The following is a 67,858-nucleotide window of genomic DNA, read 5'->3' on the forward strand; positions in this document are numbered from 1 at the left end:
AAATAACTTGTTCAAAATTGGTAAATGGACTGAAAAGACATTTCTTGAAAGAAGACATCAAAAATGCCCAGTAAATACTATAAAAGGCACTCACCTGGGCCAGGGATTTAGCTCAGCTGCATAAGTGCCTGCCTGGCAAGCATAAGGTCATAAGTTCAGTCTCTGGTACCAAAAGAACAAAACAAAACAAAAACCAAAAAACAAACTGCTCACCAGCACTAATCATCAAGGAAATATGTAAATTAAAGCAACTACATAATATCAGGTCACACCCTAAAGATGACGGTTATCCAAAAGACAAGCAATAAATGTTGGCGAGGATGGGGAGAGAAAGGAACCCTGGAAATAGCTTCTGGGGGGTGGATTTGAGGCTTCCTAACAAGGTCAAAAACAAAACCTGAGCCAGCAGCGCTCTTCCTGGATATCCAGCTACAGAGATAAATCAGGGCCCCTAAAGACACCCGCATTCCTGGGTTCACTGGAGAAGCACTCACAGAGGCAAAGACACGGAAACAACAGCAGTGTCCACTGGCAGGCAGGTAGATAAGGAAAACATAACTGGCACACAGCGATAGCTGCCTTCCACGTGTGCATACGAGCGCCTGATGGGTGGTTCAGCCTTGTAAAAGATCTTGCTGATGGCCACAACAGGGATGGACCCAGGCCACTCGGTGCAGCAGAGAGAAAACCAGCGTGAGGAGGACAGATCAGTTTGTAAAAGCACAAATCCGAGGAGATACAAAGAAGCAGTTATTGCCAGGTGCGGGGGCAGGCAGAGGAAAGATGTGGGTCAGAGATAAGAAGGACCAGGGAGGAAAAACAAGTCAGGAGACCTCAGGCCCAACCCCCAGGCTAGTTAATAAGAATGTGCTGGGGATTTTGTTAAAGCAGTAGAACTTAGCTGCTGACATCACAAAAAAAAAGAAAAAAGAAAAAAAGCCCAGGTGAGCTGATAGATGTGCTAACTTTTCCACCGCTAGGGCTGTCTGTGAGTGTTCTGTGGCTTCACAGTAACACCGTAACAATTCATAACTGTTGTTGCAATACAGTAATGATTTGTTCTTCTCTCATGAGTCCCAGCCCCTGTGCATGGTGTTTCCACACCTCCTGTGCCGTGGGGGCACAGGGAAACAGCTTCACCCATTTCTAGCCATTACTTGACCCCTTTCCATTTAAGGAAGATCGCTTCCCACTTCCTGTTACCCATGGTTCAGTTTTTAAAAACTCCTCGTGGTACTTTTTTGAAGGTTCGGTGTGCTTCTCCACCTTCAGTGTCACAAGAGTTTTTATCGTTAACAAGAGCCATGCTGGAGGCAGCATCCCAAGGCCAGGTCACTGGTGCCTACCGTTGTCCACCAGAGGACAGCTGTGCCCCCATGTGCAGAAGGGTCACAGGTGGGAGTGACCGGGCTGGGGACACGGCGGGGCCAAACAGAGCCCCTTCACACTGGAGCCTGCTGGGCCCACTGGCACTGTCCGTCTATGTGCAGCCCATGGAAGAAGGACAAGCAGGTTTAAAGGTGGAGACAGGTGCCTGGCCAGAGCCAACCAGGCCACTCAGGTCCACACAGCAGCTGGGTCACAAGTGGTGGGAGGCAGAAACTATGCCCACCCACCAGGTCCAGGCAGCCTGGTCCTTTGAGTGGCACAGCCTGGCATCAGGAACAGGACGCTCCCTGGACGGCAGGCAGAGACACCATTCCCATCTGCCTCGGTCTTTGTCCTCTCCAGGCCTTTGTGTCAGGTGTGGGCTCTCCTTGGAGGAGCGGCGTGGGGATTTCACCTCCCTTCCAGCCTCCTGGACACTGGCTGCTGGCTCCCACCCTGGCTGCACGGACATGGGTGCCCTCGGCCCCAGGCCAGCTCCCAGGTACATGTGCGAGTGTGTGTCTGTACATGTGTGTGTGCTAGGGGCTGACAGGCAGGGGTGTTACTGAGCATGTCACAGGTGCCATCGGCTGCCTTCTCCCTCCCCGCCCTGCTTGTCCTATGACATTTTCCACATTCTAAGGTGGCTGGGAGCTGGGCATTTCTCTCTCTCTCTCTCACACACACACACACACACACACACACACACACACACACACACAGGGGCCACAGGTTGAATAGTCAGGGATCAGGGGAGTGGCCCCCAGGCTCCCTGGAAGGGCTCCAGTTGGGGTACCCCTCACCTCACTCAGGATCTCACTCCTTCCAGCTCCTGGATTCACCGTCTTCCCCCACCAGGTCCCCACTATAAACAGATGTAAAATCAGGAAGCACCATGGGGCAACTGCCGTGCACCCCAGACTAGCAGGGGCTCCCTGGCTCCCCAGGACAGGCATCTAGGATGGGGATGGCGACCCTTTCTGAGGCTGAGCAGGCCTGCATCTCCAACCCACTCATTTACCTCAGAGTGCCAACACCACCCCTAGGCCCAGGGCTTTCTGATGCCCTGATGCTGGGGCCAGAGAGAGGACTCCGCACACCGTGGGTTCACCAGCGCTGCCCTGGGATAAGGCCCAGGACAGGTCCCAGCCACGTGCCACTGGTCGTGGCAGTGCCTTTAGCCAGTGTTGCTGCTCCAGCAGTCACAGGGCCCATCCTGGCTCTGGGTCAGCTGAGGCTGGGATGTGACTGGGCTGATGCCTCAGCAACACCAGGGCACTGAGCTTGGTCTCACAGCCTGGCCTGCCTTGTGGAGGGGACCCGCCTTCAGACTCAGCCTGTCTGCCTTGAGCGCTGACCTGCTCCCTGGCCTCTGATGTGCTTGGGTGCATCCCTGTGTGGCCGGAGGCTGAGCCATGTATTGGTTCCATTTTTTCCAATCCTGTGGCCCCGGCACCATACCCCATAGCCTGAGGCATCTGGCATCTGGGGAGCCAGGAGGATGTGCCAGGCCCAGCTCTGAGCACCTGTGCAACATGATGGACCTGGGTCCAGGCCCTGGGAGGGGGAGACAGTCAGAGCCCAAGCAGCCAGAGCGAGGTCCACCATCCAGGGTGCAGCAGTGTCCAGCGGCCTCCCCGGGCCAGATCCAGTGGCAGCTCACAGCAAGCAAACGCAGAGCTTCCTGGCCTTCTCTGTCTGCGTGTGGGTCTGCCATACTCAGAGTTCCACAATTGATGGAGAAGCAGCAGGAGGACACCACTGTCTGCTCCCCCTGCCCAGTGGGGAGGGGGCAACTTCTCAGGGTCTGATAAATGAAGTTGTTTATGCTCTGCAGTCTATCAGCTCTCCCTTCCTTTCTTCCTATTTTTGGGGTGGGGGAGAGGGGCTTTGACACAGGAGGATCTGGCTATGTAGTCCAGGCTGTTCCGGAATTCACAGTGATCCTCCTGCCTCAGCCTCCTGAGTGCTAGGGTTACAGGCGTGCACCACCACACCTGGCTCTTCCTTTCTTTTTAAAACCTAGAAAAAGTCATTTCGGTGCTAGCCTGTCAGTACATTTTTATGGTGTAGATGTTTTTGGAGGAGGTGGGGAGGTTCAGGAGATCAATTTAAGGACTTCGTGCTTGCCAGACAGGGTGCTGCTGAGCTCCACGCCCCCTGGGGTAGCTCATGTAGCATTTTAGAGGCGCGGTTGAGCGTACGGCGGGCCCTAGGCACTGGGGAACCGCGTGGCCGGCGCTGACGGAGCCCTTAGGCTCTGTGTCACCCGCGCCGAGTCCTGTGCTCCGCGCTCTCACGCGCCCGCGGCGGCGGCGGCGGCGGTGGAGGCGGAACAGCGGCTGGCGGAGCAGGCGAAGGCGGAGGAGCAGCTGCCCGTCTGCTGTTCCCGGCGCTGCTGCGTTGCTCCTCCGGGGGTCTGCGCCACGGCCCGCCTCGCCGGCCCGGACCGGACCAAGCGTCGCCACCGCCGAGCACGCAGCATCCCACGGCCTCCAGGGCAGCTCAGGGGCGCGGCTCCTGCTGGGGGAGGGAGGAAAGGTTGGGCAGAGGAGAAGGAGGGGTGGTGGCGGGAGAGGAGGGGAGAAAAGGCCAAACGCCAGTTGCCCTTAAAACCATCACCCTACAGCAGCCAAGGCAAAGAAAGTAGGCACGGGGCGCCCCCCCCCAACCCGTGAAGAAAGTCGGGTGCTGGGCGAGGGGCGGAGCCGGCCCAAGGGCCCAGGCTGGCCCAGTGGGCAGCCTGGCAGACTGACGCACAGGAGCGCCAGGTTGTGCGGTCCGCCGTCCACGGAGGTCCCCGGAGGCGCTGGGTGGGCTGGGGGCCCTGAGCAGAAAGAAGGTGGGCCGAGGCCTGATAGGTCTCAGTGGCCCCAGAGGAGATCTAGGACGGTGGCCCTGGCCATCGGGCCGCGGGTGAGGCAAGCGGTGGTGCATGGAGCCCTGAGCCCTGAAGCCCACTTCCAGCACTGCTGTCCTGAGGACCCAGTCCGTGGCACGGAGAGCGAGTAAGTGACTGAGAAGCTCCACCCGGTTTATAGGCTTATTGGAGTTGTAAGACCCTCAGGAATTGTTTGGAGTGGAATAAAAGCACTGTGGCTTTGGGTAATTGTGTCCTGAAGCTGCAGTTTTAAAGAGTACAGTTTAAACATGTTTAAATCTGGTATGGTGGTACACACCTGTGATCTCAACACTCAGGAGGCTGACGCAGGAGGATCTTCAAGTACATAGCAAGACCCTGTGTCAAAAAAATATATATATATATATATAAAATTTATATATATATATATTTTTTTTTTTTTTTTTTGCTTTTCTTCTTATTACCTAGCTTCATCTCATCAACCCTACCTCCTTAAGACTCAGGTCCTCGTTTGGTAACAGTCCCCACATCCCTCAGACATACCTCAGAAGCCCAGCTCCCCTGGGGACTCCAGAATCAGGCTGAGATTCTGTGAGGAGCCAGCCAGAGCTAGGCAGGACTCCAGGCCACGATGCCTCGCAAAATCCTCCCCTTCACAGCAAACACCCTCATCCCACCCTCCTTGCTGCTTTCTGGAGTCCTCTTTCCTGAGTGTCTTTACAAGATGTGATCAAAAATAAGGTAACTGCTGCCACCAAGCACTGTCTAGCTGCACAGAGGCTCATACATAGAAAGGTGACACTTAGTCACTGGGTCTGGTGCTGTGTGTCTCCCAGCTCTTCCCCAAAGTCAAAAGGACCATGACAAGGAAACGAGGTTCCAGACCTCGAGGCACCCAGGACAGTGCAACTAAGACACCCAGGAAAGAGGGCCCGGAGCTGCTGCAGAAGGCGGCCGTGACCGTGGGATAAGCTCACTCACAGTGGACGCGGGATCCCCTGAAACAAACAGCCGTGTATGTCTGTTGATGTAATAAAATGTGGAAGGGTAAGCGCTTGCCGTGTCTTGGGTCACACGTGGTAACAGAGCACATTAACCACAGAGCTCTGACCCGCAGGTCTCTGTGCTTTGGAGCCCACTGGGCCTACCTCGTCTTCCTCTGCCCTCCCAGGACTTTTGTTCCCTTCCCTTCCTCACCGAGATCAGCTCTTAGCTTCTCTTTTTCTCTTTCCTCCTAGTTGGAGATCTGGGATGTGTGTTTCCACCGCTGTTCCTAAGTCACTCGTGCCCAGTACACTATGTCCCTCCTGGCCTGGAGGCCACTTGAATTGACAGAGGAGCAGGTCCCTGACTCCCAGCAGGACATGGGACTGAGGCAGAGTTGACTGGCTCAGGAGGGGAAAGGATGGGTGGAGGGGCTGCTGTTGACTTCCTTATTTTGCAAGTAGCAGATATCTGTGTGTCACCAGCCACGGCACACTGCTTCCTGGGTCGGGTTTCCTCTACCTGGGCTGCCCAGTAGCTCCTGGCACTCAACAATGCCTCATTCTCTCCTCCCAGGACGCAGAGGAGCTCTCTGTCCCAATCCAGGCTCTTCTGTGCAGGCAGGTGCCAGGAAAGGGAAGAGCTCCACCAGCATTCCCCACCCCAGGGAAACAGCAGAGCCTTCGTGCTTCCCAGAGGCCCATGAGACAGTAAGGGCTGGAGCTGCTGGCCCCACCAACACCCCTTTCCAGCTGCTGAGTGATGCTGTCCAGTGATCAGCACACCTGTGGGTGTGTCCGGCACACCGAGTACCAAGACTGCGTGTGGTTAACACAGGCGATTAATAGGTCAATACACACATCACGAGAGAGTAGACCTAGGATTTTAAAATGAGTCAGGTTCTGTCCCCTGTGTTCAAAAAAAGAAAAATGGAGAAGTCTCACTTCCACCCTTAGAGAAAGAAGAGAAGGATGAGGGGCTGGGGATTTAGCTCAGCGGCATAAGCGCCTGCCTTGCAAGCAGGCAGTCGTGAGTTTGATCCCTGGTACCGATAAAAACGAAAAAGACAAAAAAAAAAAAGAAGAAGAGACGGATGAATTCTAAGGGGACAGAGGGGCTGGACTCTGCCGTGTGTGTGTGTGTGTGTGTGTGTGTGTGTGTGTGTGTGTGTGTGTATGTGTGTGTGTACTGAAAGGGATTGGAAAGCTAGAAACACAGAAGTTCCAGAGGGAAGCAGGAGGCAGCCGATGCCCCTTCCACTCGCCTGCACATTCATCCATCCCATCTTTCCACTCCCAGTCCTTCCATCTGTCTGTCCCTCTGTCACCCCACCACCACCCCACCCCCGTGCCCTGCAGCTGGCTGAGCACTCCTGCGAGCTCGCTCTGGGCAGTAAGGGTTGATTTCGTGCAGATGCAGGGAGCCCCGTCCTCTGGGCCCAGACAGTGCGGCACCGTTTGGCTCTGGCCTCTCATCACTGTCTGTGGTGCGTGCTGTCCACCCCCACCAGCCGGCGCCTGTCCGAACTGGCAGAGCCCGATAAGGCCAGGAGGGGATGGAGGCCCCATAACCTCCCAAGCACCGAGCACCGCTCTGGCGGTCCTAATTAAAGCCCTGCAGGCTTCACAAGGCAGGATGGCGCCTCGTGGGGCTTTGGCCCTCGAGCCATCCCTTATCATCCATCACCCTCAGAACCTGATAACCTTGGTGGTGCGCAGGGGCTGGGTTTCAGGGGACTCATCTCAGAGGCGGGTGTGTCTTTTATATCTCTCCAGGAAATGTGTGAAACATCTGTGCCTGGACACAGAACCCACAGGCCAAGAATGAGTCAGGGAACAGCTTGTGCAGGGGAAGTCCCAGGCTGGGCTCCTCCGAGTAAGGGTGGTGCGTGCTTCCTTGATGACCTGCCTGAGAGCAGGGGCACCTGACAGAGTAGTGAATGTCCTGTGGTCCCTCCTTTGGATGATAGGATTTGCTAATGAGATATCCACCCAGGGACATCTAGGGTGGCCCTTGGCCTGCGCACCAGAGCAGTGGTGACTGTCATGGGTATCCAGGATCCACCACGATGGCTAGGGGGTGCCCTAAAACACCCAAAAGATCGGTACAAATATCGTCACCTGTTACAGAGCAATGTGATGGACAGCAAAGGAAAGAGGAGTGTAAAGAGCAGGGCCACTCACTGTGAGCCCAGCACATATGACCCAGTGCGGGGCACCAGTCGGACAGACCTGGCATGAGCCTGTAAGGGCACTTCCGGTAGATGGCTCTCCCCTAAAGACAGGCATGGCGGAGGGTCCAAGCCTCCAGACTGTGCTCCACACCACTGGGAGCAGGGTGCTATCGGCAAGGAGGCCGCACCGGCCTGCCTAGGGCCTATCTGGGTCTGCCTGGAGTGTACACAAGCCAGGGGAGAAAGATGACCCCAACGAAATGGGAATCTTCAAATCAGAGACAATTTAACCTTGTGGATTTCTAAGGAAAATGAGCCAGGCATGGTGGTGCACTCCTGTAACCCCAGCACTTGGAAGGCTGAGGCAGGAGGATTATAGTGGAAAAATGAACACACATGCTTTTCAAGGTCTGTGGTGATAAGTGTACCCCAGAGGGCCCAGCGAGAGCCCACTCACCTTTTTTCTCCACCACGGGCCAGAGGCAGGGGCACAGACTGTTACCTTGGGCAGCTGAGCTGCTGTTACAAAACCCCACAGACTCGAGAATTCAACAGCAGGGAGCAATCTGCTCCTGGGGGGATCCCCAGATGGAAGAGGTTTAGCTTCTTCCGAGGGTTTGGCTTGGCTCTCTTGGCCTCACAAACCATTTCCTCCTCTTCCTGCCATCCTGTGGCATTTCCTCAGAGTGCCTGAGGTTCCTCCTTACAAAGTGTGTGGTGATAGGGTCCCCCCAGACCCAGACAGTTGGTTTTCAGTGGCCTTTTCATAGGCTGCCAGCTCTCAGTGGATCTACTGGGGGTTAGGGCTTTGACATGCAGATGTCAGGAAGAGGATGCTTTTCAGCCCCAAATACAGAGGGTAGCTTTAAAAACAACAACGAAAGCAGAATAATCATAAAGCACAGACATCGTACAGACAGAGTGGCTGGACACATCTGCCCCAGGGCTGCTCAGAGCAGGAGAGAAGCCCTCAGGAGTCACACATGGGAATTAGGGCTTAGCGTCTGAGCTCTTTCAATGCACCGATCCTCTCCGATGGCCCAGTGATAACCTCCGAAGTGAGAAACGGTAGCTCATCGTGCTGCCAGGCAGTTTATGGAACAGCGTCTCCGGGCCCTCCCTCCTCACCCTGTCCTGCCACAACTGCAGTGCATCACAGCTGTCCTCACTGCAGCCAACCCAGCTTGCTGGGCACAGGAGCCTTGCCTGCATACACACCTGGCACCCACACTTGAAGAGGGCAGGTTTATGTGGGCTCACAGTTTTTGAAGGGGTCAGTCCATGGTCACCTGGCTCCAAGGCAGGAGGTCTGGCCGAGGGGCCTGTCGGAGGAGAGTACTCAGGGCATGGTGGGCAGGAAGCAGGGCCAGTCAAGGGAGGATCCGGGAGGGAGGTGAACCCACCGGGCCTCACTCAGGAGATCCTCCCTTCCCACCAGAGCGCCCTCCCGAGGGCAAGTCATCTGTGACCTGCAGCCCAGTCACCCTCCACCAGTCCGGCCTATGAGTGCACGGGGCCTGGGGCCATCTCCATGTAAACCTTGGGGTGTGGCTGTGCTGAGTGCTCAGGCTTCTGCACTGTAGTCCAGCTGGCCAGGAGGAGGGCGGGCCCTTGGATTCGCCCTGACCATGGGCACTGGTCCCTGAGCAGCATCAGCGGCCAGTGGAGCCCATGGAGGCTGGCCGGGGAACCCCGTGACTAATGCACACTGTAATGGGGAGGAAGGAAGCAGGGGAGTCTGTTGGGTGTTGCATCACAGGCCCAGTGATAAATCCTGCTCAGATCAAGGGCTTAGACAGGCTGTCTCTGTCCCCAGCCACTTGCTTGACTGCTGTCTTCACAGCCATGTCCCCAGGGTGGCTGGCTCTCGCCCTCCTGAGTGTGCTAGATGCGTGGACCCAGGCCTTCAATGCCCGGCTGGTCAAGTGTTTCGAGGACCCCCAGTATGAGGAGCTACTGCAGCTGGCTCGGAGTGGGCTGTGGCGCACAGCCAACAGCAAAGAGGTGGTGGTCATCGGGGCAGGCATGGCTGGGCTCACTGTGGCCAAGACCCTGCAGGACGCTGGCCACCAGGTATGCGTGGGCTTGGGGAGTCTCGTGGTGGCTGAGGATTGAGAGCAAGGTGGGCACTGGCAGTGGACAGCCTCAGGGCACAGGAGACAAGCTCAGCCTGGGGCTCTTGGCCAGGATGGAAGGGTCAGGAGAGCAGGTAGCTGATCCCACAGCCAAGGGCCACCTCAGAAAGGCACAAAGGGGGAACAGCTGGCCCTGCCTAAGGGCAGAGGGGTGTAATGGCCATCTCCAGTCAGTGGTCTCTTTCCAGGTGACTGTGCTGGAGGCCACAGGGCGTGTGGGTGGCAGGATAGAGACGCACCGGGTTCCTGGAGCGGATTGGTACATAGAGCTGGGCGCCATGAGGATCCCTGTGAACCACAGGTATGGTGGTAAGAAGTGGGGACAGACGAGGAGCCTGGGCTTCAAGCTGCCAGCACCGAGGTCAAGGGGACAGCAAAGGGGCAGAGTCCTTTCCTCCTGGAAGCCAAGGAGTCGGGATCTGTCCCCGCTCATTCCTCAGCTCCAGGGCTCTTGGAAAACTTCCCAGGCTGGATGCTTTAATTTACATAGTGGCCTGGACACACCTGCCTGGCCTGCTGGGGACACCTGAGCTTAGGGGAGGGGAGCCCAGGAAAGTCACTGGCAGACAGGGGGATCTGCTGCTGGCAGGAAAGGGAAGCCCTGAGGTCAGGAGGGCACCGGAAGAGGTCAGCCAGAGAGACACTGCTAGGCACCCTTCATTGTGACACCCAGCACCTGGAGTCTGAAGCCTTCCAGTCTCTGATAAAGTGAGGGTGGCTTTGGCCAGCTTGGAAGGCAAGGAGAAAGGACCCTCCTGGCCATGTGGTGGTTAGTCCAGCACAGCAGCTGGGACCCTAGCATCCATCCATGCAGGAATCAGGGAGGACAGGGGCTTCTCATTCAGGATGCACTTCTCCCCCACCAGGCTGACTCAGGAGTTCATCCAGAAGTCCAAGCTGATCCTCACAGACTTCTGCTCCTGCAACAACCAGACGTGGGTGCTGGTGAACAGGGTGCGGCAGCGCCTGGGGGCTGTGCAGGCCAACCCTGACCTGCTGGGCTACAAGGTCAGACCCCACGAGGCAGGGAAGACGGCGGAGCAGCTCTTCGAGGAGTCCCTGAGGAAGGTGAGCCACGGTGGGAACAGCAGTGTGCGGGGGACCAGCACAGAGATCCTCCCAGGCACTGGGCCATGGGAATCCCCACCAGCCTGTCCCTCCTGACCCTGTGCCTCTGTGCATTCTGGGACCCCAAAGGTCTACAACCCGGCAGACGAGTCCAAGCCTCCTGCTGCTGAAATCATCCCAGCAGGTGCAGGCTTAAGGCAGAAGGTCATTGAATGCAGGGATGACCTGGGCAGGACGCCTGCCATATCTGTGCCCAGCTCTCACAGAGCAATCCTGCTCTCAAGATGCCTCTCCCAGCTATTGGGGAGATGAAATATGAGGATAGTAGTTGTAAGGTCCATGCCAGGCCACAGCCAGCCCTTACCTGAGTTGTCCTGAGGGGAGGTTTGAGCCAGGGATCTAGCTCAGCAACATGGCACCTGCCTGATGGGGATCTGAGGTCCGGCTGGGAGCTGCCTGCCCATCACAAATTTTTGTCTTCTGTGACCCATGGTCCAAAGGGAATTTGGGTGACAACTGAGTCCATGGGACAGGAGCCCTGACAGGTTATTCCGCAGTGGTACTGGCAACAGCCCTGCTAACCCCTGAGCCCGTGGACCCAGTCCTACCTCCTCTGCCAGCCCTGTCACCCACCAATCCCAACAGCCTCGGGGGCCATGAGAATGCTCTCCTCAAAGACAGAAATGCAAATGATGGAGACCAGGGTGCTTAGGCTCAAAGTAATATATTTATAAAACAAGAAAAGTGCTATCGGGAGGAAATATCACAATGGCATCTAAGGAAAATTAGAGAAGTGATTTATACTGCTTGATTTGTTCCATAACCCATTTTCCTCCCAACCGTTCTTTACAGTAACTTTCCAGACCAGCATCTAATCCATATAGCGGTAGTTTGTCTGCTTAAATTTTACTATTTTTACCTAAACATTGTATTTTTTCAGATACCCACTTAGCTAAAAGATGTTGCATTTTGCAATTTTTCCACACTCTAGATTTCCTGTTCATTATAAATAAGATATAAAGTGCTCCTTAAACCTAAGGATTCTTGGTTCAAAACACAAGCCTGTCCTCAATGGCTGAGGAGGTGTTGATGTCCCCTGCTGAGACCTGGGGTGCAATCTGGGCTGCCAGAGAGCCTAGTGGCTGCTGGGAGCAGAGAGGGAGTCTCCATCCTCCCAGCACAGCCCGACTGGGGGGCTAGACAGGCAGGGCTTCGGGCCTGAGTCTCATGGTGGTCTTCCCCTCCCCCCTCCTCCTCTCCCCTCTCCCACCTTACCCCTCCCCCACGCTTCCCCTCCCCTCCCCTCTCTCCTCCCTCTCCCACTTTGTGCCCAGGTTGAGGAAGAGCTGAAGAGCAGCAGCTGCAGCCAGGTGCTAGAGAAATACGACTCCTTCTCCACCAAGGTCAGCGCCCCCACCTGCTGCCCGCCCTGTCACAGGTGCCCCCTCTCCCGCCCCAGCAGCCCAGCAGGACCTCGGCCCCACATGGAGAGATCTCTTGCTCTCTGCCTCCTCAGCTACATGAAAGCTCTGACCTTGCCTGAAGGCTGACCCCAACCCCACGCTAGCTCCTCCTGGGGCAGCACCCAGGGAAGCAGCCTCTTCTGGCAGGGTCTGAGGCAAGCGGAATGCAGATAGAAAAGAAAGTCCAGTGGCCCTGCAGCACTGATCGAGGGGCTGCACCCAAAAGTGTGCCCTTACATGACTTACAGCTGTGCAAAAGTCACCCCTGACACCTGCTGCAGTGGCAGCTGCAGCCCCGTGGGATGGGGAGCCACGTGCTGCCTTCACCAGCAGGGGCGTCCTCACACAGGCCCCAGGGTCCTGAGAAGTGGGGGAGCTCAGTGGCTCCATGCGGGCCTGGCAAGGGTCTGGATTCCATCCTCAGCACAACCAGCAAGTACAGAGCACCAGGAAAGGGTCTGCGGGCCCTGTGTGGCAGCAGCAGACACTGCAGGGTGCCCAGGTGGCCAGTGGGGAGCATGTGGCTCTTCTGAGCTCCCCAAGGAAGCAGGATGGGGATGCAGAAGCAGACATAGATGGCCCTTGAGCAAATCCCAACCAGCAGAGGCTGCGGGCTGCAAGTGGACTGCTGAAATATACTCAGCTCCAGAAGTGAAGTGGGGGAAAGGTGACCCGGGCTGGGATGTAAGGTGACCACGGTGTGCTGGGTCCCCAGGTCCTGGCCTGATGCTGCAGTCTACAGACACAACCTGTCCCCAGGCACTCTTTAGGCATAGCTGGAGATTGCTGGGGACCCAGGGCCTTGACACTGAGCTACATCCTCAGCCTTTTTCTTTTTTTCACTACTTAGTTTGAGGCACCATTGTTCTGCCTCAGCCCCTCCACCCCCCCCCTAGAGTGCTGGACCACAGGTGCTCCCCCACCACTTCTTGACACGCTCTGCCCCAGGACGGGGTGCCTGCAGCTATGTCACTGTTGAATAAAATGCCTGTAGGGGCAGAGAGCCAGCTAACACCAGGCTGGTGCCTGCCAGCTACCCCGGGGCTCCTTCTGACCACTGCCTTGGTGCCAGGGAGCTGATGCAGCCCTGGGAACTGGGCTGACCACACTCATTGTGTAGCCCTCACTGCCAGCCTGGCCACAGCCATGTTGGTCTTGGCTGGGGAAAGAGACAAGGGCCAGTGGGTGCCACAGGCTCTCCTGGCCCTACATGGATGGAGGAGCCAGGACATGGGCTAGGGGTGAACGTGAGGCTGGCGTGGGAGCACTGGGCTGCTCAGAGCCCCTTCCCCACCCCGGTGCCACCTGCAGCAGCCAAGGGTCTGTGCGGATGAGCACAGAGCTCAAGCTACAGCTTCCCCAACTTCCTTAGCATCTTTCCTAGACCTCGTGTGCAGCACAAGAGGGTCATAGTCCCCAAGAGGAGCTGGTGCAGTACAGGGCTCCGCTCTTGCTCCACCCCTGCCCTCCCCGTCCTCCTCTTGTCCCCTCCCTGCTGCAAAGGACACATCTCCCGGGGTCCTGTCCTCTACCTTTTACTTTGCTCTTTCATTTATGGATACTTTGAGTTTCCTAACCAGGAGCTACTGACACCCGCAAGCCTGGTTCAGGGTGAGTGCTGTGGTCCCACAGGATGATGGCACAAAGCAGGGCTCCCAAGGGAAGCTGCCCTGCCGGGCACGCCCCCTCTGCTAGGACTGAACCTCTGAGGATGCCTGGGCCCCGGGCGGGGCGCTGTCCCATCCCTTCCCTCGATGCAAATTGGGTGGCAGCGGGGCACCCATGCTCACTCCTTTCCCACCCCCAGGAGTACCTGATCAAGGTGGGGAACCTGAGCCGCGGCGCAGTGCAGATGATAGGGGACCTGCTCAACGCTGACTCCGGCTACTACGAGGCCTTCACGGAGACGCTACGAGGCTTCATCATCTTCTTCCATGAGCCCCGGTGGGCAGTGGCGTGGGGAGGGGCTCTGGAGGGTGGGTACCTGGAAAGACAGGGACAGGAAGGGCCCTCGGAGGAGCAGGAGGCTCCCAGACCCACCCCAAGGGGCTGGCTGACTCCCACACAGACAGGGACCCTCAGGACAGTCAGCAAGGGACAGGAAGGAACTGACTGGGCACAAACTGAACAGGACACGGAGCACAGACATCAGGCTCTAAAGAAAGAGGCCCTGCGAGCAGGAGCACACTGGGAGGTTGGGGTAACTTTGAGTGGGTGACAGCGTAGGGTGTGCATCCTGCCATCTGTCCAGCTACCCGTCTGGGGCCGTATCACCATGTAGACCATGGCCCTGGGCGTCAGGCTGATTCCTGCTGCCCACTCCGCAGCCGCTTCCTCGAGGGCAGGGAGGGGAACTCAGGCCCAGGGCTCACTTCACCAGCGCTGTGTCTTCAGTGCCCTAGGAAAGTTTGTTTTCTAAGTGAGTTTCCCAGAAGAGAAAGGGCTTTGAATAACTTTTGTCTCCTCAACCAGTTTTTCCTGCAATTTTAAATTCCAATTTCTGCCGGTGTTGGTGGCACACACCTTTCATCCCTAGCACTTGGAGGCCGAGGCAGGAGGACTGCTGTGAATTCAAGGCCAGCCTGGGCTACATAGTGAAACCCTATCTCAAAAAACCAGGCAAAACTCTGATTTCCTTGTCCTCTTTCACCCATATTTATTTCTTCTATTCTATCTCAGAGAGGGAAGCCACAAACTAGGTGAACATCCCTAGAGAAATGGGAGCCAGGGAGGAGCAGGTGGGACTTTCCAAACTCCAGGGAGCCTGGGGACACACAGAGGGGGGGTCATCACCCCCAGAGCTAGGGCCCAAGAATGCACCCCTCTGATGGGTTCCAGTAGTGCCTCTCAGAGTCGCACTTTGAGAACCCCTGGCACACAGGGGCTCAGGAAAACGATCCAGGGTGCTAAACCCAGAGCCCACCTATTGGCAGCTGGCTCTGAGATGAACAGAGTGTCCCGGTGGACACAGGCTCTGACCCTCCAGGAAGTCAGAGGGCACACAGGTCTCCTCCTGCCTTGCCCCTCATTCTCAGGCATGGGATTCAGGGTTGGTCCATTGAGATTTTTTTTGGTCTTTTTATCGGTACCGGGGATCAAACTCAGGAACACACACTTGTAAGGCAGGTGCTTATGCCGCTGAGCTAAATCCCCAGCCCCCGGTCCATTGAGATTTAAGCCAGGAGCCAGCACAGGGAGAAGGAACAAGGCAGACCTAAGACAGAGCGAGTACTTCTCGGTGGCGTCCAAGCTGCACTTCGGGGGTCCTGCGCTGGGCTCTCCGAGGGTGTGGCCTAAGGGACTTCAGGATACATCTTCCCTAGCCCGGACCAAAAAAAGGAGGGTTGGGCTTCCTGGTTGGGCCCAAAGCAGCAGCTCTCTGCTCCCTGGGACCAAGAGTCGCCTTCCAGCACTGTCCCTTTGCCTCAAGTGCCCTCCTGACACGTGGCCCAGCTGGGCACCCCCGTGCCTCCTCCACTGACCCCTCCCTTTGCCTCCCTCACACCCTCAGGTTCCATGAGATCATCGGGGGCTTTGACCAGCTGCCCCAGGCCCTGCACGACGCCCTGCGGCCGGGCACCGTGCGGCTGCACTCCCCGGCAGAGGAGGTGGAGACCTCTGGGGACCGCGTCCACGTCACCTACCGCACGCCCGACCCTCTGCGCCCCAGGGCGCGCCTGACCGCAGACTTCGTGGTGGTGGCCACCACCGCCAAGGCCGCCCGGCTACTCCGATTCCGGCCGCCCCTGTCCCTCAGCAAAGAGGACGCGCTGCGCCTGGTCCACTACAACAGCGCCACCAAGGTGATCCTGGCCTGCAGCCAGCGCTTCTGGGAGCGCGACGGCATCTACAGTGGCAGGTCCGTCACCGACCGGCCCTCCCGCTTCATCTACTACCCCAGGCACGTCTTCCCCAATGGCACGGGCGTCATCCTGGCCTCCTACACCCTGGACGACGACGCCACGTTCTTCTCGGCCATGGACCCCGCGCGGGTGGTGGACATCGTGCTGGAGGACCTGGCCGCTGTGCACAACCGCCCCAAAGAGGAGCTCAGGGCCCTCTGCTCCTACTCCTCCGTCAAAAACTGGGGCCGCGACCCCTACTCCATGGGCGGCTTCACCTTCTTCACCCCCTACCAGTATGTGGACTATGCCAAGGAGCTCAGCCGGCCGGAAGGGCGGGTCCACTTCGCGGGCGAGCACACGGCCCTGCCCCACGGCTGGATCGACACAGCCATCAAGTCTGGGCTTAGGGCGGCCCGGAACATCCAGGCGGCTGCGGATCTGGAAGGGCAAGGGGGCACCGAATGGCCCCCCTCCAAAAGCGAGCTGTAGCCAGTGTACGAGCACCAGTGAGTCCGGTCGCCTGGATTCACCAGAAAAGCCCAGAACTTCCTATCTCGCCTCATCCTGTCCTCCGCCCAAAGGTGCCAGACGAGGGAACTAAGGCCAGGGATGGAGTCCCTGGGACATTAACTACCCAGCACCACAGCACCTCAACAACAAGAATGTGTAAGGTAGTCATTAAACCAGTAAAGCGTTTGTTGAAGCTAAGGTTGTCACCAAGTGTTTATCTGCATTCAGGGTACAGCTGTCATTAGTTTTCCTGTCACTGAGACAAACACCCACGCCTGCCCACCTGCTCCAAAGCCAAAGCATCTGGCACAAAGGGAGGTGGACCAAAGCTGGACGCAGGGCAGGCAACAGTAGCAATGAGGAGGGGTGAGGAACCAGGGAGACCCACCCAGAGGCAAGGGCCCCACCACTTCCCGGGACCCCGAGGCCAGTCAGGCTGGTGCCATGATGAGCTCCAGCAAATCCCAGAGAGGGGTGTTGAAGGCCAGGTTCTCGCCCCCAGGCTCCTCCCCACATCCTGCCACTGTGCAGTTTCAAAGAAGTTGGGAACTTTGTTACCCAGCAGCAACTGCGTGGCAGTGTTACTGTAACTGCCCCAGGGTACATGGCCGAGAATCCTTCTGTATGCAGTGGAGGAAAACTGGCTCTCAGAGATTAATGCTGGTCACAAATGTTGTCCACAGTGACCCAGACCTGAACCTAGCTGTAAATATAATCACCAGTCCTCTTGTTTCTTCTTGGCTCTGCCACTCTTATTCTTTTTGTGCTCCTGAGATGGTTAGCAATTCACTTTGGAGACATCCAGCAATGAATAAATATGTCATATGTTTGGATGAATAAAACATACCTGAAAACCCAGCACTTGGGAGGCTGAGGCAGGAGGATCCTTGCAAATTTGAGACCAACCTGGGCTACAAAGTGAACTTAAGGCCAGCCTGAACTGCATAACAAGAACTTGTCTCAAAAGAAAAAAAAAAAAAAAAAAAAAGACAGGAAGAAAAAAGAAAAGAGAAAGAAAAGTTCTCAAGGTGCTCAAGGCTGTAACTTTCCCAGTGTCCTCAGTCTTCCCTCCTGGCAGCCCTAGGAAGTAAACAGACAGACAGAGAGACAGGACAGAGCAGGTACAGATCAGAACTTGAAGGCAGAGAGACATGAGATGGCTGAGCTTACAGGCGATGGGCTGGGATCCTGTCACAGTCTCTGCCCTGGGTCTTGTCCTAAGGGACCCCTCAGGGGTACGAGTTGTCACCCAGGGAACTGGGTACGAGTTGTCACCCAGTTGTCACAGAGGGAAAGACCAGCTAGCTACAAAGGGACCAGAGGAGGCCTTCAGAGCTGCTGAGCCTGTGCCTCTGTCCTTGGCACGGACAGTGGGAGTGAACACTTGCCTGCACCACATGCTGTGTCCCAGGGCCAGGGCCAGCGCTGGACCTGCCTGCAGGCCTCAGTGTCAGCCGGCAGGGGTCCCTGGACACTGACAGAATACACCAGGTTTGCAGGGCAGGGACAGAGGACCTAAGCAGGACTCTCCCCACCCAGGGCCCGAGGGGGCCAGGAGCGGATCCAAGGTCTCCCTCAAGCCAGGGAACTCCCCTGGTGGCCAGATCATGGGTGTTGGGTGGGGTAAACCATGTCATCCCCTGGCATCACTCACAGAAACAGCCCGAGGAATGACCGTCATGAGATCAGCCTGGCCTCACACTGGGAACCCCACAGTCTCAGGCGCCTTACTCCTCCTGGCAGCGGTGCCCCACCTGCCAGCTTCCTCCCTGCCTCTCTGGTACCCAGCCCCACACCACCACTGACTCCCCAGGCTCCTGCTACCTATTATGAAGGAAGCAATAATGTAAAAAATAATTATTACTGTAATCCCAGCACTAGGGAGGCTGAGGCAGGAGGATCGCTGTAAATTTGAGCCCAGCCTGGGCTACACAGTGACATCTTGTTTCAAAAAAAAAAAAAAAAAATATATATATATATATGTATATATACCCATACATAAATATATCTGGGTAGAGTGATACCCACCTATAACCCTAGCCCTCTAGCAGGCTGAGGCAGGAGGTTCACAAATTCAAGCTCACCACAGTGAAGATAAGAAACACTCCCATCAAACAAGAGGTGCCCTTGGGGCACCTCTTTAGAAGCTGCACTTCCTAGTCCTAGCCCTGACATTCCTTCTTTACAGCACTGAGGACTAAACCCAGGGATGAAACACCGGCCTTTGGTGGTTTTTACTTTGAGATGGGTCTCACTGAACTGCTCTAGCTGGGCTCCCACTTGTGATCTTCCTGCCCCAGCGTCCCAGAATGCTGGGGTCCCAGGCCAGGCCAACGCGCTGGGGTCTCAGAGTAATGCTCTGTGGCCTGGTAGCATCGCCATTTGCTTAAGCTTCCCCCAGACAGGGACTTTAGGTCACATCCAGTTTGGGATTGTGACAAATGACAACATTTGTCACACACAGCCAACATTCATGTGTAAATTTTGTGCAAACATGAGTTTGCACTTCTAGGGGACATCATCAGGCCCCTCAGAAGGTGCAGATTTATTTATTTATTTTTTAAGCCAGTCAAATTTAGCAGTGGGGGGGTGGTATACCAACTTTAGTGACACTAAGGTGCGGATTTAGAAGTGTCAAACCTCACCACACTTCCCCCAAAGGCACCAGCTCAGCTGCCTTTCACTGGCATTTGGCTGTGTGTTGTTTAATCCCGGCCATTCTGATAAGATCGTAATCCAGTCTCCTCGGGGCTTTAATTTGTGCTTCAACTATCTTGGGGGTCTTTTTGCATATTTCTTTCCTGAAATATCTTCTCGTGTCTGCTTTGTTTTCCACTGGAACGTTTGCTTTCCTGCCGGTGAGTGGGGAGATCTCCGAGTGTACTAGGTGAGAGGTGAGAGGGCTTTGCCAGGCCTGGGTCTGCGGCTCCCTCCCTGCATCCCCCTCACCCTCTCATCCTACTCTCCTCTGCAAGTTTTATAGTTTCGTGTGTTATGTTTAAATCGATGGCTCCTTTTGAGTTAATTTTTGTGCAAGATGGAAATAGTTTGGTTGGGGCAAAATTGCCAAGCCAAGCCAAACCGAACCAAACCGAAAGGAAGACACTTTGCACCGAGGAGATAAGAAGCCAGCATTTAATACTTACACCAGCAGACTGCAGCGGGGATCTTTCCTCAAAAGCAACAGCGCTGAGTTTATTTAGGGAAGGCTCAATTCACACAGAATTGAGAAGTGGGAGGTACAACACAAATGACACAAGGTTACGTGATTGGTTATATACCTCCTCACAAAGTGACAGGCAGGCGGGTTTTGAAACAAAAAAAATTGTTTATCATAATACAGAAATACACTGGGAACAAGCTACCGAGTGAGCTGTTAAAGGCATCAGCATAATAGAGGGGACCCTTGAATGAAAACAGGGTACCCCAATCACTCTGACTCAGTGCTCTTGAGAGCTGTGCAGCTGGGCTGCAGAAATCGTGAGCTGAATTCAGCAGAAGAAGCAGAACACAAACTTGGTCAGAGATCAAACTTGATTTTGCCATCTCATAAATGTGTTCCTACACTATAATTGTGCCCCAACAGTTTCTCAAATAAAATGTATTTTCTACCAATACATTTTATATTCTTGTGGGGGAAAATTTAGCATATGCTTAAATGATAACAAAGACAATTTTAAAATTTACAAGGCAACAAACACTACGGGAAATCAGTATCTGTCCGTGTTTGCCCTTTTGGCTGTTTTTTTTTTTTTTTTTTTTTTCTTCTTTTCTTTTCTTTTCTTCTCCCTTTGTGCTTTTATATTTGTAACCTCCTTTCAGTTCAGCTGGAAAATCAAATAAGATTTCCTTCCAAATTTACAGTTAGCTACAATTTCACCCTTGTCCTGCCCTTTCCCTGCGCGCTGAGCCGCGTCCCCGCTCCTTCATTCATTCACTGGACAGGGTCTCGCTCGGAGGCCACATTTTTTACCGGTGCTGGGCTGAAGGTTGGGACGCTCCTGCCTCAGCCACCCAGGGGATTGCGATGACAGGGAAGTCCCAGTACGCCCGGGTCCTCGGGTTTGCCTGGGCAGGAAGCAGAGGGCTCCGGGGCAACAACGCGCCGGGGGATCAGCTTTGGCAGTGCAACTGCTGTTGTGATCACCAGGCTCAAAACAAAAAGTCCTTCCCTGACCGGGAATCGAACCCGGGCCGCGGCGGTGAGAGCGCCGAATCCTAACCACTAGACCACCAGGGAGGTGCTGAAGGCGAGGTGCCCGTGCGCTCTGAAGGAGCCATGGTACCGCCCACGGAGGCCGAGGGGCGGGCCCTGCTGGTCGCGGAGGCGAGGGAGGTGCCAGGCTCAGGAAAGAAAAAAAAAAAAAAAGAAAAACAGAGCCGTGTCAGAAGTGGGATTCGAACCCACGCCTCCATGCGGAGACCAGAACACCCACAGGCAAGGCACAACCTTGAGTCTGGCGCCTTAGACCACTCGGCCATCCTGACACCCGTGAACAGGCTGGTGCCACTTGTTCTGCAGTCTGCGCCCGGGTACAGCCCGCGGGGCCGAGTCAGCTGGCTGTCTCCGCATCACCCGAGGCCGAGGCAGAAGGCTCGCGGGATCCAGCTCCGTCTGGGCAGCCCAACGACTTAGAGAGACCCGGGCTCAGACAATTTTTAAAAAAAAGCTGAGGCTGTAGGTCGAAGAGAAGACCCTGGATTCAACCCTTGTACCACAAATTAAACCCCAAGTCCAGGCCTCAGGCACCGCAGCCGGGCGCCGGCCCCAAGTCAGGTCGCTGCCCCGGGAAGCAGAAGCCTGCGCTCCCGGGTGCCCGCGCCGCCCGGACCCGCTGGACCGCAGGCGCGTTGTTCGTCCCCGTGGCGCTGTCAGAGGCCTGTTTTCTTGCGGCCTTGTTAGGCGGACTCCCTGCGCTACTGTCCGAGCACAGGGGGCAGTGTAGGGCCGGAACGGCTGCCCGCAGTCTCCAGCGAGAGACTGGTGTGCGGCAGCGACTGCGCCGCGGGTGGTCAGCGCCCGGGCAGGTTGTGATCTGCGCCGCAGAGCAGCGCAGAATCGGCTTCCTGGAAGGCCAAACGCCATCCCCTCATCCCCTCACCCCCATCCCGCCATCCACCCATCCCCCAACCATTCTCCAGCCCCCTTTACCTACCCCCCTTACCTATCCCCCCACCCACGCCTCTACCCTTCCACCCAGCCATCCACCCATCCACCTATCCACCTGTCCAGCCACTTTATCATCCAGCCACTTCCAACCCACCACTGGCCCACCCACTCATCTATCCATCTTTCTGTCCATTGAAATTTCCTGTACTGCAAACCCAGTTGTAAAGTCAGAATCCTGCCCTGCTGGGCTGAGCAGCTTAGTGAAGAGGATAATCAGCACAAATGTACCAGCTTTGAGGAGAAAACAAAAGCAAAGTAACTAAATCAGGCAGCGGTTCTATTTTACAGCAGGATGTTAAGTAAAGCCTCACTAAGGTGACTTGAAAAAAATATATCTCAATCACCAAAGTGCATGCATTGAGGTTTCATTCGATTAATGATGTGAAAGAACAAATTTATTCCGACACTGGTTTAAAATAAAGATTCAAACTACTGCAGTAGGATTTGCAGCAGGAGAAACGAAGCTCCATTTCAATTCAACACAGACATTAGTGGATTTATGGCCCTGTGGAGCAGGTTGTGGGCCAGTGGGTGGAAAATTACTAAGCCAAGACCTGGAGGGTAAGGGGATTCTTGCTAAACTGGCCTTACAGGAGTCTTGCTAAAACCAGGCCAGGGGTTTAGGGATTCAGAGATAAGGGGTGATCAGATAGAGACGCTGCTATGCTGGGTGGGACAAGCCCAAGATGTCCACACCCAGAGAAAAAGAGCTTCGGAGGCGTGGGCAGGGCTGGACACTGCCCACGCGAAGGAGAATTAGAAGAGTTTTAAAATAATCATCCAGCCAAACAAATGCTGCATAGAGGCCTCCTGACACCCTGAGTGTAACCCTTCGCAGTGCTCGGAGTTAGCGCTTCCGCTTAGAAATTACCTTTTTCTTGTGGGAAGGAAAAGTTCATCAACTGTGTCTCTTGACAGATTCTATCTGCATTGTTAGGAGCAAGAATCCTTAACCTTGCCCAGACAAAAAGCCTCCGCATCACTGTCTGTCTGCTGCAGGCCTTCTCCACCCTGGCAGCTGAAGCACCCAGGTCTGAGGCTCAGTCCACAACAGGGCTGCCCCACCAGAGCACTGGGCTCCTGGGCTCCATGTAAAGGACCACGTGGGCACCTCTGCTTGAATGCAGAACAACTGCTGCAACATAGTTAAATGGAATCTTATTTCCATATACTGACATGTCCAGAGCCGACTATGGTGTCGGCTCTGGACATGTCAGTATATGGAACTGGCCCGAAGCAATGCAAACAAGGCCTGCAGAAGTACTAACATGTGATCTTTATTCTGACAGTCTCCTGTTTCCTCACACAGTGCTTTCTGTAAAAGATATGAGCACAGCCGGATGGCAAAGCCAGTCAGCTCCAGGAATGGTAGTTGGGTATGAGCCTTGAAATAAAAGGGATATGAGTCTCCAGGGCTCTAAGTTTACACATTAGAAATTGAAGCAACAGCCTCCAAAAGCAATTCAATTGTTACCTTAATTGAATTATGCAGAGTGATCCTTCTGCAAGTCATTCTCCCTGCATTTTGCAGAGATACTTTTCTCCCTCCCTGGCTAGCCAGCTCAAGTTACTCACCATCCTCACTGTCACTCAGCCTTGAGCCACCCCTCTTCTTCAGGAGATAATAAACTCTGGGAGAGGCGTTGGATCAGGGCTTTGTCTGCACATCCTCACAGGGATGGGCTTAGGACCCCTTGGCTGCCCTTAACTTGGAATATGTCTTGGTGTCTTCTCTGTCCGTGGGTTGTACTGGAGGTGGTAGATTGGAATTAACTTGCCAAGATTCAAATAACTTCTCAATGGGATTGCAAACATAACTTTTTGGGTTATAAGGAAGACTGAAAAAGGGATAATAATGCTTGGATTACAATACTCAGACAGACAAAGGGGTCTGCCTCACAGCACAGCTGCTGCAGAAAGGGGCTTCGTGACCACCTGCATGCATTCCTGGGTGGGGATGCTGTGTTTTCTCTTTTTAAATATTTACTCTATTTTTAATTGGCAGTAATGATTCTATGCATTTATGGCATGCAACCTGGTGTCGCCATACAGGCATCCATCATGCAGTGACTAAATTAGGCCAAAGAACATATCCATTTCTTCCTTCACACACATGCTGTTTCTGCAACCAGCTCTCTCCAACCTTTAGGTCCTTGTTTTGGGGCAATGAAGACTGAAGCTGATAAAACAGCAAACATCAAGCAGTGGGGAGTGGCCAGATGTGCGTTTATGGGAAAGAAAAAGAGAAAAGCTCTGTGCTAGTCAAAGAGGTGTCCCATGAGGCAGATGCCTTGCAAGTGCAGACTCAGGGTCTCTGTAGGGTTTTTCATACTGATGCACATGACAGGAAGCAAGATGCGCTGGTCTTTGACGTCTGGAGTGTAAATTGCTTTATTTGTATTTTATTTTTTCCAAGGTGTCTTTCATTTTTTAAGGATGCTTTTGGTCTCTTGCATTTTATTAGTCTATTTTGGTATAACTCACTTAGGCTGTCACCTTTAGTTAACTTTAGGTTAGCTATTTAGGACCTGTATCCTACGTAAATTTTTTTTAAGTTTCTGGCTTTAAAGAACATTGAAAATCCACTCTTGAAGCCATTTTGCAATTCAAAATAATTATTAACTGTAACCACCATGCTGTATATGTGTAACATATCCCCAGAGAATATTCTTCCCGTCAGACTGAGGTGTGGGCCTTCTGACACACATGTCCCTTCCTCATCCTCACCACCCTGCCCCGGGCCCTAGGAACCACTGTCCTACTCTCTGCTTCTATGAGGTCCACTGAGCACAATCCACATACAAGTGACATCGTGCAGTGCTTGGTGCTTGGCTTACAGCACTGGGCGTGGGTCTTCTGGACTCATCCATGTTGTCACCAGTGATGGAAGGTCATTCTTTTAAAGACTGAATAGTGTCCCGCTGGGTGCCTTCATCCCTTGATGGACACTTTGAGAGTCTCTGTATTTTGCCTGCCATGATTAATGCTGCAATGAACATAGGGTGCAGATCCCGCATTCGGATTGCAACTGTTTGGATTCCCATTCAGAAGTGAGGTTGCTGGATCATATGGAAATTCCACTTCTTGTTTTTTGAGGAACCCCCAAGTCATTTTCCATACAGCTGTACCACTAGCTCCCACCAGCATGTACAAGGGCTTCCTTTCCTGCACATCCTCACATTTGTTCAAAGTGCCAGGGAGGTTGTTTAGATAGATGTAGCCACAGTTGAGTCCATGCTGGAAAGCCTGCTCTCTCCTCTTACTGAGTCCTATGGTAACTTTTTTCTTACTGTTTCAGACTCCAGTCTGAAGGCAGGAAGCAAGAATCCCAGAAAAGTGGAGGATTTTTTTTACCTAATCATAATTTAGCAATGCCCTTGGTGGCTACTGAGCCTTCAGGCCTTTCTCATCTCTCTGACCACACCTCCTAGTCTTGCACGTGGCCCAGCAAATGATGGACCCTTCTTAACCTGACTGGTCAGCCTGCGTTCCCTATGCACAGCCTGGAAATCTCCCTGGCTGTAGGTGAGCTCCTGAAGTCCAGCAACTCAGAATAAAGCAGAGAATAAAACGAAGGGCAAAGTGTGTTTGAAATGTATGGTGAATGTTTGAACATGTATTACACAAAGAAATTGCCATGAACACCCTTCACAATCCTCTCCCTGGCTACAAACACACTGATCCCATCGTTCTGCCTCTTTCTGCAGTAGTTCTGAAAACACTGTTTCCAGAGTGTCCTTCATTGTGCTGTGTGGCTGCCTTGATGTCCTGAGCCCACTCATAACATTTCCCCTTCACGGTCATTCTGACTTTGGAAAAGAGCCAAAAGTCACACAGAGCCAGGTGACTTTGGAAAAGAGCCAAAAGTCACACAGAGCCAGGTCCAGTGAATGAGGGGGAGGAGGACACCGTGTCATATTTTTACGAGCTGCCCATCAGATGGCGCTCCGCAGCAGCATTTACATTTTTTTTTTTTAAGGCTAGTCAAGTGAAGCAGTGGGAGTGGAGAAGGAACAAAGAAATCTGTAACTGGTTGTGATCAATTAGTTGTAAACACCACTGCACTCGGAGCAGCCAGCATTCACATTTTTTTCATGCTTCAAAAAAAATGCACTTGTGAAAGAGATGGACAGAACTTCTTTGGAAAGTGGCAAGAATGATGGGTTGTTTCAAAGCCAGGGAAGGATTTTGAGGGATTCAGGGCAATGTGACTTCTTCGAATTTTTTTTTTTTAACATTATTAGAGGTGACTCTACCTCTACCTGACCAAGGGGAGGCTGAAAGGGGCCGATTGTGGAGAAGGAGGCTCAGTGTTTGAGATGCTTCCTCACGAAGTCAAGAAAGCAGATAGATGCAAACTCCTGGAGCTCAGGGGAAGCCTAGGTTGGAAATGTAGATTGGAAAATCACTAGTCAACAGGTGATACTCAAACCCATGACGAAGGATCAGCTTTCCAGCCCAGGTGGGTATGGAGGCCAAGAACTGAGCCCAGTGACATTCCAGCTGAAAAGAACGGGGAAGCAGTAAACAAGGCTAGGGAGGAACAGCCCCGGAGGAAAAAGGGCAGGGGAGTGTGACGCAGAGGAAGAGTACAAAGGAGAAGCAGGCAATCAAGGATCACTGTTCCTGATGGGGAGGAAGCTGGGGAAGATGAACCCATAGGGGCAGGGCTCTAGCGAGGAGGGAGGATGGCACCCATCTGTAAGGACAACACCATTACAGTCCTGTGGGAGACATTCTGACGCAGAAGATCTACAAAATGTCGTGCTAGCTGAGGGTGACCATTGCCAGCAAGGAAGAGTAGCACTCCTTTGACACTGACCGTGAGGTCTGCAGGGTCAGGGAATGAGCCAGTGTTGCCCAACTTTTCAATATTCTGTGGACCCCCGTTTATGTAACAAAACCCACAGAAATCCTTGCAAAAGTGTTTTTGTATTTTTTATTGAGGTTAAACATAACACAAAATTAGTGCTCTAAACAATTCAGTGGCATTTAGCACATTTACAATCTTGTACAAACACCATCTGTATTTATTTCACACTATTTTTTTGGGTACCAAGGATCAAACTCACAAACTCATACTATGCTGCTGAACTACATCCCCAGACCCTGCTTTTGTCATCTTAAATGGAGATCCTGTATCTATTAAATAGTCCCCAGTCCTCCTCCCCTTTCTCCTTCCCTGTGGCAAGCACCAATCTGCCTTCCATCCCTGCGAATGCCTTAAGTCACTTTCCTGGCCTCTGAACCACTATACTAGACATCTACAACTTAAAGGACAGCTGTATCTTGGCTTACCTTTTCAGTACGTAGTTGGCTGGCTCCACGGCAGGAAGAGCCTGATGAAAGATAGCAGCTCACATCATGGAGGCCAGAAAGCACAATCAAAGAGGAGAGAGGGAGGAAAGGAAGATGAATCCTTCCAGGCCACGCCCCAGTGACCACCTCTTCCTACCAGACTCCACCTCCTCACCACGCGGCTGCGCGGTGTGCTCACCAGGATTCCATCACTTTGCAAGACCCCACCTACAAGTGAACGAGGCATTTAGCGGACATTCTCTAAAGCATAACAAAGGATTTGCCTATAACAGATATTACACATAAATGGAATTGTACAATACACGCCCTTTTGTGTGTGCCTTCTTTCCCTCTGTATATATATGGGGGTTTGCGTACATCATTCCTTCTAATGATTAAAGTTCTACCCTTTGTCCACTCATCCACTGATGGACATTTGAGGAACTTTGGCTATTATATCTTCTAAGAACGTGTGCACACAAATGCTTATCTAAGCACTTCTTTTCGATATTAGTAGTATACATGCAGAGGCAGAATTTACACTCCCAGTAGCAATATATGGAGTTCTAATTCAATATACTTGTTTTTAATAGCTATCTTAGTGAGTATGAAATGATATCTCATTAGAATTTTAATTTGCATATCTCTAATGACTGTTAGGTATCATATCAAATGTGTTGTAGTAATTTAGTATTTTCTTTGGAGTAATATCTATTATACTGGGAATCCAACTCATGACCTTGTGCTTGCCAGGCAGATGCTATGTCTATTCAATTCTTTTGTCCATTTTTCAACAGGATTATAGGCCCTTTTGTTACTAAGTGTTCTCTATATATCTTGGACACTAGATCATTATTAGCTATGTGGCTTTAAAATATATATATATACATATATGTATACATATGTGTATATATACATATACACACATATATTTATATATGTACATATATATATATATATATATGTACATACAGTGGGGTGTTTTTGGAAACAGGGTCTTGCTGTGTAGTTCAAGCTGGTCTTGAACTTGCAGTGATCCTGGTGTCTCAGCTTCCCAAGTGCTGGGATTACAGATGTGGGGCACCACACCTAGGCTTTTCTCATATATATATATATATATATATATATATATATATATTTGGGGGGGGGTACTGGGAATCAAACTCACAACCTCCCTCTTGACAGGCAGGTGTTGTGCCACAAAGCTATATGGCCTTTTCCTCCCATTTTGCATTCTATCTTTTCACCTTCTTTAAAATGTCCTTGGTGCATAAGTCTTTAATTTTGAGTGAGTGAATTCACCTGTTGTCCTTCATCTGTTGTCCTTTTGTTACCCATGCTTTTGATGGGGTATCTAAGAATTCACTGTCAAATTCAAAGTGAGAATCTCTAATTTCTTCCAACAGTAGTATGGTTTCAGGTTTTACACTTAAGTCATTAGTCTATTTTTTGTTGACTGCTATTCATTGTGTGAGGTAGAGGTCCAACTTCTCTCACCTATCAACATGCAGTCATTCCAGCAGTATTTGTTGAAGAGAGTACTTTCTCCCATGGTTCAAACCAGACCATTTCTAGGGTTTTTTTTTCCCTCTGTTCCATTGTTCTCCATGTTATCTTTATGCCAGGGACATAGTTTTGATTACTTTGGTTGTAGTTTTGCAGTAAGTCTTGTGAGTCCTCCAAATCTGCTCTTTCTTCAAGATTGTCTCTGGCAGTTTCTGCAATCCTGTATAAACTTGAGACTTGTTTTTTTTCCCTGTCTTTCCGTACTGGAGGTTGATCCAGGCCTATGCACCAAGCTACAGTCCCAGCCTTTTTTTTTTTTCCCGAGACAAGGTCTCACCTAATTGTCCAGCCTGGGCTCAGACTTGCAGTCCTTCTACTACAGCCTCCAAGAGTATGGGAATTACAAGTGCATGCAACAGCATGCCTGACTTCACCCCTCATTCTACTGCTGGAGATTAGTAGACTTCCTTTCTCCCTTCTTTCCCAGGACTTCTAAGTAGAAAAAGACAGTGGGAGGGAAACTGATGGGGACCTATTTACACATAAGTTCCCAGGGTTCTTAGAGAAGCCTGTCATGCAGCACACTTTTCATTAGAGTCTGGAGTACAGTGTGGTGATTACTCTCACCACGAGTTCCTGGGAAGCCTAAATGTAGCCCAAGGGCAGTTGTGCTGATGAGGCATGAAGCCCCACACTGGATTAAGAAGACTCTGCTTCTGGCTTCACATTCGATGTACAGCACAAGCTGTTTCAGGTGCTCCCTGAGTAGACTGCAGACTGACGATGAGGACAGGAAAATCCTCAACTTCCAACCAGCTTCCCCATTCTCACTGCAAAAGAGCTTCAGTTATCACTAACTAAATGAGCAGGCTGGGGAAAGCAAAAAACTATCCAGTCCTGGTGGGGAGAAACAAAGGAGATCTTGGGAATACAATCAGATGCACACCTGAAATCCCAGCACTCTGCAGGTAGGAGGACTGCAAGTTTACAAGTGCGTGAGTGCACACTAGAAGAGGAATAAACACACACACACAGGTACACTAGCCACCACCAGAACTGATTAGGAGGAAGGTCTTCAAAATGTTCATAACTCACAAATTCTTCTATATAGACATGGTGACAGCAGATGACAGACAATGAACAACTGGATCCATTTTTGGCCCAAATATAAAACTTTACAAGTTCAGAAGAAGGAGATGCAACAAGGAGGCAAAAAAAAAAAAAAAAAAAAAAAAAGGGTGGGGGAGTGGGGGGGGGAGAAGTCAAGAGGAGAGAAGGGGGGGCAAGTACCAATGAAAGGGCCACAGGAGAGAAAAGATGGAGCAAGACAGAAATTACAGTAAAAGGGACAAAATACAAAAATTAGAACAGTGATAAAAAAAAAATAAACACAACTTCAAGTTAGCCTTTGTAAGTAGATACTAAAACATAGTTCAGGGTCTCATAATGCCCTGAGGTCACTAAAAGGCAAAGAGTAAACCAGAATCATGGCATCTGTGATTTCATTCAAGGAACAGGGAAACTAGAATTTTACAGTATCTATGAAGAGACTATGAGGAGAAATGAGAAAGTGGGGTTTTTCTGGTTTTCTTGTGTGTTCCCTATGGCATTCTGCTCTTCTGATGTAAAGGTTACACCTTCATTAATCAGTGAAGTATCTGGAATTAGGCTAAGTGATCTTCCTTACTGTCTTATACCAGACAAGAACGTTGAGTTACTGGCACACAAACTATGGGAACACAGATGGGACTTCTGTCAGATGTGACTGTTTTAGGATACTGAAATGGGGAAATATCTGCGATTATCCAGGAGACTTTAAATGTTCTTCCAAAAATCCTTCTAGTTAGAAGCAGAGTAACAATTTGAGATAGAAGAGGTGGCAATGTGGCCACACAGTGAGAGACTATAGTGAAATGTCCACAAGTTAGGGAATGCCAGAAGCTGGAGGAGGCAAGCATAGAAGTCTCCCCTATAGTCCGTGTAGGGCACTGAGTCCAGACTTTGCTACTGGTCTCCAGACTGGAAGGGAATATATGTCTACTGCTGTCAGCAACTACAAACAAAAAGTGGCTTGGAGGAGTTCAGCAGTGGAGAAAACCAAAAGTCACAGGATTAAAGATGCTATATTATTTTGCAATAATAAAGAGCTGCCTAGCAGGGGTATGGCGCTGGTTCAAATCCCAGCAAAACACACACACACACACACACACGACACACACATACATGCAACATAACACATGTCTTTTTGGAAGACCAACAGGACTTGCTGTTTACGGTCCAGGCTGCTTTGATGGGGTGGACTGAAGATAACATTTATGAAGGAAGGGGGACAAGGATTCAGATGGCTGCGCCTGCGACGGTACTGCGTGATAAGGGTAAGGCGGCTCGAGTCCAAGTTCACTGCAACCGCACTGCCCGGTTCCTGACCTGCATGGATCGGGGACTGTGGAGGCCAAAGTGGGCGGCTGAGGCAGACAGCCTGGGGCTGGCTGGGCACACAGACGTGTGCCAGCCGTGTCTCCAGGCACCCGAGTTGACGGCAGCTGGTCTCACTCTCGGCGGGGTTCCGACGCTAGCAGAGGCCCAGCTGTGGCCCCGAGATGGAGAAAGCTCGGGTTGGCTCTCACGGCGGCGGATTTCGCAGTGCTTGCTGTTGGACTGAGAAGGGCACGTGGCGGGAAAGGCCAGCCGGGCACGCGCCCCTCCACGCCCCCCCCCCCCCGCACTCCACTACAGCAGTATCCGCGACCTCACTCCCTTCCGCCCGGCAGACCCCGCGCGGGCACAGTGCGCATGCGCGCGCCGTCGCCCCGCCCCTACCCTACACGGTCCAGCCCCTAGCCCCGCCCGAGCGGAGGGGCACGGTTTCCCCTTAAAACAGCAACGGCGGCGGGCGCACGAGGTGGGCCCCGGCCCCGCGCTGCTCTCCCGGCCCGCGCGCGAGGCGAGGCGCAGGGGAAATCCCGGCGCGCAGGCGGAGACTGGAGGCCCCGAGTTGCGAGCGCTCGTGCGGCATCCCGCGGAGCGGGGGGTGCTCCGTAGACCCCTCCGGCAAGAAAGGCGCTCCGCTGGCGCCGGGGTCCGGCCGCGCCTTCCGGCGGGCAGAGATCCGGGGCAGCCTTCGTGCCTAGACGCCGGGGTCGGCCTGCTGACCAGCTCAGCGCCCAGCCCGCTCCGCCCTGCTCTGTCCCGCTCCGCAGGCCCCACAGCAATCCGCATGGCCTCGGCCCCCGCTGAGGACGTGGCGCGCGGACGGCGGGAGCGGCGGAGGCGGCTGGACGCGCGGCGCAGCAAGTGTCGCATCCGCCTGGGCGGCCGCATGGAACGCTGGTGCCGCCTCAAGGAGCGCCTGGGCTTCGCGCTGCATTCGCAGCTCGCCAAGTTCCTGCTGGACCGGTCGGAAGGGCGCAGGGAAGGGGCGGGGCTCAGAAGAAGGGAGGGGAGAGAGGCGACGCGGGGCGGGGCGGGACCGGGGCGTCCCGGGTTGGGCGACCTGGGGACCTCACCTGGCTTGTGTCCTCTGCAGGTACTTGTCCTCAGGCTGCACCTTCTGCGCAGGTCCGTGGTAGATGGGGCCGGGGTGGAGGGAGCAGAGGGTTGGAGTTGGGGTTAAAGTTGTACCTGAAAGACTCCCGGGAAGGGGAAGGGGCCGGGAAAGGGAAAGGGCTGGAGTTGAGGGTTCCAGGCAGCCTCAGGGACCTTGGAATGTGGGTGAAGAGTAAAAGGGCTGCTGCCCCGGTGTGAGGGCACCAAAGATTGGGGAGCGTGGCCGTCTCCTGGCCTGTGGGTGAGAGGAGGGGATCCCATCCCAGCTGACCGCTCCTCCCACCCCAGGCCCGGAGCCTCTGCTCCCCAAGAGTCTGCAGCATCTGGTGCTTCTGTGCCACGCACACAGCCGCGAATGTGGCCTGGCACCTGAGCTGCGGGGACCTGCAGACCGCGGGGAGCTGGTATGGGAGTGCTCGGCCGGCCACAGCTTCTCCTGGGAGCCCCCACTGTTTCCTGCGCCTGCGGGGGCGCCCAAGCAGGCCTGGAGGAGCGGACAGGAGCTTGCAGGTAGGAGCCATGGAGGATGGGGGAGCCTTCTAGAGAGGCTTCAGTGACTCAGAACCCGGTTTCTTCATGAGCCCCTTCTGCTAGCAGGAATATGTTTCAGATGTGAGAAGGAAGCCAGCCGACTGCAGTGGGGAGGGGGGAAGGGTTCAAGGCCAGGCTGGGAGACAGCAAGCCCTTGTCTCAAAGGAAAAGTGAATGCAAGAAGAAGGAATGAGATGCACTGTATGCTTCATTCATGGAAATGGGGAGTTAAGATAAAAGAGTGGGTATTGGTAGACTCTCATGAGATCTCTGTGGAAGGACACTTGGGGAACCAAGGTGTCAGTGGGAGGGCTTCGAGATCCGAGGCAGAGCTGGACCAAGCCATTTTAGCGTGCTGCTGGCACTGTCACCGCTGGAGCCCTGTCCCAGCATTTCCCACTGTGGCAGCCTTGCCCTGTTTCCCCTTCCACCGCACAGGTCTCCCTGTTCTTGTCTTCTGAGCCCCATTTCTTCTGACCCCACTGTCCCCACAGGTCTGGAACCTAAGCGCCATGGGGCCACTGCAGAAGCCCAGCTGCTGGGGTGAGGCTGGGAGGCCGGAGGGCCAGGCCAGCCCTGCAGAGATCATGGGGCAGGGCAGGACCTCAGGCTGCCTCACTTGGGCCTGCAGGGAGGTGGGACCCCCACCGGAGATCTTGCCACCCCCAAGAGAGGAAGAGGATGAGAACGAAGAGCTGCTGAGTGATGCCAGCCCATGGAGCTACAGCTCATCCCCAGATGAGTAAGTCGGGGCTGGGGCACACGCAGAGCCAGGGGGTTCCAGATGTGCAGACCTGAGTGGGGCAGGCTGAGGTGTGGAGGGAGAGGATGCTGGAAGCAGTGTGAGGGGGAAGCCCGGCTGTAGGTGGAGATGTTCCAACTCAGGGGTGCTTGTGATTTAGGGCCTAGGATTGGGCCCAGGGCCAACTGGGAACCTGGAGAGATAATACCCCCTCTTCTTGGTTCTCCTTTTAACAGCGAGTCAGATGTGCCCAGGCCACCCACGACCCCTGCCACCTGCATGCCTGAGGAGGGGGAGACACAGACAGTCCCCACTTCTCCTGAGCCATCCCAGCCAGGTTCCCCACTGCACCCTGGGGCACCTCCAACCTCAGAAGCTGAGGTCCAGCTGGAGCTCAAGGAGACTCCACAGGCCGAGCCTCACGCCAGGTATGGGGCAGACTTGAAGGTAGAGGATGGGATCCTGGCTCTGGTCCTCCCTCCAGGCCCTGGCCTTCCCTCCAGACCCTCTGCCCCTCTCTGCCCCCACAGCCCCAGGAGTCAGCCCCTGCCCCCTTTGACACTGGCCCAGGATGAGGACACCGCACAGATTGGACCCAAGAGAATCCGGTAGGGTTTGGGGTTGGGGCCCGGAGGGCCCAGGATGGGGTAGTGTGCAGAGCTATTGGCAGGAGCCTGCTGGACCCCTCTTCCTATCCAGGAAAGCTGCAAAGAAGGAGCTGATGCCCTGTGACTTCCCTGGCTGCGGCAGGATCTTTTCCAATCGGCAGTATCTAAATGTGAGGGGCAGCTCGGGCATGGGGGGGGCTGCTGCCATGGGGAGAAAGCTGAAAGGATGAGGGACTGTGGGTCAGGGTGTTGCTCGGTGCTTAGCACCCGGCTGGCCCAGTTTGACTCCCAGCACAGTGCCCCACAGCTGGGTGAGCCACAGTGCCATGCTGGGCGGCTTGTCATACGGGGGACATTCCTGGGAGGGTGCAGTGAGGAAGGGGCATCAGTAGAGCTCAGCTGCCAGGGTGGGCTGGGTGTGATGCCAGTGCAGCATGGTAAGGACTGGGCAGGGCATCCTCAGCTGTGACAGGGCAGGCTGCCAAGGGGCAGGGAGTGGAGGGGTGGCAGAGACAGCCCTTGTCCTCCTCTGAAGCACCACAGGAAGTACCAGCACATCCACCAGAAGTCCTTCTGCTGCCCAGAGCCAGCCTGTGGGAAGTCCTTCAACTTCAAGAAGCATCTGAAGGAGCATGTGAAGCTGCATAGCGGTGAGCGGCCCTGTGTGACACCGCCTCCTGGGACCAGAGGAGGCTAGGGGAGGAGAAAGCAGGGCAGGTTGAGCAGACTCAGGGGGTCAGGGGGAGTACTGCTTCCACCCCAGATGCCAGGAGTTCTAGGCCGGGTCAGCTACTGCGGGATCTCGGCTGTGGAGAATTAGGGTCCTGCTGAGCAGCGACAAGACTGTGCCTGTGTACACACTGGGTGGCTGGGCTGTGGCCTGGAGGCTGAGGCAGGCTGGCACAGAGGGACGGATTGACTTGCGGCAGGACCTGTGGGCTGGGCAGAAGGTGACATCTTCCCAAGGACAAGGGACAGCCAGGCCCTGGGCTGTGGGAAGCCTGGGTGTCCCGAGAGATGTGGATCTGTAGTTCTGGGGAGATGCTGGGCAGAAATATCACTGTGTCCTGAGCACGCAGGTGGAGAAGAGGTCTGAGGAGCCCAGATGCTGCCTCCAAGGGCAGCCAGCAGTGCAGGGAGGAGGCCAAGATGGGACAGGAAGCGCCACAGGGTGGGGAGCATGGAGAATCTGGCAGACAGAGCAGCAGGGATCACAGGAGGCTGCTGACCGGGGCAGCTGACCGGAGAGGAGTGGAGACCGTGGGAGTGGGATCCTCAGCGGGATCACCGTGGACTGCAGTGGGGAAGGGATGGGTGGGAACAGAGGCCAAGCAGCTGTGGAAAGGAGATCCCTACTGGTGCCAAGGTGGCACCTGGTGAGAGGCTGAGTTCCGGCTGTGGTTCAGTGGCTGTGGATGTGTAAGGTGGGTGCCAGGGCAGGCTGGTCAGCAGGCATTACTCCTGGTATCCTCTGTGGAGACTAAAACGGGTGACACTGGGGACCAGTGCAGAGGGCCCATGGTGTGACTCATGTTCTGATCTGGACAATGGGGTGAGCTGGCAGGAGACATGGGCGTCCAGGGAGCCTGGTGAGAACAGCACTGTGCAGTACCCACATGCAGGCCGACATGGGCACAGCTGTGGAGGGGCAAGCTGTAAGGATGATCATGGGGACCGAGCTGGGGCAGGGGGCCTGCAAAGGAAGTGGTGCTGCCGCGGCTTGGAGCTGCAGGTTAGTGACCACAGCAGGTCGGTCGAGACCACCCCACCGCAGGAGTAGGATGCGGGGAGATGTGACTTTCGGGGCTGCATGGTCCTTGGGTACCCCTAGGGAGCACGCTGGGGCTCAGTGGGGCAAGGGAGAAGAGCACACAGCTGTCCATGGAGCTGCCAAAGGGGTGGGGCACTGAAGTGGGCGGTCCTAGGGGGGACAGGCCCAGGGATAGCAGGAAGACCCCGAGGGCTGCGCAGGCCAGGTGGATGGGGTGGTGACTCCAGGGACCAGGAGGCACCCCTGGACCTTGGTCTCCAATCCCTCACTGCATCCTGTGCTCCTGCCTGGTCCGGTACAGGGAGGAACACAGGTCAGAGGCAGGGCAAAGTCTCAGCCCGAGGGGGGTGGGGTGGGGTTGGGGGCACAGGCCTCACCAGGCCCTGGTTGGATGGCGCAGCAGAGCCGCCCTAAGCCTGGCACGGAGCGTCCCCTGTGCCCGCAGACACCAGGGACTACATCTGCGAGTTCTGCGCCCGCTCCTTCCGCACCAGCAGCAACCTGGTCATCCACAGACGCATCCACACCGGGGAGAAGCCTCTACAGTAAGTGCGGTGGGGTGGGAGGCACGCCGGCCAGGGAATGGGGGCCAGAGTGGAGGCACCATCTCTCAGCACGGCACCTCCTCCCGGCCGTCTGGTCCCCAGATGTGAGATTTGCGGGTTCACCTGCCGCCAGAAGGCCTCCCTGAACTGGCACCGGCGCAAGCACGTGGAGACCGCGGCAGCCCTGCGCTTCCCCTGCGAGTTCTGCGGCAAGCGTTTCGAGAAGCCGGACAGTGTGGCGGCTCACCGCAGCAAGAGCCACCCGGCCCTGCAAGAGCCGCTGGGCCCCACAGAGCCCTGTGCTGCCCTCTCTGCCTCAAAAGTCCTGGGGTCCCCAGAGGGGTCCGGGCCACCTCCTGCCCCGCAGGCTCCAGCCTCAGTCCCTCAGCAGTGAGTCCCAGCTTCAGTGGAGGACAAGGACCAGGGATGGGAGTAGAGGGCCTAGGGAAAGGCCACGCGCCCAGCCCCAGGAAGGCTGAGGGAGCACAGGGCAGGGCGAGACAGGCCCAGGAGGCACGGCTGGCTGCCTATCTGCAAAAGGGAAGAATAAACAGGATTTTACGAGTGTACGTGAGCCTCAGGCTTCCTGGACTCTGGAAGCTGACTGTTGGGATGTGCCAGTTGCACCAGGCTGCTGGCCTCTCCACGGGACTCTTGGGACCCTGTTTTCTTCCCTGTTTCCGCAATTCACAGCCTTTCCCTGGGTTGTGACCCCCACCCTCTGAGTGGTGCCAGGTTCCACTGCGGGGACACTGGTCAGGCCAGGGTAGGGTCCTTCTCATATTTGCTATTAGTGTTCAAAACCAGCTTGCAGGCTGGAGACACCGGCCTCCCTGAGCAGAAGTGGGGTCTGACATTCGAGGTGGTGTGGAATTGTGGGCATGCTGGTCCAGGGTCTCCCGAAGAGCAGTTCTTCATGTGGCAAAGGGGCTTGCAGCATCTGGACCCCACACAGAGCCCCTTCATGAACCAGCCCTAAGCAGAAAGTCCCCAGCTGCCTCCAGTGCCTCCCTCCAGGGAACCAGATGCCCTGGGCTGCCAGCTAGATTTGCAGACAGAGCCTGACTTGCAGACACGGGCTTGTCCTGGGCCCTGGGGCAGAGGGAGCAGGATTAATGAGTGGCACTGAGGCAGGGAGACCATGGGACTCTGAGGTGTGGCTGTGGCTGGTCTCATCATCACCCAGAGGCCAAGGAGAGGCCAGTGTCTGGGCTGAGGGAGGAGGCTGAACATGGAGACCAGTGAAGCCGGGACAACGTGGGGCCCAGGGACACCAGGGTGGCAGCAGCAGGCCAGGAATGGTGCCTTCCTATTTCTCTGCCTCCAAGCATCCCCACCCCAGTGCCCACATCAGAAAACCCTTTCCTAGAACCCCACCCCAGTGGACAGGGCCCAGCACAGCTGTGGGCCCACAAGTGCTGAGATGGGCCGCCCTGTATGGCCTAAGCTTGGAGGTGACATCCAGTTCTGCTCACAGGTGCAGGTCACCTGTGGGTGGCTTCCCAGCACAAGGGGCCCAGATGGGCCCTTCACCTTCTTCAGGCCTAGAAGAGGCAGGGAAAGTGGGGAGTCAGACACAGGCCTGTGTTTCCCTGGCTCCACATTTCTGGGGTCCACACCAAGGCCAGATCAGCTACCCAAGCACCCTGGTGGTGGCAGGGAATGGATCTGGAGCCCAGCGCCTTGGAGATATAGGAGCGTCCTGCCACTGCCTTCACTCAGGAGCCCACACCCTCCCTGATCCTGTCCCTGGGAGCCCCAGACCATGCATGGTATCCGTCAACCATAGGCATGGCAGGGGACAGGCCATACCAGTCCCAGAAAGACGGTAGTACGGGCAGAAGGGGAGCTCTCTCCAGGGTAGGCACAGGCACAGCACTGCTGAGCAGTGCCCACGGGTCCCCAGCTGGGATGTGGAGCACCCCCTTCCTGAGTCACCAGCTGGATCCCAATCAGGCTAGAAGGACCAGGAGCAACTAATAGGGTACACCAAGGGCCATCCATGAGAAACCCCACAAAGTGTGCTTTGGTTTCTACAGCATGTGGTGAAACACTCCACAACCAGCCCCAGCATCGGAAAGCAACTCGATCTAGGAAAAGAAGGTGAAGAAAGGCAGCAGCATCACCCACGCAGTGCTCGGCTCCTCTTTGGGAGAGGCTGGGACCTGAGGGGTGCCCTTCCTGGTTTTGGGGTGCCCAAGGCCTTTGCTTACTGCCCCCGCCCAAGCATCTACCCAGCACTTCATGGAGCAGGGCTGTACAGTGAGCACAGGGTGTCCCTCCTTCAGGGCAGGGCTGGCCCCATCACACAGACTAAGCCACCAGATAAGAGTGTAAGGGTGCCCCCCCTGGCTGCCCTCCAGGCCCTTGGTCCTGTCCTCTCCACTGTGACCCCGTGGCACCGGTCATGGGTGGTCACCGGTCACTCAGGAGATGGAAGTTCACCTGTGGCCAGGGAGGACTGCACGGCTCTCATGGACGAGTCCGCATCTTTTGGCTACAGACGGGGCCAAGTGAACAAAGCTGGGAAGGTGGCCATTGGGCAGCTCCCTCACCTGCAGCAAGGAAGCCCAGGGGTCTCAGGGTGAAGCAGGAGAGAAACTGAATCAGCTGAGCAGGGTGCTATGGGGAGGGAGTCTGGCAGAAGGTATTTTTAGGTGACATCTTCAAATGTAGAAACCCAGGGAGAACTGTATCAGGAGCTCCCTGTGTAATCCAGGCTGGCATTGAACTTGTGACCTCCCAAGTTCAGCCTCCTGAGTGCTGGGATCACAGGGCTGCACCGCCACACCTAGTTGCCCTTCTCTGGGGGTGGTTCTAGGATACCCTAACCCCAAGACATCTTACACAAAGGTAATTTGCTGGGAGGCTGGCCAGGACCCCACCTGCCTGTCCAAGGGGTACAGCAAAAAATGAAAAGGCAGAGACAATACTAGAAATGCACAAAGTAGGGGCCAGAGACACAGACCTGTGGGCTGGCCTACTTTTTATCCAGCATGTTCACACACTAGGGGGACAGAGTCAGGGCAGCAGTGATCGCTGTGGGTTAGTAAAGAGCAAAGCTTCCTACAATGATAAGGCAATGGCTAAAAAGCCCTTCCCTAAGCCAAACTCTGAACACTGCTGCTGCAGTTTCTAAAGATCCTTGTCCTCCTCACAAGATGTTACCTTGCCCGGCGAGGCCACGGTGATGGACCCAGAGACCTCAGAGGTGGCCAAGAGAAAGCGGGACTTTCCACATTCCAGACAGCCCACGAGCAAGGCAGTTTGTAATCTGTGGTCTGACAGTGATGTGTTTTGCTTTATTTTCGCTGTCTTTGCTGCTGCTGCTGATCACACCTGAGGTCTTACACTAACTAGGCAAGTATCCTATGACTCACATACATCCCCCTAGGCCCTTTCCTTTGGAGACAGAGTACCCCTAAACTGCCTGGGCTAGCCTCACCCTTGAGAGCATCCTCCACAGCTACCCTTTCCAGGAGTGTGAGTCCAGCTGGGCAATCCAGGTTGGCTCTGCCTCAAAACAAAATACTACAACTGTGACCCCAATCCATGGATTTGCTGGCAATGTATTTTTCTTGCTAAGTAGTAAACAACCAAATGTTAAACCCTTCAAGCAGAGGCTGCAACCTTCCCACAGACCTCAGAGGAAGCACCTTGGATCCCCAGGGAGCTTTTCACCGAGTCACATGGCTGCTGACTCCAGCTGCACATTAGTCCAAAGGGCTGTTTGTCCTGGGAACAGACTCCCTGGAGACCCAGCGGCTGACCCAGAATGACAAAGATGGTGAGGCTGGCGCCTGTTGTGACCCTGCCTCCCAGGTCTCAGGCAGTAAGGTACTGTGCAGCCCATGTTTCTGGAGCCCAGCGTCTCTCAGGTGCTCTACTCCATGCCCAGGAGAGGTGAGAAAGAAGCCAGCACATCAAAGGGCTGCCTCAGAGGTGCCCTTGCCTCCTGTGCCTGCTGGGGAGCAGGGTATGGGCCTTGTGCATGGGGCCAGAGCGGCCCCTGCAGGTCTCTCTCCTCCCACAGGGCTTCGTCTCTGTGTGTCAACCCAAAAGAAAAGATATTACTGTGTCCAAAAAATCCACTTCTAGACCATCTGGCATCACCTTCTTAGTACGGGTTTTGAAGTTGTAAGGCCACCAGTTTTCTTTCACTCCTGGGAAAGGAGTATATATGGGAGCCTTGGAAAGGGAAGAGGACGAGTCCATGTGAGTGGAGAGATGTCCCTGATGGACCGATCCAGCACCTTGAGTGGCTTTCAAGCCTTTGATACTCACACATGAGTGTACATGTAACTAATAAAAATGTGTGCCAAGAAATGCACTTTCATGGTAGATTCAAGATAAACTTCCGGATTTCGCAGATCACTTTATTATGGTGGTGTTTCTGAGACGTTGCAGGTATTTCACACCAGATCTAAGTGATCACAAAGGGGGAATCAGGAGGGTTACAACACATCAGGTTTCAGAACATTTATTGTCAGTCCACAGTGAGGGATTGTTCTGAGTTGTGTCCTTTGGTCTGAGCATGGTCTCCTCCCTGGGTACCTGCTCTCATGCCTGTTGGACCTCCTGAAGCTGAATACACATAACAGGCTGTGGCGTGGCCCAGGCATGGCTGAACTAAAAATGAGGAGACTGCTCAGGGGGCAAGATAGGCCACAGCTGAGGCCACCTGGAGACTTTCTCCTGGGCTAGTTCTCCTTAATTAGCATCATCTGTTGCTTGGAGAGGTTCTTGAACCCCTCCCAAGGCCCTGCTCAGGTTTCCTGTGTTTTCCACTCTAACCCCTTCCTTGTTTGAATACTAAATAAATAGGGGCTTCCCAGAGACATTGCCTCTGCCACCAGAGTTAAGAACTCTGCAGAGGGTTTTGGTCCTCCTGGAGCACTAAAGATCATGCTGCTTGTCTCATCCATTTGGGCCTTCGCCATGCACTCATTTGGGAGATTGGGGATCTAGGCACAGACCCCAGTACACTTCTTGGGTGGGAGGAAAGGCCCAGGGATGTCAGGATTCACAGGAAGTGGGCATTTCTGTTTTGAAGCCAGGGAGCAAAGTTGAGGGATCCTGCAGAGCTGGACTGGCTGGCACAGTCACAAAGAAAAATGACTTTCTGTGAGAAGATAATAATACGCAATAGTTCACCAATCATGCTTGACACTGACTAGGGCTGAAATGGTAATTTTAAAAAATATATTGTGTTAATAAAGTGTATTATTAAATTTTTACCTATTTTTAAAGAAATTTAAGGTTGCAGATGGGCTTGCATTTTGTTTCTATTGGACAGTCTGTTTCACTGACCTTTGCAGATCTTGGGGCAACTTACATAGAACTTACAGCTTCCAGTCCAAGGAAGGCTTTGGTTAGAAAAAGGTGGCTGAACTTGGGGGACCTCAGAGCCTCCTTGATGGGGTGCGGGAACTCCCCTCCTCTGTTTTCCTCTCTCTTCTCCCAAGGCTGCAGCCCTGACCACCTCCTTCAGAGGACCCACCCACTTCTCTGGGAAGAGGGCATCTGCAGTGCCACCTAGATATCTGCTGGACACTCAGCATGGTGACCCATGGCACACTCGCCCCACCCACCACTGCGCAAGGGAGGCTGGCACAGCTGGCGCACATATCCACACAACGACACGTGTCCCTTTCATCCTCCCAGCAGTGCTCTGCCTTGGTGCCAGTCAATAGCAAACCCGAGGTCCTCCACAGATCGGTCTAGAGTCGGGCTGGGAACAAGAAGGGGGCCAGAAGACAGGTGGCCAGTCTCTCAAGTTCCCCAGGACCTCAACCCTGAGCCAGGAGGTGGAACTGTCCCCAAAAGAGGGGCTAGGAGCTGGGTATGGAGATAGGGGAACTCAGCTGCTTCCGGCAAAGGGGTTGTCCTCCTGGGGTCTCCCTGCACCCCTGCTTGTCTCTGGGAAGCTGAGATGTTGCTGTCTCCACAATTCCGTGACATCCCTAGGCTGCCGCAAGCCGGATAAGCATTGCACCCCTGGCCTGGATGGTGTGTGACGTGGAGACGTTCACTCTGCTGTACTTCCCCTCGTGCAGTATTTCCATGGGGAAACCCACCCCCTTCCTTCAAACCGCTTCAGATAATCGGAAGAGCAACCCCTGCCACCTGTGCCTCCTCCCACCCCTCACTCAGCATTATTCCGAATTAATTAATCAGGGAAAATCAGAAGAAACAGTAGTTCCAGTGCATTCTGGAAAGACCGAGGCCCTGTTCTAGTAGGTGAGGAAGGGAATGGAATTCAGAGCAACAGGATAAGGAGCTGGGTCTGGCACTGCAGTGGCATTTCCCTGGGCTCCGGAGCCAGTCTGACCTGTTCCGGGAGCCGCTGGGAATCCCCCTCAGCCTGAGAAGCAGACAAACACTCTGGGAAATTTGGGTTTCGCAGTTTTTGTCATGAAATGTGTGAAGTCTGGAGAAGGCTAAGTAGAAGAGGCAGAACACACACATACTAAGTTCCTGCTCCGCACCAGCGACCCAGGGGGAAGTGAAGCCGGCGTGTCCCAGAGGACGGACAAAAGAGACGGGCCGACCTGCTGCGCCCTGCCAGGGCTTCCGCCGAGCAGCTGGGTATTAAAACCTCCGCCAGCTTGTGCCACACGTGAGGAGATAAATGACCCTGACACCCGAAGCCAGCATCCTGCCTGTCTGTCCCTACCGGAGCGTCACCGAGCAGCGCGCGCTGACCTCCGCGCGCGGAGGGAAACCAGAGCACCCCTGCAGCCCGAGGGCGCCTCTTCTCCAGGAAGCCCCTTCACGCATGCAGCGCAGCATTGGCTGCGGAGCCCGCATGGCAGAGCCGGGACTTCAGCGGGAATAGATGGAGACACGCCGAGCAGGGTTTCCCTGAGGTCCACCAGCCAGCACCAGGAGCGCCCTCCCGGAGACCCCGTCCCCGGGGGCACGCGCAGCGGGCGGAGGCTGCGTCCGTCCGGGTCCCTGCAATCCGGCGCCATCTGGTATGGGCCCTGCCAGCTCCAGCCAATCGCTCGCGCCGTCGAGCCTACGTCACCGGTTGCCGGGTGGCTCTCCCGACGCGGCGAGCAAACCCTGACTCTCGGCCGCTCTCTGTCGCCGCCGCCTTACCCTGCCGCCCTCCGCGCCCTCTCCAGCCTCTGGCGGGCTTTGCAAGCATTGAGGACATCCTTGGGGACCTGCTGCGCAGATGTCCAGGCGTGGCGGGAAGAAGGAGGGGTCGCCTAGGCGCGCCACGCTCTCCTGTGCACGCTTAACCGAGCGCGAGCTCGTGCTGCTCCGGGTTGGGGACGTCGGAAACCCAGCTCAGGCGGGATATGTGCAGGGTGCACCGCGACTGCCTCAGAGCACAGCTGTCCGCAGGCCAGGGGCCAGCGAGGGCAGTTCTTTCCCGGCCAAGACCCGTGTGTGGGAGGAGCCACTGAGGGTGGAAGTGAAGTGCGGGAGCAGAAATCAAAGAAGCTTCAGGCTGAATGAAGAAGCCCTCAGATGTAGCCAAGGATTACAAAGAAAACAATTTATATGGGACACGCATCTTATAGGCTTGTTTTGCAGGAGTCACCAAAGAATCAAATACAAAAAAAGGGCAGGAGATCTATCCTATCCACACATTTAAGACCCAAAGAACTCAGCTGAGGCCTGGATCCCAAGGCAAAGTCCCGCATGAGTCCAGCTGGAGGCCTTAGAGCACACAATGTCTCATGCAAGTCTGTTTCACAGATCTGCACTGGGAAGGCCCATATGTCAGCGGTGGAAGCTAGAAAGTCTGTTACAGCGGGGTGAAGGATCTGCGCCAGCAGGCTGAGGGATCTGCACTGAAACCAGGAAGTGACGCTCAGAATAAGGATCAGGGCTTCCCGGAAAAGTACCGCAGCCATCCTCAGTGACAAGGTCTTGAGCTCCTTTGATGATGTGAACAGCCGAGTCCACACCAGGAAAGAAGCTCCACAGCTACTCCTGGAGAACCCACAGCAACAGGAGACTCAACACCTCTTTTTCCTCTCCAGTTCCTTCTTAGGTTGGCAGTGATCCTGAGGTGGGCCCTCTGCACCCAGCACCATGCTGACTCAGCTCAGTTGGTTACAAGCTGAACACAGGGTGTTAATCCAATCCAACACATCCTCCTTCCCGTGAATTTCAGTTTGGTGCTGGGAGTTGAACCCAGGTCCTAGTACATGCTGGACACAGGCCCTGCCACCAGGCCTCTTCCTCCTCGAGCTTGCACGAGCTTTCAGTGGGCCACCGAGTCTGCACCTGGCTGGGGAAGGGAATGCAGAGGAGAATGAGGTACTACGAGCCCCTCAGGACCTTACAGCATGTGGAGAATCTGTCTGTACCCAAGAGGTGTCCCTCCAAGGACACAGACCATAGAGGAAGTGCCCCTAGGGGGTGGATGAGAAGGGTAGCAGTGAACCCTAGAGCACCTGTTTCCAAAAGAAGAGGGCTGCAGAAAGGACAGCAGAGCAGTGGTTCTCCTATGTGTGTGTGTGTGGGGGGGGGGAATTCAGACGAGCATCAGCTTGGACCCCAAGTGAGGAAGGAGTGGGCAGTTCCCAGTGCACCAGGCTGTGGGGGCTCCAGCACCGGTTTAACAAGAGATTTAGCACTTGAAGGCTGAGGTGGAAGGATCCCAAGTTTGAGCTCAGTATGAGCAATTTAGGAAGATCCTGTCTTAGAATTGAAACTTAGAAAGTTGTTCTAAAAAGATTTGGAGATGTAGCTCAGTGAGAAGGCCTGGGGCCCATCTCCAAGAGACAGAGGGGAGAGTGGGTGGAAAGGGAGTTATCTATTGGAGCTGGGTGCAGTGACACCCATAATCCCAGCACTGTGGGCATCGGAGGCAAGAGGTTTGAAAGTTTAAACCCGGGACAGGACAATTTAGTGGCATAGCAAGGTCCTGTCTCAAAACACAAAATACAATTTAAAAAAAGGACTGAAGCCATAGTTCAGTGTGAAGGCCCAGAATTAGTTCCCTGGACACCCCCACCCCCACCCCATGGGGCCATTTAAAATTTAAGTGGATAGTTTTTAAATGACTGTAAAGCCTAGACTGCTGGCACACAATTGTGATCCCAGCACTGGAGGACTGAGGCTAGTCTTGGATACATAGGGAACTCAAGGCCAGCCTGAAAGGCTTAGATCCTGGCTCAGCAAGGGAAATAATCTTGACCACTTCTTTAGGAGGCTTCCTTGAGGCCCTGTGACTTTTGTCTGTAAGGCCCTGGGTTATCTGGGTTCAGACTACACCTGCCACTTAACCACACCAAGAGCAGTTGCCAGCAGAGTGACCCTGGGCAAGTTATTTAATCTCCTTGTCTCTGAATTTCCTTAACTGTAAGATGGGCTTATGGCTTGCTTCAATCCTGTTGTGAGAAGCTGATGAACAGTTGAAACAAAACAATTCAGAAATTCGCCTCATCCCTGACTTGCTACTTCAGCCAGCGGGGCCGAATTGGGCACCAGCAGTACAGAGGTGAAGAGGGATCTCCTGGACACGGAATGGAAAACAGTAAAGATGCCACAAATTGGAGGTTCTGTGGGGTGAATGTGGATTACAGAACCAATCACCAAGAGGGTAAATGTGGAAAGAGCAAGGTGGTGGGGAAGAGGATGAAATACAGACCTAGTGATCGAGAGAAAATCTGGGGCAAAACAGCTACTCGCCTCGCGAACTGGGTGGGGAATTGGAGGAGACAGCCCTAGGGAGGAAGAGTCCTAGGGAATGGGGTCACACTCTTGAGCGGGGCAAGAGTACTGAGGGAGGCAGCATGAACTGGGCAGAGGCTGATTCCCAGACACTGTGGCGGCTGTGGTGGCTCCTGTAATCCCAGCAGGAGGATCCACATGAGTTCAAGGCCAGCCTGAGCTACACAGGGAGACCCTGTCTCAAACAAAAAGTATTGAAAGTATTGGTGTGCTTTGCATATGACTTCAGTAAAGATCTTTTCCTGAAACCCTGCATGCATTTACTGCTCAAATGCATCTATCATGAGCTATGAGGATAATGCATTTCCAGGTTGTTTCTAAGTAGACTAGAAATCAGTTTATAAGTGAGTGCCAAGGACTATGCTACACAGGAGCTAGGACAATGCCTTTTTCTCACCATCACCTGAATTCTTGCACAGAAGGGACTTTTCAGTAAAGACAAACTATACTAAATGAGAGAATGAACCCACTGGCTAGAGACAGGCACAGAAGGAAAAGGAAAAGAAAGGACCAAGTCAAAGTCCAGTGTCCAGTGTTACAGCCTGGCTGTATTTTTTTTAAAAAAAATTTTTTTTATTGATACCGGGGATCAAACTCACCACCACACACTTGTAAGGCAGGCGCTTATGCCGCTGAGCTAAATCCCCAATCCATCCTGGCTATATTAAAGACACTGAGGAACACTGGATGTCAGACATGTTGAGTTTTTTGCTTGCTACCAGTCACTTGAGCTCCCTAAGTCCAAGCATGAATTCTAAGGAACAATGGCGGTCAAGAGTAGGACATTTACTGGAGAAGAGGAATGGGGAAAAGCGATGGGGGGATGGGGAATGGAATAGCTCCGGAGACAGGAGTGTCCCAAATGGGTTGCCAAGGAGCCCAACTCTCAAAGGAAGCTTTATACAGCAAAACCATGAGGTGGATATCCCATGGGACAGAATCATGATCAACCGGTTAGGCTGTAACACCCATAGTATTGCTCCAGTGGTAACAAGGGTATGTGGATGATGCCACTCACACTGGTTGATAATCTGCAGGCTTAGTCTTGGTAGATGGGAGAAGATGGCTTGCCCCTAATGAGATACTGGGAAATCTCAAAAGGCTGATACCAAAGACCCCAAGCCTCCATCTACCCCTCAGGGAAGTCTGTGAAACTAGCCTTTGTGATTTCACCCTTCAGGCAGGCCTCCAGAGCCCACCCTGTCTGACTGCCCACTGTATTTCTACCTAACTTAGCTGCCTATGGTATTAGAAGGTTGTTCACCCTTGCACTCCTTATAGAGACGGCAGCAGAGGCCAGGGAAGAAGGCCTGTGGATGACACTCATGACAGGGATGTTGAAAGCCATTTATTTTTATCGAAGCTGTGGCCGTCCAGTACTTTACTGAGAGGAGCCAATGCAGTGAGGGAAGCTCGGAACTGTGCTACACAAATGGGAACCGCGGGCTTCATATGCTGTTTACATTGAAATTAAATAAAATGTTTCAGCTGTGCTGACTCCATTTCAAGAGCTCAAGGGCCACAGGTGGCTCCAAGAACCACATGGCACAGTGCAAACGCACAGCACTTCCTTCCTTGCAGAGGTCTGCTGGACAGCGACACCCTAGAAAAACCTTCCGATCCATCTCATCTGCAGTGGCTTCAAGAAACCAAACAGGATTAAAACTGTGTGTTGCTGGGGCTGAGACTTAGCTCAGCAGCATAAGCCCCTGCTTTGCAAGTGCATGGTCGTGAGTTTGATCCCTGGTACTGATAAAAAAAAAATGTTGTACCCTCCGGCTGCTTCCTACCTGAAACGTCACCCAGACCCAGAAGAGAAACCTCTGGGGAATCACAATGTACATGTGAGATCTGGCTTGTCTCAGTGGGTGAGAGGTAACTTCAAGGGCTGCTGAGCCTTGGGATGTGATAGGGGAGTCAGGGCTTACCTGCACACGCAGGCTCGCACGAAAGCAACAAAGACCCCGTGACAAGGAGAAAGTGCTGGTGATCACCACGGACTGAACACACAGAAAAAGAGGGTGCTGGTGGGAGAACAAGGGTGATGGGTACTGAACAGGTAAGTAGGATAATTCACACTAAGGAAGACAGAAGATGGGGAAATGGGGTCATTACAGCAAAATTCAAGTTTTTAAAAACTGAAATGACTGGTAGCAAACAAACTACATTCATGCTTGCTGTGATTTTCATAGCTTCTCAGTGTGGCAGAAGATGAAGGCATTTTTATCCTGCAGCACTGTTCACTGAGGCACCATTGCTCAGGGTCCTGCTGACCCACTGGGATGACAAGTCACTTTCGGAACTTTTTTTTCACTTTTGGAATTTTAAAACTAAAACTTCCCCAAGCTGAGTATGGTGTGATTCGCAAGTATAATCCCAGCACTCAAGAGGCTAGGGCAGGATTTTGGGTTTGAGGGCAGCCTGGATGATACAAGAAAACCTTGTCTCAAAAACTGGGAGTGGTGGTCCATGCTTCTAACTCTACAGCACATAGGAGGCTGAGACAGGAGAATTGCTGAGTTTGATGTCTGTCTGGACTCTATGGTATAGAGTTCAAGACCAGTCTTAACTACACAGTGAGACTGTCTCAAAAATAAAAACAAACAACAACAAAATCCCCAAAACTAAAAACTTCCAACTTTATAGGAAAATTTCTCTTAAATTGCCTTATAAAAAGGAATGTATTTGGCTTCCTACAATGCCAAAGCTGAGGATTGAACTCAAGGCTGTAAGTGTGTGGGGCAAGTGCCTCATCGCTGTGCTGCACTGCAGTTTATATTATTATCTGTAATGTGATCATGAGATTGGAGGGTGGGAGGGAACCAACAACTACAGAACTCCTGGTAAAACATGCCTTCACCAAAACCTCTGCAGGGCAAGACAAAACTCTAGCACAGCTTTTGGCCACAAGAGTCAGGTTCCTAGGACGACCCCAGTCCTTTCTCCCCCACTGAAATGCCTCCTGCCTAAGCTCTGATGCTGCCAGAATTTACTATTTTCTCCTAGCCAAAACCTGGTCACAGAAGAACTCACTGTTCTGACAGATTTCTGGCCTCCCTTCCTTACAGCATTTACTAGAGAACCAACACTTCCAAACCCTTCATTTCAGGTGTGTAGTTAGAGCTAAGGGCTGTGCTTTTCAAGGACCCCAGAGCCACCCCTTTGAAGTGCGATCATTGGGACCAGAGCTACCCCTTTGAAATGCGATCATTGGGACCAGAGCTACCCCTTTGAAATGCGATCATCGGAAAGGCAGAGCCTCTGACTTCCAGGCTCAGTGAGAGGTTACAAAGATTCACAGTTTCAACTCTCATTAGGCTTCTGGATCTTCTCCCAAACCCATTTATGCCCTTCTTTGGAAAATGCAGTCTCTGAACAGTCTAGTTTGGAAAGGCCTGCCCCTCCTTCGCCCAGGACGTGTGGCCAGGCTCCTTGCCCTCCATCTCAAGCACGTCTTCAGCTGCTGTCCTTCGGGGCTGATGCAGCCTGCTGTTCGCTCTTGGTCATACATTCCCACGGTTCCACCTAGTAACTAGAGTTGAGTCTTTTCTCCACAGCAGGACGCCTCTGAATTTGTCCTGATACCTATCTGTATGGTCCGAAATAAAACTTCCTTTTTTTCCTTTTGGGGTATTGAGGATTGCATGAGACTTCATACCGAGCTACACTCCAAGCTCTTTTTCATTTTTCGACAGGGCTTCCCTAAGTGGGTAAGATACCCAAAGCTGGGCCGAACTTGTGATTTTCCTGCCTCAGCATCCCTGAAGTGTTGGAATTACAAGAGTTGTACCACCACGCTAGGCTCTTCTCTATTGTTTTGTACGAAGTACTGTTGAACACTTTTCTTTTGCTGGACATAAGCCTAACACGGGTAACGACCAGCGGCCACAGCTGGCCTGGTCACACCCACACGATAAACTCTCACCTCCCTTTTCATTTCCCCTAAAATTCCTAAATAGAATCGCTCTGTGCAGGAAACTATAGCAGTTACCGAGCAAATCCGTTTTCACCTCTGAAGGAAAGAGGGTGACTGCGGCTCCTGTCCGGGATGCCCGCACGGAGCCCGGGAGGGAGCGGGTCTGCAGCCCTTCCTTCCCGAGACGCCCCGGCTCTGTATCGCCACACCTCGGAGATCGCTGCCTGGGGCACGGGGCGGCGACGGGAAGCCCAGCGGATTCACCCACGAGAGCCGGTTAGGGGACGCCGTTAAGGGTCTAGCTGACCTCACCAGAGTGAGAAAAACGACTTCGGGGAGACACTTAATGTGGTGGTCACAGGTCACAGCGATGCATCCTCAGACGAGCGATCCCGCCGCCTCGGGCGGAAGTTTGTCAACTCACTTCCGGCGTGGCTCCGCCCTTCTAGGTTGAAGCCGGAAGTGACTTCTCAAGGCCAGAGGCCAGTCCAAGATGGCAGCACTCACTGTAAGGCTATTATCTAACTTCCGTTGTATTTCTAGCCCTCATCTAATTATAGGATTTCTCGGTCTCCATCGCCCGTGCTCGTTGTCCTCAGAAACACACGACTTTTTATTTTATGGAGCCTTATTGGAGGATAGGCTGGAAGAAACGTCAGAAGAGGCTGAACTTTAGGGGAGCACCATGTTGTACGGAAACGCGAAGGCCGACCGGGGGGAGTGTCAAAGATCTTGACTGGGCCGGGCCTGCGCGAGAGCGTAGGAGGGCGTGCATGTTACGTCCTGACGTATTTCCGTTTCTGCCTGCGCCCCCCCCCCCCTTAGTGTTTGGTTGGACCGGCTTGTTGTGGGGCGGGCGGGGTTAGGTTGTTTGCTATCTAGGAGCTCCGCGAATAGGAGGGTAAGTCGAGGTAAGACTGCAGATGGGACTTTGGCGCCAGGCTGTGCCGGCAGGCAGGGGTTGGCCCTTGGAACGTCGGGGGAGTGCGGGTTTGGTGATGGGAGGCGCGGGGCAAAGCGAGGCTGGGGCTGCATCGGGATCCGGAGGGCCGAAGGGGGCGCGGCGGGTTGGACGGGGCTCCCGGCCCGGGGCTGAGCGAGGACGGGGGACCGGGCGGCCGGACTGGGCCTGGCGGGGCGGAGGCCGAGGTAGGATGCAGACGTGGCCCCAGTCTTGCTCTTTGTCTCCCTCCCTGCAGCTCCCCGGAGACGCTCATCTGACGCCTCTGCCCGCGCTCGGCCTTCACCACCCACAGCCTGGAGGCGCGCCTGCTTCGGCCTCCCGAATGGTGCGTCCTTGCGCAGGCCTCGGCCCAGCATCCAGGTCCCTTTTCCCCCCTGCCTCGGGGCTGTGGCTCTGGCGACTCCTGGGGGATTCCCTGTGGTGCGGAGGGAAGAGAGTGTGCTTACAGCCCTCAGTTCCCGGAACCCCCCGCATTTGGAACCTCAGCCTCTAACCGCGCAAGGGACCTTCTTGTGCGCCCAGTCTGCCTTTTGATCCGAGAAGCCTTCTTCTTGCCATCCAAAGCCCAAGAAGTCCCCAACTGGGGCCCTGGTCCCAGCATGTCGGTCCTGCCCTGTGCCTAGGGCTCTGCCCTTCGGGGGCCGATGGCAGAGTTTAGGCAGGTCCCAGGGGGACGGGAGACACCACAGGGCGAGCTGCGGCCTGAGGTGGTGGAGGATGAAGTCCCCAGAAGCCCAGGGACAGAGGACCCTGTTGGCGGTGGCAGCAGCAGCAGTGAGTCCAAGTTGTCACCGCGAGAGGAGGAAGAACTGGACCCTAGGATACAGGTGAGGAGACCCAGGGGGAGAGAAAGCGAGCCTGGCTCAACCCTCTGAAGGGCTGTATGGTGATGAGAGCTGGCCCTGTTTCCTGTACTGTGTGACAGTACAGGTGTTTTCTGTGACAAGCATAAAGAGGCACGTGCATTGAAAGTTCAGAAAGCGTGCAGAGAAAGCCCATTACACTGACAAAGGAGGGCTGGTGCGGTGTGGCAGCAATGCCCAGCCAACCAAAGTGGCCCTGGTGAAGCTGCACTTCATGGGGAAGCTGCTTGGACAGGTGATGTCCTGTGTGTCCAGTGCTGGGGAGATGACTCATACCCCTTTCGTTGAGCAGGGGTGTCCAGGCCTCCAGTTCTGACTTTGCTGTCCACAAACCAGGATCAGAGACTCCAGAGGGATGGCAGGAAATCAGCCAGCGCCAACATCTCTGTGTTCTTGGGAAGGACCCCAGGGTGTACGTGTGTCTAGGGGCTTATCGTGGATGGGCTCATGCTCACTCTGGAGCAGTGGGGCGCAATTGTTCCTGGCCTGAGTCCATACTTTGTCCTGACTTGCTTCATGGTGCTATACTGGAACTGCTGTGTCCTGCTTATTCTCAGTGATTTGTGGTCCACTGAGGAAACCACGATTTCTAAAGAAACAAGTCCTGGGTGTGATTCGAGCTTCTTGATTGGTGATTTTGTTGGAAGTCAGTTAACTGCTCTGAAATTTGGTTTCCCTAACTGTTAAGTGAAGCTGATTGGCCTCGCTGATTTATCCAATTTATATTCATTGTGCTCAGACACAGATCTATTTATTATTTTGTTATAAGTTTTTTTGTTGCTTGTTTTTTCTTTGATCTCCCCTCTACTTTTTCAGTTCTGGAGACTGAACTTAGGACTTTCACACCCTGCCCCATCCCTTTTTAAATCTTTTTATTTTGAGGCAGGATCTCACTAAATCGCCAGCCTCAGTTCCCTGGGGTAGCAGGGTATAAATCACTAAGTTGCCATCCTGGGTGTGACTTCACGATTCTCCTGTCTCAGACTCCGAGTCCTGGGCTCACAGGTGTATGCCGGCTCTCCCAGCTTTTGCTTGCTTTGTGGTGAAGGCTCAGACGGTGTTTTGCAGGGGAGCTCTCTGTTACTGGAGGAGGAAGGCTGTGCTGTGAGTTCTTGGCCTCCCAGAAGCTTTCCCTGCTCTGCTGGGTAAAGGGATTCTAGGAACAGGTCCATGGTGGTTTTTCTGCTCTCTCGTTTTCTCCTCCAGTGTCCTTGTAGGCAGGGGCGGTAGAGGTAAGAGTCACAGGTACTCTGTGCCTTCTGGAAGGGTGCTCACCAGCTTTTGTGGACCCTGTGAGTAAAGTCAATAAAGTAAACCAGAAAGTGCAATAAAGTAAACCAGAAAGTGCCGACGGTGCCAGTGTGGGACTGCGGTCATCCAGACATTTCAGTGGGTCGAGCTCTGTGAGTGTTGGAGGACCCCAAGAAGCCAGCAGAGGATGTGGGCTCCCTCAAGCTATGGAGAGACTGCACAGCAGGAGCCGGAGCCTCTTTCTCCCGGCCAAGCTGTGTGGTGCACCGTGTGCTTGTGGGTTGTGTGGAAGAGGTCTGGTTTCTTCCCCCTCATCCCAGCTTAGGATATGTGGAATATGCTGGTGGTGTGGGGTCCTCCGTGGAGAAGCAGGGGCACCATGGCCCTCTATGTCAGGCTTCTCTGGAGGGGGAGGAGATCAGTGGCATTTGAGGTTCGTTTTGGTGTGGACTATGCACTTGACCACATCCCCCAACCCCCTACCCTCAGTGTCTCCTGGGCACCCGCTTGTCCAGATTCTCAGTACATTATGGGTCATCACCCACAGATCCATGAGCACCCACCAGGGAGCTGTAAACACACCCTTTCCTGAGCTGTGCCAGCTTCAGTTTCCTGGGTAGCAGGGTAGAAATGCTCTTGGCAGCAGGGACCCTGTGGCCTGTCCTGGAGCCTGCAGGACGAGGCTGTCTGATGGGGCGGTGGAGACCCACATTCTGCAGTGTTTCTACTTCTCCCAGCAAGGCCAATGCCTGTGTCTCCATCATATTGAGGCCCCAGTGCAGCTTTCCATGTGCTGAGGCTGGGAGGGATGGTCTCTGTGGCCTCAGAGTGGCCTGTTCCTCCCTCAGGTCCGAGGATTCGCCCACTGGGCCATGACCCTCTGGGAACACCGGCCCACCCTCCCCCACTGGCCTGCACTTGAGCCCTGATGCTCGAACCCCCTGGGGCAGGGAGTGCTAGCCTTGACTCAGTGGCTTGGCATCCTGGAAGGCGCCCAGTGTGCCCGAAGAAGGTCACCTCCGGCCAGCTGATGCTCCCTAATGGATGTAGGCGCTGACTCAGGCGTTGGCCTCTGGGATGGCACTGGAGCTGCGTGGAATGTGTCACTGCCTGCCCAAGTCAGCACCTGCATGCCCAGCGCTGTTGCCCAGCCTGGCTGAACCTCTGCACCCTGCAGGCTTCCCTGCCTCACCCTGTCTGCTGAGGAGGAGGCCTTCCCAGGTGTGCTTGCCGACAAGGGTTTCTGTTTAACTGTGGAGGTGCCATGCCGGTTGTAGTCCCCTTGTAGGAAGAGAGTGCCACTCCTGCTGCTGCCAGCTGTAGAGCCATCGCCTATTGGTGATGGCACAGGCTGAGCCAGCAGCACCTCTGCCCCCTTGTCAGGGACTGGAAGCACCTGGGGCTGTGGGCAAGGTATGCAGCCTGCGTGAAGTGAGCACCGCAGGATGGTCTCACCTGCTTCTTTTCTCCCTTCCCATTGGCGTTGATCCCTCCTGAGTTCTGGCCTTCACTGCCCAGGCTGGGTTTTCCCCAGTGCAGGGCTTCTGTCTTGTCCAGGGCATTCATGTGAGAAAGGCCTGAGTCCCAGGTTGGTGGTCCCCAGGGCTGGAATGATGTCCAGAGTGGCTTCTGGATGCAGACCCAGTTCTCTCCCTAGCTCCCCGACTCACTGCTCCTCAGCTTTGTGGGGTGGGGGGGAAGCTGCCAAAAGCACTGGCTGCCCTTCTAGATGCCAGGCTCCCCAGGAGGCAGGAGCCACAGGCAGCAGGGCTGTAGGAAGCCAACCTCCCTGGCCGGAGTGGCCCTGTCCCTGTGTTTGGGCCGTCAGTCAGGTATGCGTCCCTGTCTGGAAGGAGCTGTGTGTCTGGCCTTGGCACTGCCCCATGGCCTTGGGATAAACATTGTACTTTATCATTTTATCTGCTTACTACTTTTACTTTTGTAAAAATGTGGCTGCTCTAAAATTAAAATTCTAGGCCAGGAATGTAGCTCAGCAGCACAGTGCAGAGTCCTGAGTTTGATTCCTGGTACCAAAAATAAAGGAAAAATCAAATTAAAATTTCACCTGCCACCCACATGGCGTTTCTGGCTGATGGCTCTGTTAAGAAAACTTCACAGCCAGGCTCCTGGTCCCCGGGGGTAGGGTCTTCAGGTTGCAGGTGTGCCTGTGTCCTCCATCTACATGTGAGGCTGTTACAGGTTCCCATGTGTTCTTCCTCTCAGGCTGTGTAATGCACCGGCCAGTTTCCTGTGTTCTCAGTCAGTGCTTCAGATCTTCCAGGACCGAAGTAGGGTTACGGGGAATAGAAACAGGAGGTCATGCAGGCTGTCACCTCCTCAGGCTGCTGGAGCAGGTGGCGGGTTGCTGTGGAGAGCAGCTCATGTCTGCAGGGAGGCAGGAGCAGGTCAGGATCCTGGTGGCAGAGCCTGTCCTGGGCACAGGACACCCCCAGGCAGGGCCTTGGTATAGCCTGGCTCTGCTCCTGGGAGTTTCCCAGCTCGCTGGGCTTCCAGGAACTCTCTCATCTGCTTCCCCTGGCAGGGAGGGTGATGAGAGGCCAATGTCTGTCACGCTTTGCCATCTCCGAAAAGCTGTGGGTAGCACATGACTTATTTTTCCAGCATGGGATCTAGCGAGGCCTGCGTACCAGAGACCCCACTTGCCGTGCCAGGAACCGGGCTTTCATCATGCCTGCCCAGATGGCTCTGTGTCCCTTAGCCCTGTCCCACCTCCTGCCTGAACCCCACAGGCCACCTTCAGGCCTTCTCCAGCCCTACCCTCAGCAGACCCTGGTGGCACTGGCTTTGTGGCTCCATGCTGCTCCCCCCACGCCCTGCTGCATCTCAGTTCCTGTCAACGCATCCTTCCGAGTCTGGGTCCTCTGTTAGCTCCCTGGCTGGGCAGCCATAGGGCCTGGGGAGTCAGCCCTGCTGCCCAGGGACACTGTGCTCACTGCCACAGAGCTCTGCATGCTGCCAGGAGCCTTGCTCAGTGCCCACTGGTGGCCACTGTTCTTGGATCTGGTGCAGAAGGGTGGGTAGTGCACCAGAAGCTATACCAAGACCCTGCTGACCATGCTTGCCCTCCTGGCCCAGCAGATTGCCCTAGAGAGACCCTGCCTTGACAGGAAGTGGTATGGAAAAGTGGGGAGGCTGGGGACTCAGCACTGTACCTTGCCCTGAGGGGTATCAGACCTCAGTTGTGCCCCTTCCCTGCCTCCTGCTCGCAGGGGCCCTCCGCCCCTCTGCACTCCAGTGTCACTCACCACCTGTCTCCATGGCAGGAAGAACTGGAGCACCTGAACCAGGCCAGCGAGGAGATCAACCAGGTGGAGCTGCAGCTCGATGTGAGTGCCTGTCCCCACACCCTGGGCTGAGACCCAGCTGGGTGGGTGGAGGAGGGGGCATTGTTGAGACCCACTGTGCCCTGACCCTTCTCCAGGAGGCCAGGACCACCTACCGGAGGATCCTGCAGGAGTCGGCCCGGAAGCTGAACACCCAGGGATCCCATCTGGGCAGCTGCATCGAGAAGGCACGGCCCTACTACGAGGCACGGAGGCTGGCTAAGGAGGTGCGCAGGCACACAGTCTATGTGCGGCAGGGAGTGTCCATGAGTGCCTCGGGCAGAGGGGCAGCGCAAGGCTCCAGGGATGAGGTCAGGCCGAGGCTGGTGGTTACTTTGGATCTGCCCTGCTGCTGGGGCCAGTTAACTGCTCCACCGCCCAGCCCACCTGCTGGCCCTGGGTTCTGTTGGAAGTCCCTTCTTAGGGGCGAATCTGATGCAGTCAGCTGCACTTTCATTTTTCTCATTTCCCTTTCTTCTCTTCACTTGGTCCTGGTCTCTTCCTTTGCTTAACTCTCCTGCTTAGCCTCCCTGCCACCTGGAATTCTGTTGCACCCAGGCCTCACACACTTCATGCCCAAGGTTTGTTCACTCCAGTGCCAAGGTGTTGGGCTAGGGCGGGAAAGAGTTCAGGAGGGCCTGGACAATGTCACATGGGGCCAGGCGAGCAGGAGGGAGGTAGGTGAGGCCATTGCTTGGGGTGCTCACTGCAGGAGGCTCCCTCCAGACCACAGGGATGGTCTCTGCCTGTGTGCGGTCCCTGCTGTCTCCCCATGGGGTTCCAGGGCTCCCCCCATTGACACCCTGATGGCCCACACCCCGCAGGCGCAGCAGGAGACCCAGAAGGCAGCGCTGCGCTACGAGCGGGCCGTGAGCATGCACAACGCAGCGCGAGAAATGGTCTTTGTGGCTGAGCAGGGCGTCATGGCTGACAAGAACCGCCTGGACCCCACATGGCAGGAGATGCTGAACCACGCCACCTGCAAGGTGCCCTGCACCCTCTTCTGGGCCCCTGGGGCTCTGCAAGTCATATTCCTGAGACTTAGGCTTTTGCTTGGGGCCCTGGGCTGATGTTGACTGCTGGACGATCGAGGGCAGCTCTGCCTTTGTGTGTGGTCAGATGCGGTGTTCTTGCTTGTCTGTGGAGCTGAGTGGGTGTTGGTGCCCTGAGAGGCATACTTATGTCTCTGTCTCTCAGAATGTTACTTTTCTGTACAGTTAACAATAACAGGGCTCTGGTGGCCCCGGAGGTGGTGGGAGTCCAGTGTGCAGCCCCTGCTTAGGAAGAACTGGTGAGAGCCTGGCAGGGGAGATTTCTTACCCTCTCTGCTTCAGAGCTTTGCTGGGCACCTGGGTTTCTGAGTGATCATTTGTATATTATTTCCCAGGTCAGGAAGCTAGGGGCGGGAGGGTCTCTGACTTGGGCTCCCAGCCACCCACGACTGTCCATCTGCCCTCCTCATGTTCTGCACACATGGTCTGCAGCTGCAGGGCACAAGGTGCCAGCTCTAGGGCAGGGCCAGTGCTGAGTCGCCAGGCCACAGAGGCCTGGGGGAGAGATTCAGCCCTTGCAGCACCAGTTCTCCATACCATGGGGTTTGTGGAGGCCTTTCTTGCCCCATCCCTAGGGCAGCCCGAGGTGGGCAGCCAGGACGAAGCATGTCCAACTTAGGCACCATCTCCCCCACCACGGGCAGGTGAATGAGGCCGAGGAGGAGCGACTGCGGGGTGAGCGGGAGCACCAGCGGGTGACGCGGCTGTGCCAGCAGGCAGAGGCCCGGGTCCAGGCCCTGCAGAAGACGCTCCGGAGGGCCATCGGGAAGAGCCGCCCCTACTTTGAGCTCAAGGCCCAGTTCAGCCAGATTCTGGAGGTAGCTGGGTGGGCAGGTGGGGTGTGGTGGGCAGGGGAGATGGCGCCCATGTTTGGGGCCAGCAGGCGTGCGGGGCAGCACTGTGGAATAGGGATCCACCAGTCACTGGTCTCGCCCTGCAGGAGCACAAGGCCAAGGTGACAGAGCTGGAGCAGCAGGTGGCCCAGGCCAAGACCCGCTACTCAGTGGCCCTGCGAAACCTGGAGCAGATCAGCGAACAGATACATGCACGTCGCCGCGGCCTGGTCCACCCACGTGGCTCACGGCGCTCATCCCCGGTAGGCGCTGAGGCCGGGCCACAGGGCCTCGAGGAAGCCGACAGTGGGGCTGAGGGTGCAGAGAGCGGCCTGGAGGAGGTGGGCCTGGGCCCTGGCTCCGCCCCCGACACGGACACGCTGAGCCTGCTGAGCCTGCGCACCGTGGCCTCCGACTTGCAGAAGTGCGACTCAGTGGAGCACCTGCGTGGCCTGTCAGACCACGCCAGCCTGGATGGCCAGGAGCTGGGACCCCGGCCCGGGTCGCGGCGGGACAGTGACAGCGGGCCCCGAGGAGGCCGCCACCAGCGTAGCGTCAGCCTGTAGTGGTCAACCTGTGGCTCCTGGTCTCTGAGGGCCGCACAGCACCCCAGGCTGTGTCCTCCTGCTGTGAGGGCCTGAGTGTCTCTGGGGCCATCTCACCTGGTTCCCGCCCTGGCTTCGGGGCCTCCCTCTGACCCTGGAGGCCCAGGCTGCTGCTCCCTGCCACCTGCGCCTTGCTGGGCTTCCTCTGTGTGACTGCTCGTTGCCCTCACCCAGCTGTCCCTGGGATCCTTGGTCTGGAGGACACAGGAAGCTCTGTGGAGGAAGTGAGCCCCAGTACGGCCAGCCCTCCACGCTGTGTGTGACCTGCAGGACAGACTTCGAGCCGCAGGAAGCCTGAGGATGCAGTGTTGGGGACAGGAGCCAGCCCATTGACCACAGGGCCTGAGGGACCCTCACCACTCCATACTGGCCTTTTGTGAGGTAGACCCTGGGCAGCTGTGCTTAAATCGCCAAGGTGCTAGCAGGTCCCTCGGTGCTGTGTGGGCTGGGCATGCTGAGAACCTGGGGTCCCCTGCTGGCCTGGTGCCCTCTCACAGGGACATTTGGAACTGGGTGCTCAATTGCTCTCTCTGGATTGAGTGATACCCCCTGCAGCCTCCCTGGTCACAAGCTTGGCCCCCTGGTCCAGGGCCTTGGTTGAGGAAGCTTGGGCTGGCAAGGCCCTGTCTTCGAGGCAAGTCATTGGTCAGGAGCGCGCTGAGCAGTGCTCATGCCCTGGAGGGCTGGTTCTTCCTGTCAGGACCGGCTCATATTTGACACGGGTTTCCTGGTTTTGGGATGAAGGGGCGGTCACAATGAGAACCTTGGGGGTTTGAGGTGGCCACGAGTGAGGTGGAGTGAGGCTGGGAGGATGGGCGTGCGTGCGTGCATGTGCTGGTGTGTGTGGGAGAGGGTCTGCCCTGGTTTATTTAAATAAATAGTTTATGTACGAGTGCCATGCCTGTGCTGTGCCTGGGAAGGTGACGGGGGATTCAGGTGCTGGGGTGGGCAGAGTGGGCCACACAGCCAGTCTAAGAGGCCAAGTGGGGCATGTGGGGTTCTGGAGTGTGGACCAGGTGCAAAAGGCTGGGTGGGGCCATCAGACACACACAGCCGCCCACTCCAGCCCATATGGGAGGAACCTGTGGCGTCGGGGTGGGGAGAGAGCTGGGCTGTGGCCTGGCTCAGCCACTCCGGAGTTGGGGAGCTCAGCCTGGGTGAGGTGGAGCAAGCCACCAGGCCTGAGTGTCCTGTACCATGGGCCTCGGCCACCCTGACGCAGCTGCTGGGTGCCAGATCGGATTGTGTCTTCTGGTCTTGGAGAAGCTGCTAGTGAGCTTGGCCGTTGCCTGCAGCTGGGTGGATTTGAATGGTTACTGTGTGAGAGTGTGAATCCTGCGTGTGACGGGAGGGTGACAGCTGCGTAGATCTGCAAGTTCATGATTCTCACCCATTTATTTTTTTAATTTTTGAGATTAACTAAAAAGTTTCAAAACAGATGAATAGGGTAACAACAGTTAATACATTGTATATTATTTTTATAGTCATGACTCACAGTACAAAATACAGGCATGAAATACTGTCCAAACAGTATTAGCACAAACGCTGTTTTGTTTTGGTACCAGGAACAGAACTTCTGCCAGGCAGATGCTGTGTACTGCTAAATTGTACCCCTGGCCCCGAGTCTTTCTTTTCAGTGAGCTAAGAGAAACTAGCTGTATAACTATCGGATACTTATATAGATCCTAACCGTCATATTTATGATAGTATCCATTGTATATTTTGGGTCTTATGACTCATTCAGCTTCTCACACTAGTGAAACAATACAGTAATTCCCCCTGTGGGTCTGATTGATTCACTTACAAGTATGCTTTTGCATATTTGCATCCATTTACCTAGGAAAGTCAAGTCTACCCTTCCTTATGGCTGAGTAGTACTCCATTGTATTAAAAGCTACATCTTTTTTTATCCATTCCTTGGTTGATAGGCATTGGGGTTGTTTCCAAGCTATTACAGATGGTGCTGCTTTAAACATGAGTGTACATATATCGCTGTGGTTTGATGTTTTTAATTCTTTTGGGAAGATACCCAGAAAATAGCTGGGTCAAATGGGATCTCTAATCCTAGTTTTTTGAGGAATTTCTGTACTGATTTCCACAGTGGTTGTACCAGTCTAAACTCCCTCCAACAATGGAGAAGAGTATTTTTTCCCCAGTATTCCCTCCAGCATTTCTTATTTGTTGATTTCTTGATAATAGCCATTCTTTCTGAAGATGGAATCTCAGTGTTTTAATTATCATTTTTTGAATCATTAGTGATGTTGAACATTTTTCCATATATTTGTTGCTTTTATTTTTTCATCTGTGTGTGTTCATCTCAGGTTCCATTTTTGGATTGAGTCTTTGAATTTGGGGGCCTTGTTTTTTCAATTCTGTGTATGTTTTAGATACAGTTCCTTTGAAGGACAGCTGGCTCACAGGAGAAAAATTAGGAAACCACACCCTTCACAATAGCATCCCCAAAGACGAAATACTTAAGAATCAGTCTAGCAAAGGAAATAAAAGATGTACATTTTGAAAATTATAGCACTTTGAAAAAGGAGATTAAAGAGGATATCAGAAAAAGGAAAGCTATCCCTTGCTCTTGAAGAGCCAACAGTGAAAATGGCCATACTCCCAAAACTGTTGTACAGATTTAATGGAATCCCAATCAAAATATCATCAGCATACCTCACAGAACTAGAGAAAACATTCCTAAAATTCTTTTGGAACCAGAAGAGACCTAGAGTAGCAAAAGCAATTCTGGGCAACAAAGGAAAGTCATCGAGCATCACCATCCCTAACCTTAAATTATACTACAAAGCTACTATGGTAAAATCAGCTTGGTATTGCCAAGGAAAACAGACCTGAGGATCAATGTAACAGGTTAGAAGATGCAGACGCAACTACAAACACAGCCACCTTTGACAAAGAGGTCAAACATGCTCACTGGAAGAAAGATAGCCTGTTTAATAAATGTTGCTGGAAAGACTGGAATTCCACATGCTGAAGACTGAAACTAGATCCCTGTTCATCCCCAGGCACTGAACTAAAGTCAAAATGAATTGGAGATCTAAATATTAAAACAGAAACAACCCACTGGAAGGAAAAGTAAGTAGATGTTCTAAAGACATAGATGTAGGCAGAAACAATGAACAAAACCCAGACCATATGGGAAGCACTACAAAATGAACAAATGGAATCTCACCTTTGTACCATAAAAGAAATCACCAACAGAGTGGCAAAAGTCATAGCCAGTTGTGTTTCTGTTTTTTGGGACAGAGTCTCGCCATGCATTTATTCTGGCCTTAAGCTCAGTGTGTAGCCCAGGGTGGCCTCGAACTCACCTGCTTCAGCCTTTCAAGTGCTGGGGTTACAAGTGTGTGTCACCATGCCCAGCACAGTGTCACAGTTCTGGGGGAGTGGGCATCCTGAGAGGACATCATTTTGTCCCTGGCTGGCAGGACCCACAGGGCCAGGTGTGCAGGAGCAGGGAACGCGTGCTGGCTGTGCATTGGCTGCCTGCAGGCAGGGGCTGCAGCTGGTCAGGTTTCTCCAGGGGGACTGAGGCCCTCAGCAGGGAGTGCCCACCCCATATCTGTCCCGCTGTCCTGGGTGAGACTGAGCTCTGTCCTGTGACCTCTGCACTCAAGGCTGGGCCTGTTTACCCTGTGCCCCGCACATGCTCTGCACCTGTTGATTAATCAGTGAAGGTGCTTTGGCTTTGTGTCTCTCCTTTGCCTTGCAACCCAGACCTACCCCAGGGACTGGTCTGGAGCAGTACAAGGGCTGGGAGGTCACGACCTGGTACCCTGTGCCTTCAGGAGAAACCACACTTCTCTATGCTTACACCTGTAAAAGGGACAGTGGCCAGCCATGGTGGTGTATACCTGTAACCCCAGCACATGGGAGGCTGACGCAGGAGGATTGCCATGAGTTTGAGCCCAACTTGGGTTACATAGCAAGACCCTGTTCCAAAAAACAAAAAGCCAAACAGAAAAGAGACAGTGTCTGTAATGCATGGCATGGGCTCTGTCAGTGGCTTTCAGTTGCGAGGCCTCTTGTCACAGCGCTCTTCAGCACTGGGAAGCTCAACTTAGGAAGGCCTTGTCTTTTCTTGTGCTAGACAGGGAACCTCTCTCTCAAGGGGTGCATCCCCCCTGAGAGTGGGTATGCGTATGACGAGCCTCACCCCTCCAACACCCTCTGCAGAGCACCTCCCTGGAAGAGGACCTCAGGACTGTTGGCAGGAAGTAGCATCACCCAGGAGTGGCCTGGTGCCATCTGAGCATGCGCCTGGGCTGAAGGGCAGCAGGGTTTACCCACCAGACAGCAGGTCTTCCTGGTTCTCACTGCAGAGGCTGAGCCCTGACGCTGGAGAGCTGGGGAGTGTCATGCCAGGACAGAGCTCCATGCCTCTCACTGCCTCCTGCATCCCCACATGACCTTGGAATACCTAAGTCTCAGGGCACAGCTGGCATTTGAGATAAGGGAGCTGCCAGCAAGCACACCCGGCTCCCGGAGCGGCCTTCCTCACTGCCCGGAGGCCACAAAAGGATGTGTGGTTAATAGTTAGCAGGGCATTTGAACATGTGGAACACCAAGCTGGGGAGTTAAGAAGCACACCAGGCCTGGTGGGGTGTCCAGGTAGGGAACCCAGGTGAGCACAGGAAACAGTGATGGTTGCTGGTGACACATCAGTTACTGCAGAGGGCTAAGGACGGAAAGGGGAGCCCAGGGTGGCCTCTCACAGCCCAGGGCTGTGAGACTGCTGTCCGTCCCCACCCTGCTCTTCCCCCTCTACCCCTCTCTCCTCTTCCCTCCCCCTTCTCAGGCTCTGAGACTGATGATGCTTGTGAGCTGAAGCTGAGCTCCTGTGGGCTTCTGACCAAAGACCTAGTTCTCTGGCTCTCAGTCCAGGCTGCGTGGATCTCCAGCACTCCCAAGCTGCCCACAGCTCTGACATGGAGGCATAGACTCAGTGTCCCCCCAGGACAGTACATACCTCTTGTGGTGTGTGGTCCAAGTCAGAGCTGAGTGGGGCAGAGGAGACCCCTGTGACTCGGGGTCTGTGGCCACTCTCAGTCTAGACAGCAGACACCTGTTGGTGCATGAGCTCAGGTGTCACACCATCTGGGGAACTGGTCCTTGGCCAGCCTCTACCACGCCGGCTCCATGTGCAGGGCTTCTTCACTGGAGTCCTCTGGGCCTGAAAGCATGGCCAGACTTGGTCATCACCCCTCAGGCTCCCCGAGCAGTGACCTGCAGGGAAGCTTAGGGCCAGAGCCTGGGAACTCAGAGCAGCTCCAGGTGGGAGAGGCACTTGAGGGAAGAAGAGCTGCCTGCTGCTGGGAGGTGAGTGGAGGGTCTGCTGTTCAGAGCCTGGGGAGGTCAGTGCCAGGCCATGGCTTCCCCTTCCCTGAGAAGGCAGGCACACTATGGAGTGTGAGGAAACTAGTGGATGTGTTTATCTGTAGTCAGGAAGCAGAGGGGACAACATCAGTGTCCTCCCTGATGAGCAAAGAGGAAGATTCTACGACTAGGTGAAGAACAGCTGTGCAGTTCAGAAGAGCTTATCTCTCCTTCATCTTCTTTTCTAGACTGGCCATCCACTCTTCCTCCCCTTCAATCACCCATCTATCCACCTTTCCATCCATCTGCCCTTCCTTCCAACCATCTGTCTACCCACCTTTCCATCCATCCATCCATCCATCCATCCATCCATCCATCCATCCCTCTTTCCTCCATCTGTCCATCCATCTACCTATCCACCCTTCCTTCCAACCATCCATCTATCCATCTTTCCATCCACCTTTTCATCCACCTATCCATCCATCCATCCATCCATCCATCCATCCATCCATCCATCCATTTGTACGTGTGTGGGGGAGGAGTCACTGTTCTTCAAGCATGCCTACTTGGTACATGACTGGCTTCCCCATTTGTCCCTAATGTAATCAATATTACTTGAGCAATTAATCTTATTGGTTGACCATAGTTCTGTCCCACCTGCTGTCCCCCTGCCTTTTGAGTTCCCATGTTTTTCCTACCTTGGACCTGCCTCACATTGTGGTTTTACTCTATAAAAGTCACTAGAAAAGACAGGGTCTTTGGCAATCCACTCAGGACCCCTTCTGTCTCTCTGAGATAGAAGCTTTCTTTCTCTCAATAAATATATTCTGCTCTTAAATAAAATAAAATAAATGGCATTTAAACAAATGGATATTATATGTAAATAAAAAATTAGATACAGATATTACATTTTATACAAATCTAATTGCATGTAGATATAAATGTAAAGCATAAAACAGTGAAGCTCCTGGAAAAGATAGAAGAAAATCTACATTTTTTTCAATATAATATCAATAAAAATTTAATAAATAGGATTTATTCAAACTAAAATGTTCTGCTCTGCTAAGGACATGTTCAGAAAATGAGAGTACAAACTACACATTGGGAGAATAACAACGCATGCAAGGCCTTTGTGATTGTTAGTCTTGATTTTCAACTTAATTGGTTTGAGAGACACCTAGGAGACCAGCAGAGCGCACTGCTAGGTGTGCCCGGGTGTGCTGTAGGGCCGTGGCCTGTGTTGCATGTCTGCTTCCTACCCCGTTTATCTTGGGATTGTCCTGTTTGCCTCTTCCTGGCTGTCATGAGATGGACATTTTTCCTTTATCATACTCTTTTGCCATAATGTTTCTGCCTTAAATTTGATTGGCCATGAGTTAAACCTCTGAAATTATAAGCCAAAGTTAAGTTTTTCCTCCAAGTTGTGTATGTCAGGTACTTTTCCAGCAATAAGAAGGTGACTAAGACAATCTGGGCATGGTGGTGCATGCCTGTGATCCCGGCACTTGACAGGCTGAGGAAGGAGGAGCACCGGAGTCTGAGACCGGTCTGGGCTACCTAGTGAGTTCAAGGCCAGTTTGGGCTACACGGTGAGACCCTGTGACAAAGAAACAACCAACAAACACTAAAATGGAAAACAGCACTGAGAGTGAGGGTACTGCCACGACAATACCTGACAGAGTGGTTCAAAAGCCTTTGGAACTAGTTGGCATGGGAATTCGGAGAAGCGGGCTACAAAAAGCCCAGAACGCTGTCACTGGTGCTTAGTGGCAGTTCTCATGGAGCTGAGAGTACCAAGTCACTGACGGGAACACGGGCAGTAAGAGCCAGACTCAGAAGACTGAAGATGGGAACAAGGACTCCACTGGGAATAGGACTGCAGGCCGTTGGTGCTATATTCTGCAGAAAACTTACCAATGTTTCCCTCATGCTCTAAAACTTTTTATAAGACTGGATTTAAACGTGACAGACTAATTAATCTACCTGAGAAAATTTCAAGGCAATATAACATTTGGTCTGGGTCATGGGTATTACTGGTTCTTTTAATTGGATTTACAGTGAGAATCAGGAGGAGAATGAAGAGAATGATGTTAACATTGTTTTCAGTTTAGTTAGAAAACAAGCCTTGAATAACTGTGCCCAAGGAAAATGTGCTGGAAAAGACCGGCTCCATTAAAAAGAAGCCAGCCAAGAGCTTTTCACTGGGGCTGTGAGAAAACTGGCTGGAGCAAATCGGGAAGGGCCAGATGTTTTCCTGTTGCAGGCTAAGAGTGTGAATGTGTGGACTCCTCTAAAGAAGCAGAAGACAGCTCCACCATGTCCTGCTCACTCTAAGGAAGTGTTTGCCTGTGCTCAGCAATCCAGTCACTTAGATGGCACCGCAGCCATCATTCAAGGGGGACTGAACACTGCTCGAGGCAGCAGTGGATCCTGGCATCATCCATGTAATGATGGTGTTCCCAGCATGCAGAGCGCAAGAGTCATAGGATTATGGGGCTTCCACTCATAGTTCTAGGGAAGACCCAGGAGCACAGCTAATGTGCGACAGAGTCGGAGTCCCTTCTGGGAGCTCTGACACTGTGATGTATGAAGGTGAAGCTGTAAAGCAGATCCAGGAAGCTGGAGGTGTCAGGAATGTGGGATGTCTGCTACAGGAAGTGTTGGGCAGTGAGTGGAACCAGCCCAAGAGGCAGGCCACATAGGCTACTTCTGGTAAGGTGATATGAGCAGGATTGCCCAAGACCGTTGAAGCTCACGCCACGCCACCATTTGTTCTGGATCGTAGACACGGAGCTACAGTGCTTAATGTTATCTGTCCTGGGTTTTGATCTTGCTTTGGTGTGATTCTTTTCTATCCTCCTACATTTCCCTTTTGGAATGGGACTGTTTGCTCTGCGCTACTGTATCTTGGTAGCATGAAACTTGCTTTTTGAATTTTACAGAGGTTCATGGCTAAGAGTTTGCCTAGAATCTCAGAGCAGACTTTGAACTGGGACTTTTGAGCAGGGCTGAAATTGCTAAGACTTTGGTCAAGAATTAGTGCATTTTTGGTTGTACATGGAATAGTTAAATCATGGTAGGTGGAATTTGGGCCTTGTTACTGTCTATGTTTGGAAATGGTTAAAGAATGTGGTTGGGTATCAAGTGGACAAGGGGTAGACTTGTGGTAGTTACTCTTGATTGTTAATTTTATTGACTGGAAACACCTAGGAGATTAGTAAAGAACACTTCTGAAAATTTCATGGGAATGTGACCTCAGAGACTCCATATATGGTCCTCGTTCCTTCCCCTTAGACTCTTCCCCTGCTCTCTGTTTTCTGGAATATTATGTGTGTAATAAAATAGTAATAAGGTATTAAGCCATTGAAATAAATCTAAGAATATTGAATGCATATTGTTATATAAGAAGTAAATAAAAAAAAGCTGTGAAATGTATACTTCCAGTTATATGAAATTCTGAGAAATGTGGTTTTAGTAATTACCAGGAATTCAGTGGGGAGGGAGTAAAATCTGAACAGGTGAAGCACAGGAGAGTTTCAGGGTGGTGAAACTTCTGTGTGATAATTCAGTGAATAGCAAAGCATTTAGCATTCATCAAAACAGAGAGAATTTAAGCTCTCACAAAGGGAACATTTAAGCTTATTCAATTTAAGAAATCGTTTAGGATGTAGGGAGAATCACAAGAGAAATGAAGACTGTGACAAAATAATCTAACTGTATTATATGTGTCTGAGCCAACCTAACAGAAGGGGTTGGTGAAATAAGGAGCTGGTCTATCTGTGGAGATGAACAGAATCTGTGAACTTAAAAGCAAAAGGAACTGTCCCTAAACACTATATTCTATTTAGTAAAGTCACCTCCCATGAAGGCGGTGATT

The 67,858-nt window shown here is 53.7% G+C and overlaps 3 protein-coding genes, 2 long non-coding RNA genes and 2 other non-coding genes across 13 annotated transcripts; 3 read left to right on the forward strand and 4 right to left on the reverse strand.

The window, feature by feature from the left end:
- The first annotated feature begins 9,178 nt into the window (after positions 1 to 9,178).
- LOC100735244 (L-amino-acid oxidase-like) lies at positions 9,179 to 16,604 on the forward strand. Its single transcript, XM_003479492.4, has 6 exons — positions 9,179 to 9,458; positions 9,709 to 9,821; positions 10,387 to 10,588; positions 11,923 to 11,991; positions 13,859 to 13,995; positions 15,563 to 16,604. The coding sequence occupies exons 1-6, from the start codon at positions 9,231 to 9,233 to the stop codon at positions 16,383 to 16,385; spliced, it is 1,572 nt and encodes a 523-aa protein (XP_003479540.1). The 5' UTR covers positions 9,179 to 9,230; the 3' UTR covers positions 16,386 to 16,604.
- Positions 16,605 to 20,574: 3,970 nt separating this feature from the next.
- Positions 20,575 to 20,646, reverse strand: Trnae-cuc (transfer RNA glutamic acid (anticodon CUC)). The gene has a single exon. It is a non-coding gene; the product is annotated as a tRNA-Glu (tRNA).
- Positions 20,647 to 20,789: 143 nt separating this feature from the next.
- Trnal-caa (transfer RNA leucine (anticodon CAA)) lies at positions 20,790 to 20,894 on the reverse strand. Its single transcript has 2 exons — positions 20,857 to 20,894; positions 20,790 to 20,835 (listed from the first exon to the last, which is right to left on the reverse strand). It is a non-coding gene; the product is annotated as a tRNA-Leu (tRNA).
- A 5,607-nt stretch (positions 20,895 to 26,501) lies between these two features.
- Positions 26,502 to 31,120, reverse strand: LOC134475267 (uncharacterized). Its single transcript, XR_010046377.1, has 2 exons — positions 28,372 to 31,120; positions 26,502 to 27,102 (listed from the first exon to the last, which is right to left on the reverse strand). It is a non-coding gene; the product is annotated as an uncharacterized LOC134475267 (long non-coding RNA).
- Positions 31,121 to 31,278: 158 nt separating this feature from the next.
- On the forward strand, positions 31,279 to 36,692 carry Znf692 (zinc finger protein 692). Its single transcript, XM_003479491.5, has 11 exons — positions 31,279 to 31,776; positions 31,907 to 31,938; positions 32,215 to 32,436; positions 32,952 to 33,000; positions 33,089 to 33,199; positions 33,436 to 33,627; positions 33,730 to 33,807; positions 33,899 to 33,977; positions 34,343 to 34,457; positions 36,024 to 36,123; positions 36,226 to 36,692. The coding sequence occupies exons 1-11, from the start codon at positions 31,598 to 31,600 to the stop codon at positions 36,515 to 36,517; spliced, it is 1,449 nt and encodes a 482-aa protein (XP_003479539.1). The 5' UTR covers positions 31,279 to 31,597; the 3' UTR covers positions 36,518 to 36,692.
- Positions 36,693 to 39,797: 3,105 nt separating this feature from the next.
- On the reverse strand, positions 39,798 to 50,369 carry LOC134475266 (uncharacterized). 2 transcript variants are annotated; one of them, XR_010046375.1, is made up of 2 exons: positions 50,051 to 50,369; positions 39,798 to 44,374 (listed from the first exon to the last, which is right to left on the reverse strand). It is a non-coding gene; the product is annotated as an uncharacterized LOC134475266 (long non-coding RNA). The 2 variants fall into 2 exon arrangements; XR_010046376.1 differs by having other exon boundaries at positions 50,046 to 50,369.
- Positions 50,370 to 50,492: 123 nt separating this feature from the next.
- Positions 50,493 to 59,544, forward strand: Sh3bp5l (SH3 binding domain protein 5 like). 6 transcript variants are annotated; one of them, XM_063245253.1, is made up of 8 exons: positions 50,493 to 50,639; positions 50,938 to 51,529; positions 53,867 to 54,037; positions 56,101 to 56,163; positions 56,259 to 56,387; positions 56,985 to 57,146; positions 57,857 to 58,030; positions 58,153 to 59,544. In XM_063245253.1, the coding sequence occupies exons 2-8, from the start codon at positions 51,347 to 51,349 to the stop codon at positions 58,609 to 58,611; spliced, it is 1,341 nt and encodes a 446-aa protein (XP_063101323.1). In that variant the 5' UTR covers positions 50,493 to 50,639; positions 50,938 to 51,346; the 3' UTR covers positions 58,612 to 59,544. The 6 variants fall into 6 exon arrangements, with proteins under 6 accessions (XP_063101323.1, XP_003479599.1, XP_023417217.1 ...); XM_063245252.1 differs by having other exon boundaries at positions 50,496 to 50,649; XM_003479551.5 differs by lacking the exon at positions 53,867 to 54,037 and having other exon boundaries at positions 50,495 to 50,639.
- The last annotated feature ends 8,314 nt before the right edge of the window (positions 59,545 to 67,858 follow it).

This window comes from Cavia porcellus, unplaced genomic scaffold (assembly GCF_034190915.1).
Source record: "Cavia porcellus strain 051 isolate PalLab524CR breed Dunkin Hartley unplaced genomic scaffold, mCavPor4.1 scaffold_2, whole genome shotgun sequence".
Taxonomy (NCBI): Eukaryota; Metazoa; Chordata; class Mammalia; order Rodentia; family Caviidae; genus Cavia; species Cavia porcellus.

What these genes read in the sequence shown, in the direction of transcription:
- LOC100735244 (XM_003479492.4), top strand. Translation starts at nt 9,231, where the DNA reads ATGTCCCCAGGGTGGCTGGCTCTCGCCCTCCTGAGTGTGCTAGATGCG. An exon ending in TGCAGGACGCTGGCCACCAG is followed by an intron (nt 9,459 to 9,708) that starts GTATGCGTGGGC and finishes GTCTCTTTCCAG; the next exon opens with GTGACTGTGCTGGAGGCCAC. An exon ending in TCGAGGAGTCCCTGAGGAAG is followed by an intron (nt 10,589 to 11,922) that starts GTGAGCCACGGT and finishes CTTTGTGCCCAG; the next exon opens with GTTGAGGAAGAGCTGAAGAG.
- Znf692 (XM_003479491.5), top strand. Translation starts at nt 31,598, where the DNA reads ATGGCCTCGGCCCCCGCTGAGGACGTGGCGCGCGGACGGCGGGAGCGG. An exon ending in AGGCTGCACCTTCTGCGCAG is followed by an intron (nt 31,939 to 32,214) that starts GTCCGTGGTAGA and finishes CTCCCACCCCAG; the next exon opens with GCCCGGAGCCTCTGCTCCCC. An exon ending in TACAGCTCATCCCCAGATGA is followed by an intron (nt 33,200 to 33,435) that starts GTAAGTCGGGGC and finishes TCCTTTTAACAG; the next exon opens with CGAGTCAGATGTGCCCAGGC.
- Sh3bp5l (XM_063245253.1), top strand. Translation starts at nt 51,347, where the DNA reads ATGGCAGAGTTTAGGCAGGTCCCAGGGGGACGGGAGACACCACAGGGC. An exon ending in AACTGGACCCTAGGATACAG is followed by an intron (nt 51,530 to 53,866) that starts GTGAGGAGACCC and finishes TAATGGATGTAG; the next exon opens with GCGCTGACTCAGGCGTTGGC. An exon ending in TGAGGAGGAGGCCTTCCCAG is followed by an intron (nt 54,038 to 56,100) that starts GTGTGCTTGCCG and finishes TCTCCATGGCAG; the next exon opens with GAAGAACTGGAGCACCTGAA.